Below are 72,089 nucleotides of genomic sequence, written 5' to 3'. Positions count from 1 at the left end.
TAATTATGTTTGCATGATAAATCGTACATAGCATATTCATAAACATAATTGGTTCTGTGTTTAATTGTGTGTGACCATACATAGCTTTACATGAATTAATTAACTATTGGTAAATTTAGACCTAAATTACTAATATAATAATAACCAACTTAATAATCCATAATTATTAGCTAGCCATAAGGACGAAGTGGATTCGAACTAGATAAGAGTGTCTTTTAATTATTGATTGAATTTGAGTTAAGTTAGTCTGATCTTGCAAAATCAGATAACAACCTCCTTTTTAGCTTGTTAATAATTAGATTAATTTAGTAGTAAATAGATTAATTAATAACACTGTTCCCTGTGATCGACACCCGACTTACCTAAGCTATACTGTAATCTGACTAGGTACACTGCCTATAAGTGCATAGTTAGTCTAAGTTTGTTAGGTTATAAATATTAAAATTAGTGGGTACTTCCGTGCACATCAAGTTTTTGGCGCCGTTGCCGGGGAACGGCTTAGTTTATTATTTATTTATTTGCTGTAGATTAACCGATCCTTTTTGTTGGATAAAACCTGCAAAAAGTTAATTTCCAGCAAGGTTTGAATTTTTTTCATATGTTATAGGACTCACGACGTGAGCATATAGTCTCATGACGTGAGAACTGTGATTTTTAGTTTTCTTTAGTTTTTAGTTTATTTTTCTATTTTAGTTCAGTTTTACGTTTTTATTTTGATTAGTTTGCAGGAGTTCATGATCAGAGGCTCTAACACACCTTTGGTGCCACCACTTGAAGATCCGGAGTCAGCCCTTCACAAAAATAAGAACAAGAACGCGAAGGAAGATCAAACGCCAAAGAAGACACCCTTGCAATAACTAAAATCAGCCTTTTCAAGGAAGTCGGGGAAGAAGACTAAGACAGTGGAATCGAGTTCAGCCTCAAAGGATAAGGGCAAAGTTGAAGAACTTGGTCCACTTCCTATTCCACACGAATCAAAATACGAATCCGACATAGAATTTGGACTTTATACGAGTGAACCCGAGGACGAGCCGGAGAACGAGATGGCAAATATAGATGAGATGGCCATGGGGGACTACAAGAAGCGCATTCGAGATGATGTGGGGCCGGGTTTAGTATATCCTACGATTCCTGCCAATGCCACATTCGAGTTGAAGGGACATATCCTTACTGCACTTAAGGATATCCCATTTTACGGGAAGGATCACGAGGATGCTTTCAAACACTTAGACGAGGTGAACGATATTGCAGATTATTTTAATACTCCCAATATCCCAAGGGAGACAGCTTTGCTAAAGATGCTATCGGTCACTTTCAAGGGAGCAACAAAAGACTGGTTAAAGGCATTCCCACCTGGTACAATCACCACATGGGCCCAGTTGCGTGAGAGATTTCTAGATCAGTTTTGCCCACCCTCCAAAATCTCTAAACTCAAGAAGGCAATTGCCAACTTTGAGCAAAATCCGTGGGAGTCATTATACGAGGCCTGGGAACGCTACAAGGGGTTGTTAAGGAATTGTCCTCAACATGACCTCAATATTCAGCAAGAAATGTCGATATTTTATGATGGGGTGAATGTCATGACTAGACAACTCCTTGATTCACAAGGACAACTAACAAAGAAGAACCCAATTCAGGCCAAGGAGCTGGTTGAAGAATTTTCAAAGCACTCTCGTGAGTATCACAACCCAGGATGCGATGGAATGAAAGGCAGTGGAGGTACACAAACTGAAGAGATGGCTGCTGTGATGGCAATGCTTAGCACTATGGATAGGAGATTGACTCAAATGTACCAATCAATTCATGCAATTCGAGTTGGTTGCGAGAGATGTAGTGGCCCACACTTGACAAAGGATTGCAATATGGATGAATATGGAAACAAGAAAGCTCAAGTATATTACTCGAGTGGGGACAAGTATGAAGAAGATTGGAAAAAACCAAAGAAGGAGTGGCTGCCTTACGAAGAATACAAGAAGCAAAAAGAAGAGAAATTTAGGCAAACTGGCCGGGGCTTCTATCAAAGAGAGAAACCACTAGCTGAGAAGAAATCAGAATTAGAGACCATGTTGATGAAATTCATGGAAGCTTCAGAAAAAAGACATCATGCTACTGACCCTGCAATGGAAGAACAAAGAAATATAATGAAGAATCATCATGCCATGATGATAGATCAGCAAGCATTGATAAAGAATCAGCGAGCCCCCATCAGTAACCTTGAAGTACAACTTGGTCACCTTACCGCTTTGGTTAATGAGAAGATGTTCCCGAAAAATCCTGAAAACAACACATAATCTCACGTAATGGCCATAGATATTGAAGAAGAGGCGATTTCTGAGTTCCTAGAAGCCTTAGAAGTGGAGCCACAACAGCCCGATCCAAAGCCAAAGAAGCCAAAGCTCGAAATTGAAGAATCTGCTGGAACACCCAGTTCACGTCGTGAACCCGCTATGCTCACGTCGTGGGCTCAGTCTGAACAGAAGAAATCCGTATCTGTTCCAGCTTATAAACCACCTTTGCCATTCCCGTCTAGAGCTAATCTCAGTCCACTGGAGAGAGAACATCTGGAGTTTATCAAGCAATTGAAGGGTATTCCTATCAATACTCCTTTTATTGGTTCACTTGCAAAAGTTCCAGAATATGCTAAGTTCCTACAAGACTTGTTAGACACTCGTCAGCAATTAAAGGAGAATTCTAAGGTGATTCTAAGTGAGCAAAGCTCAAAAGCTGTGTTGGGAGAAGTACCTAAGAAGATGGGGGATCCTGGACGACTCACTCTCCCATGTGAGTTTGGGAATAATATGAAGATTTATGCTTTAGCCGATTCTGGGGCTAGCATAAATTTGATGCCTTATTCGTTTTATCAAAAATTAAATATTCAGAAGTTGAAGGCTACAAAGATGACTATTCACATGGCGAACCGTTCAGTGACGCAACCCCGGGGCATTGTGGAAGATATTTTAGTAAAAATTGGGTAATTCGTTTTTCCAATAGACTTTGTGGTATTGAATATAAAAGAAGATCCAAATGTACCGATTATTCTTGGTCGGCCGCTACTAAACACTGCTGGAGCTCTTGTTGATATTCGGGAGTCTAAGCTCACATTGAGGGTTGGTGATGAAAAGGAAATTTTTGGGATAGAAGATGGCTTTCAAGGGAATCATGCTCAAGAAGAGGTTTTCAACATTGATGAAGAAAATGAACTTGAAGAATTAGAGAAGCTCATGGAAGAAGAAATTAAAACAATTCAACAAGTTAAAAGAACAAAACCGAGAGCATCTGTTCCATTTTTAGTTGAAGTCATTGCCTACACGAATCCAACTTCTTGGGTGAGCAAGGAAGATGATGAGATGACGAGTGATGAAGAGGAGGTTACATCAAAAATAACAAGTCCAGTGGTAAAGGAAGAAAAGGATACTATGGAGTGTAAGTATGAAGACAAGATAGAGACTAAAGGGACCAAACGCAAGCTCGATGGAGACGAGGACAAAGCTAAAAAGGAAAATTCGAAAAAGGCGTACAAAAGATGTGTTCAAGCTTACAAGAGGCGTTTCAAGGAACAAAAGATCCTAGTGGTGGACTCTTCAGATGACTCAACGTAGGAGGCAAGGAGTCCAGCTCAAGACTCCTAAAAAAGAAGCGCTTCTCGGGAGGCAACCCGAGTTTGGTTTGCATTTTCTTTCTTTTTCTTTTTAGTTTTTAGCGTAGTTTTAGTTCTTAGGAAGTCGATCGTGTCATCCGAATTATTATCTGCATAAGGAGCCATTAAAATCAAGTAGTAACACTTACTGAATATCTTACAAAAATTAAAATTAGAGAAATAAATAAATTTCATGATCAGACAGGACTCACGACGTGAACCATTTCGGGTTCACGACGTGAATTCAGATGAGATACGGGCATGGTTATTCTATATGATAACTATATTTTTTTAAGCCTGTCCACTTTCAGTAATGACCCAATATATGCCTTAGCCCACTTCCTATTTAATTGGCCCAATTTTAGAGTCCAGACAGAACTCACGACGTGAAGCATTATGGATTCACGACGTGAGTGGTAAACCACTCGGGACCACAGATGAAAAGATAAAGAATCAGTTTGACCAAACCACTTTCCCAACCTCACGAAGTGAAGATCGTTCTCTGGTCCCCCACCCGATTTTGGCATAGTTTTACTTAATTTAATCTTTTTGCTTACGTAATCTTCATCACAAAGGTAAATATCTCTTATTTCTTTTGTTAATTTTCACTAATTTGTTGATTTAGGGGCTAGGGTTTTTCATATGTGTCAATGTCGAAATTTGGCCCGAATTGTGTTATTCATCCATCGTATTTTACTTGATTATGCTTAGAAATGGTTTATGAGTAAACCCTATCAACAAGATTTAGTCCCGACCTTTGATTTTTGAGACCATTTCTCGCTGTGTATAGCGACCTCACGACGTGAGTTTCATATGACTCACGACGTGAGTCCTGTGCATCAACAAAACTGTTATGTGGTTATCTAAATTATTGGATATTTGGTTTTGTGTTTGTTGATTGTTTTTGCAGAAATGGGTCCTAGAAGGGAGGCACCTCTTGGAGTTGCGGGTTTACACCCGTTTTACAATTTTCCCACAACGATGTCCCGCGACATCTTGACCCGATGGAACAACAAATTAGGGTGGCTCTACAATCGAGAGATTGCAGTTGCTCCTACAATTAATTGGACGCGGTTAAGGGAAGTCGGGCTCGTGGAAAGGCTGTCCCCATTTTTGACAAAAATATTTATTGGAGATGGGTATTCCTTCACTTGCTCGGGTTGGCTCAACCTATTTCGAATCCAAGAGCGGGTGTATAAGGAATTCTGTGTTGAGTTTTTCTCAACAGTGACATTCCAGGAGACTGTCCAAGACCCACATTGGACGCAAGCTTTAGTATTCCGGTTAGGGGGTGAGTATCGGGAGTGCAGCCTCGTTGAATTCGCTTGGAGGGTTGGTCTATATGATCGACGAGAGGCAATGACTCCCGAATTTGGTATGTTCTTGAGCGAGGCAGCTAGAGGATACACGGAGGGTGTCACTGGATATGTTTTCTGGCATAATATTGCATCCGAGATTTTTAATTCCGGAGTGTCTCCCGAGAGTAGTATTCGGTCCCCTATCCATCGCTTACTCCACCGTTTCATCACATTCTCCATCAATCATAGGAGGCATGGAGATAAAGTAACAAAGCAAAATATATTCTTCTTATGGTGTATCTTGCAACCCGGAGTGTGTTGCAACATTCCTTATTTTCTAGCACGTTTTCTGGCTGGGTTTGCAGCCAGTTCTCGCCCGAGGAGCCCCATTTGTGGAGGGCAATTTATTACGCGTTCGGCCCGCTCGTATCATTTGGTTGTCCCTGATATTATTCGTTCCATGACTTGTGTGGATGAGCATGAGTTTGGCATGGGATATTTGGAGACCATGCGGGTTGTCAGAAACTTTGGGTCGCATTGGGGAATAGTACCTTCAGATGATGAGGGTAATGAGGGTGATGAGCAGCCTGATACACAACCAGAACAACAACCACAGCCACGACCGAGGAGAAGGAACGTGAGAGGAAGAGGAGAGAGAGGACAGCCAATGCATCCACCCGCACCCATGGTAGGAGCACCTTTTGGGCATGATATGGCTGGGTATTTTGACCAGTTATCTTTGAGTGTCAACTGGATTGGGGGTACCATGGAGAACGTGGTTCAACACCTTGGGGTGGAGTAGCCGCCTCATTTGGGGTATCATTACCCAATTTGCCCGAGGTGGACGGAGTATCGAGGACATGGAGGCGACGGGGCGGACACTAGTGGAACAAACGAGGAGGATGAAGATGATTGATCAATTAGTTTTATTTTGTTTATTTTAGACTTGTTTGGTTTGTTTTTTTTTTGTTTTTCAATTTGTTTGGATTGTAAGACTTTAAGATATTATGTTACTTTGCTCTTCTTTGGTTGTTAACTTTCAGTTTGCTAAGGAGTCTTGGGGAAGGAGTACGGTCAAGTCAAGAGTCGTGTTCGTTTAAGCGAGTGTCGTTCAAGTTTAGAAGTTGGAAGTCGAAACCCACAATTGGAAATAAGTGTGGGGTGAGTCGAGAGAGAGGTTATAGTTAGAAGAGTCGTCAAAATACACTGAATTTAGAAGGGTCTTAATTCGTTAAGATGTTGAGTGGAGCATATATATTTACAAGGAAGAAGGCAGTTTTAATTCTGGTTTACCTAGGATTCACGTCGTGACCCTATATTTCTCACGTCGTGAACAAGGTTTCAAGGAAAATCAGAATGCGCGTCTCAGCGACTTCACGTCGTGAGCCTGAACAGATTCACGTCGTGAGTTGTGAATTTCCACCATATTCATTTCGTTCCGTTCTTCTTCATTAAACGAAATTACTACCATTCCTTATGACACTTTTGTGACGATTCGATGGGCTGTTTTCTCTAATATACAATGTGGCGTATGCTTTCCCACATTGTCTACATGATTTTGGAGGCTTGCACCATTCTTTTTGAAGATTGAAGTTTTGATTGATGGCTGGTTTCGCAAGTTCAAGTCCGAGTTCTTATTTTAAAGAGGTCCATATTCGAGATGCACGTTTTTCCACACTTTTGGAGTTTTGATCACGCCACTATCCCAGGGGAGTTTGTTCCTTTTTCTCCCTTCTCTTAATTTTTATATTATTTGAAGCATACAATGAGGGCATTGTATGACATAAGTGTGGGGTAGGGGGTAGAAAAAGTAAATTGCTAGATAATTTGGTAAATTTTAAAATTTTTATTGGATCTAGTAGTAATAATTTGAATTGTACTTGCTAGTGGAATGATCCGATAAGAGCTCAAATGTTTAGTTGAGCCGATATACGTTATAATGCATTTGTGGCCTCCCTTATTTTAGTGAAATCATGGAACAAAAACATAACCCTGCTTAGTTTGAGGAATGCAACATGTTTAGCAGCCTAAACCTGAAATGTATCCAGGAAAGATATGTCTTAACCAATAAAGGTTGAAGTTAAGCGCCCTTGCTTAAGCATGTAGGTTTTTGAGTGATATAAAAAAACTGAGTTATACATGTAAAAAAGAAAAAAAAAAGAGAGAGAGAAATTACCAAAAAGTAAAAATTCTTGAAGAATTTTGATGCTATCAAAGTATGAAGATCAAAGATCAAAGTTCTAAAGAATCAAAAGTCAAAGATGCCAAAAAATCATGAAAGAAGTGAATTCAATGAAGTGAAAGATCAAACATTAAAGAAAAGAAGAATTCAAGAGCTCCAAGTTGTGGTATCTTCTAAAAATTTGTAATTCTCTAGTTTATGTATGCGTGGGTAGCTTTACAAAAGTACTTTGAGGTTAAGTAGGATTTCTGGGGATGGATTCGGAGGGTTGCATAAGATGAGCATTGTTCGAAAGAAGTGGGCGAGTGTTTATGAAGATTGTGAGTATTTAAAGTATGGGGGGGTCATTTAGGAAAAATTTAGACACAAATGCATGCGTTGAGGTCTTAGCATAATGGCTGAGCTGGAATTGGATTGCTCTATGTAATGCTAGTGATGAAGGTTTAAGTTTAAATAAGTAGATTTGCTTGAGGGCAAGCAAAGCCTAAGTGTGGGGTATTTTGATATTGCCAAATTTATACATAGTTTTAGGCAATATTGATCTACACTTTATTTAATAATTTGGTTATTTGCATAGAATTATGGTACTTATGAGGATAAAATGTTATTTGCAGCCAAAATAAAGCATTTTAGAAGAAAGGGACCAGAAGTGACAATGCTTGGAACTTTGGGGGACTTGAAGAAAAGAAGAACGAAAAAACACCCAAAAGACGTGCTCACGACGTGAACAGTTGATGGTTCACGACGTGAGTAGAAAGAGTTAGAAGATAAGCATCCGGGTGAAGGAATCCTTGCCGAACACGATTATCTCGAAGTTCACGACGTGAATCTTCAATTCTCACGACGTGAACGGTAAATTTAAAAGATATTATAAATACCTTTTCCCATTACGATTTGGGAGACTTTTTTGGCTGAAGGAAGAAGGTTCCAGGAGGCGATTTACAGCAGAAGCAAGGTCCTGGAAAAGGGTTTTCAACACCAAAAAGAGTAAAAGTTCATAATTCGTTTACTTGTTTGATACTTATAGACATGTTTTCTTATTTGAGTTGTGTTTATATGTTAGTTGCTACTATGAGCAGCTGAATCTAGCTACTCTTATCTAGCTAGATGAAGCTTCAAACTTATGAATATCATAACTTTATATGGATTTATTTAGTTGGTAAATTGCTTGTGTTTGATTTATTGTTACCTAGCATGCTTAAGTTGTTGCCTTAGTTGCTTAAACTCATGTTATGTGTAGCTTAGTGACCATTAACTGCATGAACTTGATAACCTAGTAATTTAGTGAACATTGAATTACTAGAGCTAGGATCAACCAAAACCTTAGTTAGTGATTGAAGTAATTAACTTTGTTGTGCTAGAGAACATACATTATGACCATAATTATGTTTGCATGATAAATCGTACATAGCATATTCATAAACATAATTGGTTCTGTGTTTAATTGTGTGTGACCATACATAGCTTTACATGAATTAATTAACTATTGGTAAATTTAGACCTAAATTACTAATATAATAATAACCAACTTAATAATCCATAATTATTAGCTAGCCATAAGGACGAAGTGGATTCGAACTAGATAAGAGTGTCTTTTAATTATTGATTGAATTTGAGTTAAGTTAGTCTGATCTTGCAAAATCATATAAAAACCCCCTTTTTAGCTTGTTAATAATTAGATTAATTTAGTAGTAAATAGATTAATTAATAACACCGTTCCCTGTGATCGACACCCGACTTACCTAAGCTATACTGTAATCTGACTAGGTACACTGCCTATAAGTGCATAGTTAGTCTAAGTTTGTTAGGTTATAAATATTAAAATTAGTGGGTACTTCCGTGCACATCAGAGAGTATGTGTCCTTTGCAGGAAGGGAAGAAAGGAAGGGATCACATGGGGTTAGTGCTTAATGATATGAAGAATTTTCGGATCTGTTCTGAGATTATGTGTGCTGTTCTCAGACATTCTGGATGCAAATTCAATCGGTGAATTACGGTTTGCGTTTTTCTTCTCTATACTCCTGAGTTTATCTTAATCTGATTTGATTTAAAGACAATCTTTTATAGTTTTTCTTTAGTAGGTGTCTGTTGGGAAGTGATATCAAGAATGTGATAACGGGCAGTCTAAAACATGTGTAAAGGACTGAATCTGAATTGTCTAGACTCTGTGTTCAATGTGCTGGTAGGCACGAAGGATTTGACAGTGTGGATTTAGTTAGGATTGTTTGGACTGACCATACGACGCTCGGGTAGATTGAGCAGTGAGATAAACACGGGAACCCACGGGATACACTAAATTAATACGCATCTAGAACAGTGGTTCAACTTTTCCTTGATGTACGGACTTATGTCCTTAATTCTGGTTCTGATAGGGCGACTGGGGGGTTCTGATAAAGTAGGTATGTAGTAAATTATTTTCTTGCTTCCTATCTATGAGTCATATGTTGTCCCCTCTGCGTGATCGGAAGATCCGACCTGGGAAACAGCATATGCAACACCCTACTATCTCTATAACCCTCTATCTTTGTTAGTCATATGTTGTCCCTTCTGTGTGATTGAAAGAGATCCGACCTGGGACACAACATATGCATCTATCTCTAAATCTGACTTCCTCCTTAATAATTGTTTACTCACCTAAAGTAAGGAGTCCTAAGGAAGTTCTTGATAACCAGGGTATATCGGGAAGTGGGGAACACGTTCTAGTATAACTAAAATTGAACCATTTAGAGGTTGTTTGTAGATCTCGTTGCTTAATTTAAGTGGACAACAATACCCGTGGTCGTTGTCAGCTAAATGGTTTACTTAGAAAAGTTTGTCGATATCCTTCGTGTTTAAGTGGACCACAATACCGGCAATTGACCAGATCTATTCATGAAGGTGAAGGTACTGATAAACAAGTTCAGGCTGTCTCACAACTTTGATCCTAAATATTTTTCTTTTTGTTAAATTTGTTCATAGTTTTCCTCTATGCACAAATTTAGGGGGATAATTAAAAAAAATTTAAAAAAATTCAAAAAAATTCAAAAAAATTCAAAAATCAAACAAAAATCATAAAAATTCAAAAATCAAACAAAAATCAGAAAATTAAAAATAAAAAAAAAATAGTGTTATTTCTGTTTTATTTCTTGTTCAAGAAAATCAAAAAATCCAAAAATATTTTTGTTTCTGTTTTATTTTTTTTTTCAGAAAATATGAAAAACCCAAAAATATTGTGTGCTAAATTTCCTTTTAGTTTTGTTTTGTCTTGAAAAGTGAATTCAGGTGAAGATGAAACTCATGGAGTTTGTGTCGAAGATTTCTGAGCCAAGGCTTCATCCGTGATCATCGAAGAATTCTCATTCGAAGGAGCAAGAAATGAAGATTATTCTTTCGACATTCAATCTTTCAACCCCAGAAGCAAGGTGAAGCTGAAATTGAAGATTATGTGACAGATTGCATTAAAGCCTCCTCAATTAGTCTGCTGCTATCTTGAACCTGCTGAAGTGATCCAGAAGATTTGTTCTCTCTAGTGTTCTCTCTGAAGATTCTCAAGCTGAAAGTGCTATCTTTCAAGAATCAGTACATCAAGCCTCCTCACCCAATGTGCGTTCAGAGTCAAATCTTGAAGAAATGCCCAACTGATCAAGATGAAGTCAATTATTGAAGATTCATCATGTTCATCTTGAAGCTGTGAAGAAATTGAAGATAAATGCTGAAGCCAAGCTCCCAGTGAAGATTATCAAGAAAAGCCAGCTACCTTTTTAGGGGGAGCTTGTTGGGTCAATTAAGAAAAGAAATCTATAAACCAAGGGGGAGATTGTTGGGTCAAAATTATGGTTTATACTTTGCTTTTCTAGGCAACTGTATTTTTCTGTAATGTTTTATGAGTTTACGGTCAGGGAGGTGTTTACGGCCGTAAACAGGTTTACGGCCATAAACCCATTTACGGCCCATGTTTCTCATGTATATATATAGGGGTGAGGGGTGTGAGGAACAGACTGAATAATAGAAGAATAGATAACGAGAGAAGAGAGAGAAAGTGAATCTTGTGTAAGGAACTTCAATCATATCATCAATACATCCAAGATTCAAGTTATTCTTCTCCTCCTTCTCTTCTATTTTGATCTGACATCATTCGTTTGATTGGGATTCCGCACCATCAAACGGATCTGATTGATACACAAGCATTTTGGCGACTTACAGGTTCGGATAGGCAACTGGGGAAGAGGAAGCGGACTAATGGTCTGACTCAGGAATCTGAGCAGTTGGTAGTCTCCATGGCTAATGTTAGAGACCCGAGGGACCGTGATGTTTGCACAAAGGATAAAGGAGCACATGAGCATGTGCGCGGTATCATAGGAAGTGATTGGGGTTATCGGACTTGCTAAGAGTTTGGGGAGTATTCACCTGGATTTCAAGAGTTGGACGATCATCGAGATTGACTAGTAATGGAACACTAGTATTGGTAAGTGCAGATCATCGTCGGTTCATGTTATAGGAAGGTAAAATGGGTTGGGAATCCATCAATTTTTGTGAGATGGGAAAGCTTCGACGAATCCAAGTGAGGGAGAATCATTCAAAAATTTGAGAGTTGGATCGGGTGTGGAGCTAGGGTAAGTTTCACATCCCATTCAGGAGGAGAGACGACTCAAGTGGTCGTCTGGATTGAAGTTGTTTATGTAACACCCCAAATTTCAGAGGTATGATTTAAGGGTTTAAAGTGTAATTTTGAAGAAGGGACTCGACGAGTAGGTACGCTTACTCGCCGAGTCGGAGCGGGTCTTGGGTCGCGAATTAAGTGAGCAACTCGCCGAGTCGGAAGCTGGACTCGACGAGTTGGTGCTGGAATGAGAAAAACCCTAATCTCGGGGGTTACACCCTATTTAAAGAACTTTATGTCTTTCTCTTAGCCTCCTTATTGCCCTTGAGAACCAGAAAATCCTAAGCTTGTGTGTGTGAGGCCTTTGGAGGGAGATTGAAGCTTTGGAAGTTGTTTCTAGTGGAAGAAACTTGAAGATCAAAACGGCTTGCATCAGAGAGTGGTGTAGATCCAGAATCTACTGCAGTTTGGGCACATTTTGGAGGTAACATGCTTCACATTTTGAGGCCCTTTTTGCATGTTAAGGATCTATTTCAGGTTAGGGGTCTAGATCTGAGGTTGCTACTTCAGATCTAGACTTGTCTTGGTCCAGAAACTCACAAAGTATCAGCCTATGGCTTGTTGTTGAAGCATCCTTGTCTTAAACCTTATCCCTAGAGTGATTTGGGCTTATAGCTCCTTGGTTTCACGTAAAGCTTGCAACTTTACGTGGGAGTTATGCCCTAGAAGAGTGGATCAACAGTTTGGAGCCCCTGCATGGCTCGAAAAGCCTCTGTATGAATAAGGGACTGAAGGGACTTGGAGAGTCTGTTCTTGGACTCGGCGAGTCTGTTGAAGATAGGCATGAACTCGACGAGTTGGAGGAACAACTCGGCGAGTCTGTTGAAGATTGCCGTGGACTCCGCGAGTCTGTTCTTGGACTCGACGAGTCAGAACGCAAAACCCCAACCTCTTCTGGTTAAGACTCAGATCATCGAGTTGAGTGGTGACTCAGTGAGTTGGACATGATAGGACTCAGAGATTGTTGAACTCAACGAGTCATGGGGTGACTCGGTGAGTCGAGTCGTGATATGAGAGTTTTCTGAGTTTAGGAACTCGGCGAGTCAGCGGGTTGACTCGGCGAGTAGGGTCAATCAGGATGGTTGACTTTGGCCAGGACTTTGACTTTGACAAGTTTGACCTTCAAGGGTATTATGGTAATTCGGATATTTATGTCAATGGATCATTGATGGCTATAGGTATTGGAGTTTGGGGCAGTGCTTCGGGATTGTGCTTTCGTGGTTCGGCTCAGCAGTTGCAAGGTGAGTTATCCTCACTATACCCAAGGGTCTAAGGCACCAAGGCCGGCCCTTTGATTTGTTATTTGAGATAGTTATTGCGGTGTTATGTTAGTTGACATCCTGGTAGATAGGATGACTATATGATGGTATGCTCTGTTAGATCGGTATTCTGGTAGATTGGTTGTGGCTATGCTTAGTGACCTGTAGATGGTCTGACGGTCTGTATGCTGGTAGGAGATTACCTGTTATATGTGCACGTGTTGAGCAGTAGTAGAGGGTATTCCATCCCTGTAGGATGATAGGGCCCTAGTATGTTGTCTTGTAGACTGTTATATGATTATTTAATAGGTGCACATGTTTGCTAGTATGTGGGCATTCCAACCCGATGGTTGAGGGCCAGGAGTATTCCATCCCGGTAGGATGATTGGACTCATACTAGGTGGGCATTCCAACCTAATGGTTGAGGGCCTGGGGTATTCCATCCCGAGGGATGATTGGACCCATAGTAGTTATTGTATGTATAGTAGGTGGGCATTCCAACCCGATGGTTGAGGGCCAGGAGTATTCCATCCCGGTAGGATGATTCGGCTCATAGTAGGTGGGCATTCCAACCTGATGGTTGAGGGTCTGGGGTATTCCATCCCGAGGGATGATTGGACCCGTAGTAGTTATTGTATGTATAGGTGTGTGGGCATTCCAACCCGATGGTTGTGGGCATCCCGAGGATGATTGGACTCGTAGTATGTTGGCATTCCAACCCGACGGTTGAGGGCCTGGGGTATTCCAACCTGGCGGTTGATTGGACCCATAGTATGATGTTCATTGTTGTATGTGTATGGTTGTGTGTACGGGTATTTTGGGGGAACTCACTAAGCTTTCGAGCTTACGGTTTACAGTTTATTATTTCAGGTACATCAGGTGATCGTGGCAAGGCAAAGACGTGATCGTACCGCTCCTCATATTTCATGATTTTGTGATTCGGTTCTGGGGATACTCTGATGTTTAAACTATTTTGAAAACGAGTTGTAAGAACTTAATGGTTTTTGGATTGGGTTAAAATGTTTTAAATTGGTCTGAATTTTATGGGTGTTACAGTTTAAGTTGGGAGTTCAGGAAATTTCCAATAACTGGTCGACATATTCTTTGTGATGTATAGCAGGCTTGTGGATGGATCGGGGTTGAGGGTTGTGTTAGAGCCTCGATTCATGTTCTTGTTGATGAAGGCTTTGGGGTTCGAAGCATTACCCGAACACTTGATTGGAATTCAGTCGGATGTGGGTTCGACTCAGGATAATTAGAGTTGAGATGGTATAGGTTTGGTAAGACCATGGGTGGTAACCATGGATGGTTAAACGTGTTGTAATACTGCGGAATGGCCGTAGCATTCACTGGTTTGGCAGATAGGATAGAAGTGTTGTAAGTATACGATGGGCTATCGTTGAGGTGGTCATGAGTATAAAGGAGGATCAATTCGCGCCTTGGGCAGGACAGACATGATTGTCGGAGAGCATTTCTCTATGGGAAGAGGACCATTGGGGTCCGAGGCGGGGTTGGGCCTGTGTAGATCTAGTAGGGGTGGAACCTGTAAGCATGACCCGTTCGTTGGTATAGACTGGGTGGGACCCGTGGGCGAGGCCCGTGTGATTATGGCAATACAGGTGGAACCTGGTAGAGACCGTTTGGGTCGAAGTATTGGATCATGGTTTTTGTAAGAATGGTTATGTGGTCAGTGAGTGGCGTAGAGTGATGCATATACTAGGGCCTTGTCAGTTGGACTCTTAGGGACCTGGTGGCTGGACCAGGTGCGAGACTGGCAGTCTCAACGGTGGCTGTGGATCTTTATATCCAGGTTTAGTAAAGGGTTGCCGGGAATCAGAAAATTCCGGATGAAATGCAAGTGTAAATCCGTGGATCTTCGGTTATGAATTATGTACCGAGTTGGCTTTTGGTGGGAACTAGCGTTGGGAATCACGAGTGTTTTTGTGCAAGGTCTTTATTTCAGTAAGATATGAATTAAGAAATCTATATGCCAAGGGCATCAGCTAAAGGGCTCAGGAAAGGGGGTGTTTTCGGTTCTAGTGATAGGAAAAGCCTTTGTGATCGCGTTTTGGAATGATTCTACCTGTGTGTGGGTCGGGAAAGTTTTGGGACTTCGGAATTTTAGCAGAAGCGTGTCGGTTCAGCAATTAAGGAAGCAGTGACTTATTCAGCACTAGAAAGTTTAACTCCCAGATAGTCTCTCGTTGTTCATTATGTTCATGGAATCAGTAAAATCAGGATGAGCCTCTTCTCGAAGGAATATCTAATCCCTTTCGTCAAGTGAAAAGTTTCCAGCATCAACAAATGGTTTGTGATTCTGTTTTGTAGTGGGAACCTCAGGTAATCAGGAGTTGAGTAGTCAGGTTGGAAGGCAAGTGGAATGGAATTAGTAGTGGTTAAGTATGGGCGGTCTGTCGGGGAGTCCGACCATTCGAGATTTCAGATTTCAGGTAGAGTAGTAGTGGTTATTCTGCAAGGTTATAATTTAGGCTGAGAAAGGATTTGTTCATCATCAGGTTTGGAGAGCCCTGGTAAGGTTGGGGTTCGGTTACCTTTGGGAAGGCTGTTGTATGCTCGGGGTTGTGATTGGGTTGCTCAGGCTGTCTGGTGTGCCTGGGATAGTAAGGGAGGATTTTGAGGATAAAATCTAATTCAAGTGGGGGAAAATTGTAACGCTTGATTCATTGTATTTTTCAGTTTGGACCCTTGGGGTGTGTTGGTTTGCAGCGTTGGTCCCTAGGGGGCAGATTTGTCAAGTTCGGGAAAGTTGGAGTACGATGGGCGTACTCCTTATACGTTGGGCGTACTCCTTGTACGTTGGACGTACTAATACAGGTTGGCCGCGGAGCTCATCCACGTATGATGGGCGTACGTAGAGTACGCTTAGCGTAAGTGAGCAAGTGTAAAACCCTAATTTTAGGGCTTGTACCCTATATAAAGCATCAGATAGCCTATTTGGGCCTTATTTAACCAGTCTCCATACCCTTGAAAACCCTAATTCGTTCCTTAGCCTTTGTGTGGTGTTTTTGAGCTCTTATGAAGCTTTTGGTGGGTGTTGTGCGTCTGGAAGTGGTAGAAGAAGAAGCTTGAAGACTCATTCTTTGGAGGAGAGCCTTGAGATCCAACTTTAGCACTTTCACTTTTGTGGATTTTGAGGTATAAAGTTCAAAGCTTGTGATCTCATTTCATAGATCTATTTCTTGGCTTGTTTTTGGTCATTTTGGCCCCTTTGGTTGGTGATTGTGAGCTAAGGTCGTTTTGGAGCTTATCCTTGTAGATCTGGTCATATTAAGGGTTTCTTAAGCATAAAGGTGCAAACGTTTTGGTATTTTTGGATCTTATGCATGTGCTAAGTCATTTATGAAGCTCTTTTGAGCTCTAAAGCCTCATTAAGCCATGCATGCACATAAATTTGGCAACTTTACGTGATAAACCACCTTAAGGAAGTCATATCTAGGTTTTGGGTCGAGATCTTAACTGATTAAGTGCTGAATGAAGAATGATGGTCAAGTTGAGGGGTACGTTGGGCGTACAAGCTGGTATGTCGTGCGTACAAGCCTCAATGCGAGTACGCTTAACGTACGAGCTGAGTACGCCCCGTGTACTCAGCATTTGGGCCTCGGAAGGATTGGGCTCACGGTGTTAGGCCATGTTTGGTCTATGGATGATTAGGGCCTTGTTGGGGGATCAGAATATTATTTTGGGGCTAATGATATTTTATTGGGCTTTTGGTTGAAGGCCCATGAAGGGGTTTGGGACCAATTTGGAAAATTGGGCCCTATTTGGGCTTTAGGTGATTATTTTGGAAATTGGGCCTTTGGACAATTGGATTGGGCTTTGGCCTTGGGCCAAATTGGGGAAAGGGTAAAAAAGTCTTTTACCCTAATTTGGGCTCTTAGGGTGAGTCGGGATCCAAGTATTAATTGGATGTTATTTTGTGAATGATAGGGCGAAGATTTTAGCGGGCCAGCAGCCATAGATTTATTTATAGGATTCAACAGTCTGAGGTGAGTTTCCTCACCATGTTTAGCGGGTTTAAGGCACCGATGCCGGCCCATTATCAGTGATGCTAGGATACTAGATGTATGGGTGACTCTTGTATGTGTATGTGCTTATATGATTTGTATGTTGGGCGGGGCCCGTTATACGAGTTTGGGCGGGGCCCGTTATACTCAGTGAGCTGGCCCAATATGCGAGTTTGGGTGGGGCCCATAGTACTCAGTGGGCGGAGTGGTGGGATGTCAAGTCCACCAAGCAAATTACAACATTTGTTTGCAAATAAAACGTAATATAATGGTAAAAAGGGGTATCAATCCTCGGGGAAATGGTTGTATTCGATCACCAATGCAATCCAATAAAACTAGTGTAAATAAACTAACTACAATTAAACTAAAAGGGGGGGTGTTGTGATTGCTTGAAAACTAAAAGACTTGAATAACTAAAAAGCTTGTAATTAAGCAAGATGGTGAGATGCTCATATATTGGGGAGAATTGGTTAACCAAGGCAATTCAACACAATGAACATTTGTGTGTTTATCATTAGGATTCAATATGAAGCTTATCATTCATCCCAAATTGGTTATAGCAATCATGAAGCATGATATGTCAAGATTCCTCATAGGTAGTATGGAGGTTGGGGAAGCCCACAACACACCTTCTTAATCAAAATCAAGGATTCAGTTGAAGCAATTGAACCCAAGAAGTTGATTAACCTTAAGAATGAAGGAATACCTAATTCCTGGAGGATGTCAATGCTTACACATCCATAAAGGAGTCATGATTCATAAACTAGAGATGATTTCTACCATCATAAAGCCCTTGTTCTAAGTAAAGTCAATGATTCAATGCTAAACCAAAGAAATAAACCAACAATTGCTCATTCAAGTACCAAGCTCATGATCAAAGTATTAAACAAGCATAAGAAATATGAAATAGAATCATAAACATAAGATAAATGACAATTAAGCATGAATCCTTCAAAACCCACAAATATCCAAGGGTTTTAGCCAAAGTTAACCAAAATAGAGAAACTAGCCACTCATGGCAACAAAATAACAATCACAAAAGTGTATTTGCATCAAGAAACTACAAATTACTTAGAAAGATGAGAAGAATATGTATCAAGCTCTAAAAATCGCCTCTAATGGTCTCATATGGTGGAAAATCGAAGTGTGCGCTGAAAGACCCAACCCCCCCAAGGTAAATGGTGAGCAAAATGACCAACATGCCCAAAAGTGTGCAGTTGCGCGGGTACCCTCGCAAGTGTTGCACGACCGAGACTCCACCCTCGCAAATATTGTTGGAATGCTATTGGCTCATTTTTCTCCACTACACACCCCACTACCCAAGATTCCCTTGGTCCCCTCCACACCTCACATGATTCAGATTTAACCAATCGTCTTCAAGCTTCAAATATGGACAGTCCAAGCCCAAAATAAGAATCCAAGACCCATCTTCATAAGCCCACTTCATCCAAGTCTTCAACTTTTTAAGCCAAAATCTTCTTTGATGGATCCGTAAAGCCCAATAATGCCTCGAAAGCCCACAAAGCCCATCTCCAAGCTAATCCACAACCGCAACGAGCTCCAAAACCCTGCAAAATACCTCATGCAAAATAGAAAGTACTTGATACGATCCATAATAAAGAAAATAAAGAATATACAATGCAATACTAATAAAAAGAGCTAAAAAAATCTAAAATAAACTATTAAAAGAAGGAAATAAAATAAACTATCATGGAGCCCGATATACACTCGTTGGGCGGGGCCCGTTACGTGTTTATTTATGTATGGTATGTGGTAATTTGGGGAACTCAATAAGCTTTGTGCTTACGGTTTTCAGTTTATGTTTCAAGTACTTCTGGTTTCAAAGGAAAGAGTCTGGGATGATTGCAAAGCACACACCATTCGATTCCGCATTTTGTGATTTACTCTGATAATTTTGATGTATTGATAAAATTTGATTACCATGGTTTTATGACAATGATATGGTTTACTATTTTATTAATTTAAAAATGAAAGATTTCGAGTCTTATTTTTGGGACGTTACAATAAGTCCACTTTGTGGATAACTAATAGGAAGACTAAGGCGATACTTAACAAATCTTCAGATTGGTTTAAACATCTTCTTGTCGCTTTTAATTTAATGTAGTTGTTTTCATGGTTCTAGCTTCTTGCTAGAGCCGATAATTTTTAATGAGATGTTGTCATTTCAATAAAAGAAATCTATAAACCTAGAGTGAAAGAGACCAAATTTAACATCTAACACTATTTTGGTGTAAATAAAAAGTATAACACAAAATTTAGTATTAATTACATCAAATTGGTGAAAATGGAGTGGAATTTGTTGGAATTAAGAGCTCCGATAACAACACAAAACACCACCATATGACAATAAAAAGATGTGAAGAAAATAAAGAACACAATAATTTAATGTGGTTCACTCTATTAGAGAAACCAAGTTACGTCCACGGACGAATTAGAGAGAGGTTTTATTAATAGCCGTCAAAGCACATGCTTTTGCTTATAGTTAGATTCATACAAGGCGATTTATTTATGAAAGACAAGTTGACCTAAAATTTGTTTGTGGGTTGGACCTTTGCTCGAGAACCACAACCTTATATTGCAACCTTACACCGCAACTGCGCGCTTCTCAAAATACCGTAGCAGCACTATCGAGATACAGCAGCTGTTATGTCGAGATAGCGCAACTATTTTGCTGAGATACCGCAACTGTTGTGTTGAGATACCACAATTGCTTTGTGGATATACTTCATCTGTTGATTTTGATGCCTACATTGATATACTAAGCGAGACAAGACACCATGCTTAGTCTCCGTAGTGGCAATGAGGTCAAATAAAAAATCAGGTTCCATAGGTCAACAAAATTGAGAAGGAATGACGTTAAAAATAAAGTAAAAAATGGGATTTGTTTTCAAGATGCCCTAATAGTATTTGATGGTCGATAAAGACTTTCCTTATGGTACTCATACCTTTTTGTGCATTGCAAGACCCATCAAGATGTTCTACTAGAAGATTGGTTAATACCACAATTGCTTTGTTGTTGTGTTGAGATAGCACAACTGTTTTGCTGAGATACCGCAACTGTTGTGTTGAGATACCACAAATACTTTGTAGATATACCGCATCTGTTGATTTTGATGCCTACATTAATATACTAAGCGAGACAAGACATTATGCTAGTCTCCGTAGTGGCAATGAGGTAAAGAAAAAATCAGGTTCCATAGGTCAACATAATTGAGAAGGAATGACGTTAAAAATAGAGTAAAAAACGAGATTTGTTATCAAGATGCCCTAATAGTGCTTGATAGTCGATAAAGACTTTCCTTATGGTACTCATACCTTTTTGTACATTGCAAGACCCATCAAGATGTTCTACTAGAAGATTGGTTCTTTCCTTATTTCAAACTCTTCTGTTAATTAAAGAACCATTTAATGATGAGTTTAGTATTAGTTTAGTATTAATCTATTCAGATTATATAGAGTACACCACGTGCCGAGCTTAATAAAAGTCAATTTACTTAAATAGTGTATACCCTCATCAGGTTTTCTTTTGCTTGATTTCTTTGAGTGCTTTAATTGCTTCAAAGCCATGGCAAGTGCTGAAGAATTTTGTGAAAATTACTTGGTGCTTGATGCCAATGAAGCAAGTCTCTATGATATTGCTTGTATTTTGATATGTTCAACTACTTTCTTGAACACAAAAAAGTTTTACAAACAACGATCCCAAGATGTTGAAAAGTCAACCCATAGCTTCCGTCAACGATGGGTCATCTTCGCCTCCATGCTCTTGCAGAAGCTTCTTATATGGGCAAAGAAGCCGATGGCTCTGATAGGGTCTTTGATCGAGCTATGGTTGAATCTTTTGTCAAGCAATGGTGGTTTTTTCGGACTTTTGATCAATCTTATAACAGGTTATCGTTACATGTTTCGTGTTTTTATATATGACATGAAATATTGTAGATTTCGTGATCTACATGTAATGACAGCAGATTAATTAGCCGAGCTTGTGGTTCTGTTGATGGGCATGTTGGCATCGGATAGTAGGAAATATTATTGTGGTCGTTTTGACAGCTTGTCTTTTGGTTTGAATTACAGGCAAGGTGGTGAACCCGGTAGAATCACCGGAAAAGTACAACTCTATCATTGGAGTGCTCGACAAGCGGGTGAAACTGGATGAAAGTATTAAAAAAGGCGATGGAAGATACAAACCGTCGCTCGCCATGATGGCCTCAAAATTAGCTTACGAAAATGAGGCTTTCGTGCAAGCTGCAGTACAACAACACTTGAAGGTCACATCTCTCTCTCTCTCTCTCTCTCTCTCTCTCTCTCTCTCTCTCTCTCTCTCTCTCTCTCTCTCTCTCTCTCTCTCTCTCTCTCTCTCTCTCTCTCTCTCTCTCTCTCTCTCTCTCTCTCTCTCTCTCTCTCTCCACCCAAATTGTTCGTGATCAAGTTCTAAATAACGTGTCAAGTTGGTGAAGCAACTATGTCAAACCTTTAAGTTAATTTTAGGAATCAATTCGAGTTCAAGACTTTCTTAAAAATGACTTATATAAGACTGATATTTGTATATAACTTATAATTATTATAATTATGTATACAGTTTCTCTACTGTTACTCATTTTTATATAAAAAGAAACAATGTTTTTCTAAAACGTGATATCAGAAATTGTTCTTTGCCCATGACATGAGCGTATTTTAGAATACTGATCGTGATCATTGAATTCTATTATTTTTCTCCAAAATTCAAGGTCTCTTGTAGTCTCCATCGTATATAAATTTGTTTTGATTCGATTTTTTTAATCAGAATTTTAATCTTAATAATTCCTAATTTGTTTCATGAAATCAAACCAAACAACTTTAACGTGGTTTAATTAATATCTTTCATAATTTCTTTCTACGTGGCATTGGAGTAATAAAACATTATATATAGAACTTTTTAATATATCCGATACGTAAGTATTTTAATGGAGTTATGCGATCTTGGTTAATACTCTAATAATGAAGATTGACGTGAATTGTAGTTTTACTCAATACTATTTATGGTAAATATTGAATGAGTTTAGTTACGAATTGGATATATCACTCCACCCACCCGTCATGTTAGGGTGAGAATCGACCTATCAATGATGTTATTAAAATGAAAATATTTTTACTTGAAGAATGCTGTTTTTGTATCTAACAAAAATTACTTAACAAACTAAACTAAAGAAAAGTATTTATCACAACAACCCACCTAGTTACCTAAGTTTTATCATGACTATTTTTGTTAAGCACAAATATAGGAATTTTTAAAATGCTATCTTTATTTTTTTGGAAACGACGAATAAATATATATAAATAAAAAGCTACAAGCTTAGTAAGAAACTAAGCAGAGCAGACAAGGTTCAAGAAATTAAAAGCACTTGAGTGAGGACGAACAACTCCAAACCGTCCAATTACAAGTTATATTTTCCCCTATGCTTACGCCAAATATAAGAAAGAGACATAACATTATCCACCACTTTTGTAGGGGAGGAGAACATTTTGTTACATACCTTGTCATTTCTCGCCTTCTATAAGCACCAAAACATGCAATAAAGGGTAGTAGTTAATACTTTCGTTGACGGTTTCCCCATGAGGCAACATAATCTAGGAAATCCACCACCAGTGTTAGTGAAGCAAGAGGAATACCACATCATCGGAAGATCCATTCTCGTGTTTTAGTAGTTAAGTCATAATTCACCAGCACATGATCTATTGTTTCGTTCTCCTGATCACAATGAGAGCAAACAATATATTGAATATTAACGCCCATATCCTTCAAAACAGATGCAACTGGAATTCTACCTTTTCCAACCCTCCAAACAAAACATAAGACCTTAAGTGGAACCAATTTAATCCATGTAGTGAGATTCCTGCTAGGGGTAGTGAGCTTGGAGTCAAATTGGCAATGCATATCCTCCACAGTAAAAACTTCATCAGAGGTACCATTGAACCGAAGGTGACTAGTGGAAGAATTAAAGATATTGAATCAATGACATGAGAAAGAACAAATAACTCTAGTGCAGTTGTATGATTAATAGGGGTTGTTTCTAATGCCAAGAGCATCTGCCACCAGACATTCGATCTAAGACCAAGTTATGATTCTTAGATTCTAGTGCATACAAGGCAGGAAACTACAACTGAAGGCTAGAGCTGTCAAGCCAAACATCCTTCCTGAAAAGGCTATTGTTACCACAAACCAGAACATGGGAGAAAATATATAAAAAAAATGTTCCATGAGTCAAGGTCCTTTGAGCCTTTTGCAATGTTGCACCACACCCATGTTAAGGAATTTTCGCAATGTGATTCGTCGACTTATTGTGAATGTTATGAATAGTACCAATTATGTCTTTCCAAAGAGAAGGTTCCCCATTTATAAGCTTCCACCGCCACTTAAGGAGTAAAGCGTCGTTTTAAACTTTTAGGGACCCCGCCCCCAATCCACCATCACATTTTGAAGCTAATACCTTGCTCCAAGAGACCCAAATTATTTTTGAAGTGTTTTCAGATCCACCCCACAAGAATCTTCTTCTTATCCTTTCAAGAGTTTCAATAATGCAAACATGAACTTTGAATAACAAGAAATAATAGGTGTGTAAACTACTTAGAACGACTTTAATTAAGGTGAAAAGATCTCCAAAAGATAAGGTTTTAGATTTCAAATTGACAACTTGATTGGAAACGCTCAACAATCGGTTGCCAATGCTTTTTTAAGGTCATGTTTGCACCCCAGGAACCCCCAGATAGTTGAAGGGAAGAGAGCCGGTGACACATCCAAGAAGACAGGCGTAATTATTGTTTTTCGATGGTGAAGTGCCTAAATCAAAGACTCTTGATTTTTGAAAGTTTACTTTAAGGCCGGAGAAAGCGTGAAAACATGATTCTTGCATAGTTTCTAATGTTAATGTAATCCCATTCACGTATAAAGATTGCATCATCCGCATATAATAGATGGGATATGAGAGGGCCATTTTTAGTGATCTTGATTCCATGAAATATAGATTTGTTGCAAGCATTTTTCATCGCCACATTAAGTCCTTCTATTGCAATTATGAATAAAAATGATGAAAGTGGGACACCTTGTCGAACATCACGGGAGATTATGAATAAAAATGGTGAAAGTGGATCACCTTGTCGAACACCACGGGAGATTGAAAACTCTTTGGTAGGGGAGCCATTTACAAACACCGATGCACGAAAGGAAGAAAGACACCCCCTTATCTATTTTCGCCATTTTCCCCCAAAACCCATTTGATCTAAGATGGAGTCAAGATATCCCTAGTTCAAGGAATCACATGCTATCTTAAAATCGACTTTAAACAAGAACATTTTTCTTCTTTGTTTTTTTTTGACCAACATCACAGTTCGTTGATGATGATGGGGCCTTCTAAGATGTTTCTACCCTCCACATATGTTGATTGAACCTCGTCTATTACTATTCCAATTACCTTTTTTAGTCTAGAGGCGAGTGTCTTTGCCATAATCTTGTACTTGTAATAAAAAGTGTTTACATCTTTTAGACTAATGATGTATTTAACATTTATCTTAGCATGTCTTAAAAGGTTAACTAATTTTGTAGTTAATTAATATAAACGCCATATATAACTAGTTGGTATTTTAACTTATCGAACATCTTCCATTGTACCAATATATGCAATTAATACGAAGCCTTAAATTTGTGGTATTTTTATCCACTATCTTGTACTTTATTAAAACCATTTATATGATGCGATCAATCATATAATAATAGAATATTTTTACATTAGTCTAATTGTTATTACTTGAAGAATTTTGTTTAATGACTTGAATTTTCTTTTTTCTAACAGATGGATTTTATTGGCTTCTACAAATTTTGGAACGGTAAGTAAATATCTACTAATTAATAAATCTAAAACAAAAACTTATGAACCATATTACAAAATCAATTATATATGGTTTTGTTTTCCAGATTACCAACAAAAATTCACAACATATGCAATGATGTTCCAAGATAGATTGGACCCAAACTTGATAGTAATAGCATTCAGAGGAACCGAACCATACGATGTCACCCAATGGGTGGTGGATGTTGACATCTCATGGTACGAGTTCAAAGATATGAACAACTCCACAACCATTGGTAGAATCCATGGTGGGTTCATGAAAGCACTTGGCTTACAACAAATAAAAGGTTGGCCAAAAGAGCTTGATCTGCCTCCTAATGCAAAGGACAAACACCCTTTTGCATACTACTATCTTAGAGAAAAGATTAAAGAGATTTTAGAAAAGAACCCAAATGCAAAGTTTATGGTGGCGGGCCACAGTTTAGGAGGTGCGTTAGCGATCTTGTTTTTAGCTGTGTTGGGGTTGCATGAAGAGACATGGTTGTTAAAGAGGTTCGAAGGAGTGTACACTTTTGGGCAACCAAGAGTTGGGGATGGGAGGTTTGGGAGATACATGATGAAGATCATTAAAGATCACGATGTGAGGTATTTTAGGTTTGTTTACAGCAATGATATCGTGCCTAGGGTGCCTTTTGACGACAATGCCTTGTTCTATAAGCATTTTGGATCAACTCTATACTATGATAGTGTCTACAATGGCAAGGTATACCGTATATCAGTCTTTTTTCATTTTAAGTTATAATTAATTAACTATAAGTTGTTTTATTTACTTAATTAACTTAGATATCGGTGGTTTTTTTTATCATGTATCAATGCAGAAAAAATAATTTAACACAGAAAGTAAGATAGTCAAGACATTCATCATTAAGTCCTAACATTTTACAAAATTTCCATAATTTTTTTTCTTTTATTTTCACAAGTATTCAGTCATTTTGCACAAATATTTTTTAAACATAACATATCGATGCATGCACCATTTTAAGTGCATGATGGTATTGATTGTCATAATTGTTTATATATGTTAGGTGTAAGTAATAATTAATATGTTGTGATTGTAAGTAATATTGTATGTGTTTTTATATTTGTAAAGCTAATGTTTGAATGTAAACTCAGGTTTTGAAAGAAGAACCGAACAAGAACTATTTCTCTTTGGTGTGGGTTATACCCAAGTATTTGACTGCAATTTGGGAGATAGTTAGGAGCATCATTTTGCCATACTGGAAGGGTAAAGAATACAAGGAAGAGTATTTAGAAATAATGCTTAGGATCCTCGGATTGATGATTCCGGGAATATCAGCTCATAGTCCCAAAGATTATATTGATATCTCCCGACTCGGGACAGATCTAATACCAGCTAATGACGAGCATGCCTACTATCAACATGTTGAAGGAAAATTTGACTAATCAATAGATATAGTACTACATGTGCATCCGAATGGAATAATGTCTAATATAGAATAAACATATATACATATAAATTTCTAGTGGAGGTCATACGAAACCAAACTATAGATGTCGCCTCATTGGAGTCATCCACATCGTCAAGACACGGTGTCATTTGTCTCGATGTATGTTGAAGTCTTTCTTCTCTCTGTGTCTTTTATTCAACAAGCTCGTACAAACACATAATATATTTTAAGTGATTCTTAACCTATTAACATAGTTTGTATTTATTTTAACTTACACATCAGATCCATACAAAAGCATGATTGACATTTAATATAAATTGGTTGAAATAGCTCGTTAATGCCTCTCGAAAATAGAAGTGCACAAAATTCGGATCTAATATTAGATTTTGGATATACCTAGACCATATTTTTCTGAATTTTGATTGAAAATTATCGGATTTTGGACCGGGTCAGATTTAACCGGTTATTTCAGAATTTTTCCGGATTTTCATATGGCATTGATAGGCTTTTTTGGATAAATCATATATATTTGGATTTTCAAAACGGATAAAATTTGGAGTAAATATTTGATGGCCAAATTTTCGCATAGCCAGTACATATATGAGGAATCGGATATATCAATTTCAAACATTCAGAATCAGATTAAAAAAAACTGATTGTATATTTTTTTAAATACAAATTAAGAGTCTAGATCTAGTTTTTGCACCTTTACTCGGAAACAAAAATAGTTCCACAGCTTGAGAAATTAACATATTTTTTGTTTGACCCTTTGCACATCTTTCTCACTTTTGCTTCATTGGTATAAAAAGCATCTTGAAAATTCCTAAAACTTAAATTTATTATTTACAATTGTTTTATTAGGTATACGATTGACGCACACACACATGTTTAAGATGCAAGAATAGTAATGAACAAAAGAATTATATAGTTCAAACGATTAGTGTAATTGTCGTGCTACGTCAACGACCAAACTAGAGAAATTTTATGTACTTCATAACGAGGTTTAAAATGTACATTGAAATCTATTTGTAAAGTTAGTATTGATAGTTTTGGGCCCAAAATACCATTTGTAAATCATCTTATGTTATAGCTCAACAATGTCCCACTTAGAGACTAACTTATCATTAAACCAAGTACCTTCTAAGACGTGTAACTCTCGTAAACCTAAAACCATATCTATCTATCTATCACACTCTCTCTCTCTCTCTCTATATATATATATATATATATATATATATATATATATATATATATATATATATATATATATATATATATATTTGATGTCTTCCCATCAATCATTTATTGAGTTGAAGCTATACAAGGATTTAACTTGTTTATTGTCACAATCTTATTAAACATGTATGTTGGATTCCTGGTAGAATTTCCTACATTAGAAAGTACCATAAGTGATTAGTTATTTGATAAAATATTATTTCGTCTAAATTTGTTTCATCCTCTTTACCGAATTCATTGCAAGATGCACTACACATTATTGCACAACAAAGAACAAAATATCCATGTTTTATGTCCAACTCTAAAAGGAAGTTATTCGTAAATAAACTTCATGATTGCTTCTAAAATTTACATGTATTTTTCTTTTCTGATTGAAATAGAATAATTCTTGTAAAATTTAGACATCCAACTGATCGTTAATCCCTCAACTGTAAACACATAACTTGTAGTGCTCATATCCTAATTTGAACAACCCCCCAAATATACATCGATAAATCCTTTCAAAATAACCTATTTTTGTTTAAAATATATGACAACCATATATGTTACTTTCATGTAGCGTACAATCACTTGATTACTTCATAGTTCTTTTTCCTTGGATTTGACATGAACTTTCTTACAGCTCTTAGTGTATGGGAAAAATATGCCCCCATGCAAACCATAACATACATCAAAACTCCTTAACGTTAATGCATAAGGAATTTTGACCATATTTTCTGTGTCACTATAACACCCGGTTCCCATGTAAAAATCATTTAAATTTTAATTATTAAAGCATTGCATTTTGGCCGTTACGCGGGGCGTAACTAGGGAAGTACGTGGGGTGTACTTCATTAATTTACACGCGTGATCTTATTGAGTATGCAGGTCGTACTCATGCAGGATGCAAGCCTTAATTTTTAGGGTTTGGACCCAATAAAACCTCATTATCTCCCTTGAGGTTGGACTTATCTTCACCCTCCATCCTTTAAAGTAGTCCCTTCGAAACCCTAGACCCATTTGTGAGATTCTTGAGCACTTTGAGTGATTTGGTGTGTTTTTGGTGCATATTGAAGAAGAAGGAGATCATTGGAGAAGTGTTGGTTAGCTTGGAGCTTGTAGATCCAGATTTTACTCTTATTCATCATATTCCAGAAGGTATAAAGTCTCAACCTTTATGATGTACTGCTTAGATCTAGTTTAGCTTAGGGTTTTGACATATTTTTGTCCCATGGGTTGATTCTTGTGAGTAAAAGCTACTCCAGAAGCTTAGTTTTTGCATTTCTTGATGTTTTTAAAGTCCCTAGTGTATAAAAATCATATCTTGATGGATTTGGTGATGGGTTTTAAGCATAAGAACAATCCTATGTGCTCATACAAACCCTAATGCTTGGATCTAGGTTTCTCTATTGTACATGCAATGAATCCAAGACTTACAAACCCTAGATCTATCAAATAAGAACTGAAATAAGGGTTTAGTAATTACCTTTGATGGTTATATAGCAATAACAATCAATCCTTGCTTTGATTGGCTTCAGAAAGCTTAGTGCCTCAAGTGTTTCACCTCTAATGGAGTCACAAACACCACTAAGCAACTTGGATGAAGAGGGAGGAGAGAGGAGGCACCAAAAACGGCTGGAAACCCTAAAGGATTACTTGTCCACGTTTTTAGGGCTTAAGGGTCCTTTATATACATGTAGGCTATTAGGGTTTACAACTAGGAAACCCTAATCTGGCTGCTTAGGCCCTAAGCAGCCCATGGACTCCTTTAACATATCCCTTGGGCGATTTCTAATGGGCTTCCCATAGAATTCGTCCAACCTATATATTATTAGGTGATCCATAGCCCAATCGTAATTATCTTATAATTACAAATCCAGTCCCCTAAGTTTAATTAATCTCTTTTAGCCACAAAATTAATTCTTAATTGATTCTTGACTAATATTAATTAAACTATATGATTTCTCCTTTAATATATTATTCTTATAATATATTAATAAATCATAATTAAGCCTTTCTCTCCTTAATTCATCCTACATATTGCTATGGTGAAGGAAACCCAAAAGGACCATGCTAATAATTGGGTCAAGTACATACCAAAATAGTTATGGACTTAGACACTAATCCAACAGTCTCCCACTTGGATAAGTCTAATAACTATTATGCCTATGACTTCAGAACCTGATCAGCAATCATAGCTTCCAAAAGCCGTTGTCAACTCTGATCTTATCAGATGTGTGTGTCCTTTAGATAAGGGATTATATATTCCTCCATTCTACAAGATATCGTATAGACATGAGACATGGATTGAAATCATTCTCTCAGTCTATGTATCGTTTCCCGATTTCCGATTTATGACGACTGACTAATTGAACAAATCAAATCAGTCCTGGCCCGGCCGAGCACTTTCCTTTATCATCACTAAATCATTGAGGGGCCCACAGATATCGCTTTTATCCCACCTTGGGTAAAAGGAATGGATAAACTTTGACTCAAATGCTTGCTTGCACCTACTAATCGAATCACACACAACAATAAGTTTTATAACACCAAGTTACTGGTGTGTTTACTTATCATCAATGTGCAACCGACCAGCAAATAACAACTCACACGTCTCGGTTTCAAGAATATACAATGTTATCGTCTCACCAATCACTTGTGATAAAACCATGAAGTGATTCTAGTGAGCGTGGGTTTGATCCAATACTTTAATCTTATCAAAGCACTCATGAACTCTGCAGCAAACTTGTGCTATGTCTAAACACTTTAGACAATCTACAGACAGATTCTTGACAGTCTTCCTTCATACCTACTTCCAACGTATGACCGACTGTGGAGGTTCGAATAACCTAGTTATTCTGGAAGTCAAAACATGCAAAATGAAACGCAATAATAATATTAATCCTATATGGTCCCAAAACTTTTGAGCGTAAATAAAAACACTTTTATTTAAACACCATATTGATTAGTCATTATTCATTGCTTACTGTTTCAGAAAATCAACTTATTACTCGAATTATAACCACAATTGTCCCATGCTCCAAGCATACACACTTTGGTTTCCTATGGTCCATACTTTGTGAAATAGATCAATTGAAAACTTTTCCAATGAAACTCATTTCACAATCCCCAATCCTTATTATTAGTATAAGAATACCAAATTCTTGCCACTTTTAGAATATGTCAGATTCTAACATTTTATGCAATGATTCTTTCGTAATGTCATAGCACAAAAGTCACCAAGACCCGGCTAATGAAATTACAAGGTATTCTATCGGAAATTGTTACAAGAAAATTCCATAGACGTGAAGTCTCACATTCAAAGTACATTCCTTTGAACATCCTTCTCGCATAAAAGTTTCTAATCTAGACATATTTCTTAATATCCAACTCCCATTAATGGAAACATTTCCATATTTGTCATATGACAACTCATTCTTAATAGAATCTTATCTATTCATAATAATGTCAATATAGTCCATCCAGTACTATACTTCCAACTACTCACAAGTGACAAATCCTCAGTGAACCTCAGATCGTCCTTTGATAGTTGTTTAATTATTTTAGTCAAAACCAGTTCTAGTCCCTTTTCCCTCTTAATGCCCTAGGCATTTGGAAAATTTTAGAATGGTCAAATATTATAGCATATGCAATCGATCCTATACCCGAAACATATTGGACACGATGCATAATGTCTCACATAAAGACATGATACTTCATCATCCTTCTGCCATAATATTTTATGTGCCCTGTTCCCACAATTCGAACTATGAAGAGGGATGTCGTAATCATAATCGAATTTTGAGAATGCACTATGTATCCTTGACTAAATTTATTAACATTTCTCGATCTAAGCTTTAGAATTTTGAAACGAAGTATAATATTCTCTCCCTTAATTATATCAAAACAACTTTTCAACCTTTGCAACTTTGCAAAATGAATCTTTGTTTTCTATAATTAATATTGCTAACTTGCAATACTTACCATAATAATCATGCTCCCACTAACATGATGATTATTTTCTTACCAGCATAACACTTATGCTCCCACTAGCTTTGACATGTATTCAGAAAACAATTAAACTTCTAGAAAACAATGCTTATTGAATTCCTTAAGTTCATATTTCTAATACCTAATGCTTTGATAAGCCTTTATCTAAGCTTTTTTAAGCTCATACACCTTTGCCTTATATAGCTCACATGTGTGTCTAAACAATTCAGAATTTATGTTCCAAATGTTCAGATCAATTGCCAAATCTCACAATTCGAACTATGAAAGGGATGCCGTAATCATAATCGAATTTGAGAATACAATTTTCACAATTGCTATCTTCTTAAAATCTCTCTTAGTGAAAGCATTTCCTCACAATTATTTTCATGAAGGAGGAAAACCTTATGATACTTAGATTTTATGATGTATGTGTTCCTATCCATGTGAATTTGTCAAAACGAAAGTTTGCGACAAATCCAAAACCATATGGACTGAACTTGTTCAATCTTGATTTCTTGCCTCATGGTAACATGAATGCCCACCATGTCTTCCAAGCAACTCACCCTTTCATATCAATGTACTTTCCATTGATCAAGGTGCTTTGTCTTTATGCATTCAAATGAGAACTCATAGAACTCACACGCACAATTAACTCAATTGGAATGGCACAGAAAAAGAGTATGTCATCCACGATAAGCTTTAAACCTCAAGTCGTGTGCTAGTGATGATCAACTAGGTTTACTCTTGATTTGTTCTTGAAACTTTTCAAGACCATTAAGACTCCCACTGACTCCTTGACATATAAGATTCTCTTGTCAAGAAACATTTCTTGACAAACAAATATTCAAGAGTTAGTGTAGCTTTTTGTCAAGTTTAACACTTCACACAATTGGTCCTGGTTGGTCTTTGTCTTATCCAAGTCATCACAACTTACCAATTTCAAATGTGCAAGAATAAGAAAACTTTTCCAAATTCCACATTTGTCGAGTGTTATAAACCTACCTAAGACTTGTCACTCATGTCAGAATCTTGACTCTAAGACTTGATATTGGAACGAAGTATGATTGACTTCTTGATTTAACCATTTCTACAATTCTCGATTCCTCTTCTTAGACATGCAATTGCACTAAGACTCACTTAGAGGATCAATTGAGATATGGTTCTTAATCATTAAGACTTATCATAAAACACAATAAAAGGTACTCTCCCTTCTTCTTGGAATGGAGAAACTTTTATCTTTCTGCCTACTTGATTCTTCTTATTCATTCTGCTATTGATTGAAACTCTTTTGATCAACTCATAATTATACTTAATCTTATAAGTATAACCATATTTACTAAACTTTAGTAAATCATGACGAATATCTTTATCACTCTTGTGGTGGACTTGATCAACGCACAACCTAATGTGCTCGATCTCCTAGTCCTTCTCTTGACACTTTGTCAAAGAATTAGTTTAATTTCCAAATATGAAGTTTCTCATTCATCATGCAACCAAGTTCCATGACTCCAAGTTTCTGTCCAACTGAAACTTGGGCGATGAGAATCTTCCCTTATTTGGCAAATTCTCGACATTTCCACAAATAACATAATTAAGAATCAAATCCATTATAGAAACAATTAAACATCAATTTTTTTCATACACACCATTGCAAGGATAAATAAATAAGACAAAATCAAAATTTATTTTATTGCGGAAAAACTTGTCCTTACAATGTAATTCAACTGAAAAACTATGTTATTACATATTTCTTATCAATCTATCCTAACTCTAGAGAAGCAGCTCAAAAATCTGATCCTCGATTCCATGCGATCGAAATCTATTTTTTCATGATCAGATTCAGCACGCTTCTGCCTTAAGCTTCCTCTCTTTTCTTCGATCCTGCAAAAATGTCAAAATGTAATCTTATCACATCATGTATCAAAGAATAGGAACTTATATAGTTAGTTAATAGATTTTACCTGAAGTAGAGCCATACGTCTTGACTCTCCCATCTTTTAGATCTCTCAGGTAAACAGGGCAGCTTCGTCTCCAATGCCCCTTCTCTTGGCAGTAGAAGCAGATGGACTCTTTTGGAATGGCACAAGGAACTATCTCGGAATTTACCTTTTCTGGATTTCCAATGTCACCATTTTCAATGTCCATTGAAGTTTGGGAGTTTGATTTGCCAAACAAATTCGCTTGATCAGCACGCCAAATCATTTCTGATTCAGCAGCTATAAGTAAATAGGTCAAATCAATGAGAGTCACGTCATGGTCCATCATATAGTACTCTCTAACGAACTCACTATATGATTCAGGAAGTGACTGAAGTACCCAGTCTACAGCCAACATTTCTGAGATATCGACTGTTAGGTTTTGAGCATTCTAACACTCCTATGGTGTACATGCAACCCTAAATACCTTGGATTTATGTTTTCTCTATTATACATGCAAATATCAATTTCCAAGGTATTGTTCTAACTAGCATAATATAAAGTACATATAATATAAAATCTAGTAGAATTACATACCTCTTGTTAGGTGCTTGATTCCATGTAGCTCAAGAGCCTAGTACCCCAAATGTGACACCACAAATGGTTCACACAACACCATGAACATTTGGAATAACTTGAGAGAAGATATTAGTCTTATATCTCTATGAAATCGGCTTGCCCTCTATGTAAATACACTAGTGCCGATTTCACCAACAATGGGGTCTTTATATAGTGTCCACATTAGGGTTACACCATGTAACCCATGACTTAACCCATTCCTTATGCTCCATGGGTTTTAACCTCCATGGATTATCCATGGGCCACCACATGGGTTAAACCCAACATAAGAAATCATGGATCATGAGCCCACATATATAAGAATATATGATTTACACAATCAATCCCCATATATTTATTTAGTCTCTTTTGATCACTAAATTAATTCCAAATTAATTCTAGATCAATACTAATTAAATAATATGATTTCATATTAATATATTAGAACTTATAATATATTAATATGTCACAAATATCTTCTTCTCATTAAAAGGTCTATCCAGTTGTTCTGATGCCATGCAACCCAAATGGACCATGCCGGGTCGGGTCAAGTATATACCAATTATAGTTATGGACTTAGACACTAATCCAACAGTCTCCCACTTGGATAAGTCTAATAACTATTATTGCAAGTACGCCTTCACAACCTGACCAGCAATCGTAGCTCTTAAAAGTTGCTGCCGAACTCTGAACAAATCAATGACGCGTCCATTAGATAAGTGATCATATATTCCTCCATTCTAGATATCATATGGACTGAGACATGGATTATAATCATTCTCTCTGTCCATTTTTTGTTTCCCGATTTTCGATTTATGACGACTGACTAATTGAACAAATCAAATCAGTCCAGGTCCGGCCGAGCACTTACATTTTGTCATCACTAAATCATCGAGGGGCCCACAAATATCGCTTTTATCCCTTTGATGGTAAAAGGAATGGATAAACTTCGACTCATATGCTTGTACTGACTACTTGTTGAATCATACACAAAGGCACGTTTTATAACATCGAGTTACCAATGCGTTTTCGTGCAATCAATGTATAACCAACTCATAGTCAACAACTCATATCTCTAGGTTTGAAGAATATAAGATATTATCGTCTCATGATTCACTCGTGATAAAATCCATGAAGTGATTTAAATGAGCGTGGGTTGAATCCAATACTCAGAACTTATGAGCACTCATGAATGTTGCAGCAACCATTGCTATGTCTAATGCATATTAGACAAATCATACAAGCCAAATTCATGACAGTCTTGATTCATATCTACTTCCAACATATGACCGACTGTGGATGGTTTGAATAACTTAGACATTCGGGAAGAATGACCTAGTTATTTTGGAAGTCAAAACATGCAAAGTGAAACACAAAAATAATACTAATCCTGTATGGCCCCAACACTTTGAATGTAAATAAAAACACCTTTTATCTAAGCACCATATTGATTACTCATTATTCATGTTTCGATTAATCAACTTAATACTTGAATTGAAACAATAGTCATGCCATGCTCCAAGCATGCACACTATGTTCGTCCAAACAATAGTTATGCCATACTCCAAGTATGCACACTATGTTTACATATGGTCCTCTCTTTGTGAAACAGATCGATTGAAAACATTTCAATGATGCTCATTTCACAATCCTAAATCCTTTACAATAAATGCAAGAATACCAAAATTCTTGTCATTTACCGTAATCTTGTTAGATTCTAAACTTATATGCAATGATCCTCTTGTAATGAATATGCACACAAGTCACAAAGACTTGGCAACAGACATTACAAAGTATTCCAATGGAAAGCAATTCCATGGAAATGAAGTCTCAAATTCAAAGTACATTCCTTTGAACATCCTTCTTTGCATTAAGTTCTTTAATCTTACACAGATTCAAAAAATAACTTCCACCTATGGAAACAATTCCATATTCCCATTTTGACCATCTTTTGAACAAGAGTTGCCTCTTTTCAAAATATGTCAATATGATCCTTACTCTATACTTCCAATTGTCCATGAGTAACCAATCTTTGGTAAACCTCAAATTGTCCTCGACAATTGCTTAATCATTTTAGTCATGTCCAGTTCTAATCCCTTTTCCCTTCTTAATGCCCTAAGCATTAGGAAAATTTAGAATGGATGAATATTATAGCACATGCAATCGATCCTATATCCTAAGCATATGGGACATGATTCATGCTATAAAATTTTTATTTGCCATATTCTCACAATTCGAACTATGAAGAGGTATGCCGTAATCATAATCGAAATTTTGAGAACACAACATATATAGAATTTCCTTATGTTGAACCATTCCAACATAACATTCATATATATCCTTGATTAAAGTTGATTAAAATCTCAATCTAAGCTGGTAGAATTGGAATGAAGTATAAAATCCTCTCCCTTAATTATAGGGAAACAACTTTTCAAAGCGAATTGAAACTTTTGTTTTCTATAATTAACATTGCTAACTTGCAACATAATCATCATGCTCCCACTAGCATAATGATTATTATCTTACTAGCATAACACTTATGCTCCCACTAGCTTTGACATGTTCTCAAAAATCAGCTGGACTTCTAGAAAAACAATATTTTATTGACTTTCTTACCAAAGTTCATATTTCTGATACAAGATGCTTTGATAAGACTTTATCAAAATCATACACCTTTCCTTAGATAGCTCACTTGTGTGTCTAAACAATTATGAAGAGGGATGTCGTAATCATAATGTTTAGACCTTTTGTCATTCTCACAATTGCTATCTACTTAAAATCTACTTAGTGAAAGAGTTTCCTCACTATCATTTTCATGAATCGGAGAGAAACCTTATGACACTTAGATTTTATGGTGTAAGTGTTCCTATCCATGCGAATTTGTCATAACCATAATCACAAGACAAGGTTAGTGGCAAATCCAAACACATATGGACTGAACTTGTTCAATCTTAATTTCTTGCCACCCGACAGCACAAGGGCCTACCATTGCTTCCAGGCTTTATGCAACTATTTGAGAACTCTCAGAACTCATATGCAAAGCCAACTTTAACTGGAATGGGCACAGAAATATGATATGTCAACACGATAGGTTACAAACCTCAAGTCGTGGGCTAGTGATTAACAAATATCTTGATTAGTTCTTGAACCTATCTTAAGATCTTTTAGACTCCCACTGTCCTCTTGACATATAAGACTCTCTTGCCAAATATTCAAGAGATAGTGCAGATTCTTTTACAAACACTTCACACAATTGGCCTTAGTTGGTCTTTGTTTTATCCAAAACATCACAACTTACCAATTTCAAATGTACAAGAGTAAGAAAACATTTTACTCTACATTTGACAAGTGTTTTAAACCTTTCTTAATATTATGTCACTCAAGGCTCAATCTTGGAGTATGACTCTAAGATTTTATTTTGGAACGAAGTATGATTTATCCTTTGATTTAACCATTTCCACAATTCACGATTCCTCTCCTTAGCCACCAAATGCACTAAGGTGTCCTTAGAGGATCAATTGTGATATGGTTCCATAATCACTAAGATAATCATAAAACAAGATACACAAGTACTCTCTCATCTCTTCAGATTGGAGAAACTTTTATCTTTCTGCCTTATTTGATTCTTCTTATTCAACCTTTGTGGTGGACCTGACTAGTGCACAACCTAATGTACCCGATCCTTTAGTCCTTCGCTTGACTCACATGCGAATGTGAACAAGGAATTAGTCTTAATTTACCAAAGATGAAAAATCTCATTCATCACACAATACAACTTGCATGATTCCAAGTTTCTATCCAACTGAAACTTGGGTGATGAGAATCTTTCCTTATTTGATAAATTATGACACTACCACAAACGAAAGAATCAAATTCATTTTCCAATATTGCTTATCAATGGAAACATATAAACAACAATTTTTCACAAATTCCTTTGTAAGGATAATTAAAATAAATAAAATCAAAACTTTTCTTTTATTTTAAAACTTGCGGAAAAACTTGTCCTTACAATGCAAATTCATATGAAAACTTTTTGTTATCTATTCCTAAGCAATATCTCATAACTCTTATGCAGTGGCTCAATATTCTGGTCATCTAACCATGCGATCAGAATCAGCACACTTTTACTTTAAGCTTCCTTTGATTCTTCAAAAACATCAAAATGTAATTACATTACATCATGTATTAAGAATATCCAAAAGAGACCTAAGAGAGTTAGATAACGGACTTTACCTGAAGTAGAGTCAAACTTTTGACTTTACCATCCTTATGAGGTTTCAGGTAAATTCGGCAGCTTCGCAACCAATGCCTCTTTCCTTTGGCAATGGGCACATATGGACTCTTTGGGAAGTCGATCTTCTAATCAAATTTGCTTTACCAGTGTTCCATATCATTGCTGATTCAGCATCACCAAGCAAATAGATAAGATCATTAAAGGGTCATGTCGTGATCTGTCATCAGGTAGTGACTGAAGAACCAAGTCAACAGCCAGCTACCTCGAGACTTTGACACCCGACTCTCCCGGCTTGTCAATATGTGACTTAATCTCCAAGACCTAAGCACATATAGACTTTGTCTGCCAATAGGGATTGAGTGACTTAGAACTTATCAAGTCTTGAAACTTGTGGGATAGGGAGATTTATTGGAGGAGGTGGAGGAAATGAAGTATGATTTCCAGTCCCACTAATACACAACAAAGGGATTGATCTTTCACCTTGATTGCCATTTGGGATATCATCTTCATTAGGATAGCTTGTTCCTAAAGATTTGGGAAGACCATAGTTGTCTGAAGGAGACATCTATATGGGAGAAATTCAAGTTAGTTGATTTAAAGTCCTTAATATAACACCCAATATGAAATATTAAGGCTAGGATCCAACAATCTATTTATAACTGGAAGAGGGATGCCGTAATCCGAGTTATAAAATAGTTGAAGGTAGGTAAATGACGATTTACCAATTTCCACCATGAAAAACGAAATATAATTAAGTTTTAATTGGATTTGAAACTCCTAGATCTTCTGAGATACATTGAACCTTCAATGGCATGTTTGAATCTCGATTGTGCCCTCTCAAGTTTGTGACTGGGATGCCGAGGATCACAAACAAGGTGTGAATAACCATGCAAATTGACTTGGTACCCTTAACTTTATCACCTAATCGATGTGCCGGTTAACCACACACGCTCCACCGATCTATAATAAAGTCAAGTTACCCTTTGCCACTCTTACTAGTCCTTATTAGTGTGCCGGTTAACCACACACGCTCCACTAACGACTTGGTAAGGTACAAAGTGTAATTTCATGGGTTAGCACCTATTTTACATTTTCCTAAGTAACTAAGATTGGGAATTTATAAGTGTTTAGTTACTTAGTATTTATCATTATACTTTTAATGAAGGGAGAATTATAGTCCTTTCCTACCCGTTCGGGTAACGACCCTCCACCAGTCAAGGAAGCGGTGGGTGAGAGTGGACACCCATTAAACTGCCATTTTATAGGCAGTAACCTTATACTCTCCTTATAGACCGGCTTCGTGAATGAGGCCTACTAACGGTAAGATTGACTTTATCTTATACATATCTATATAATTAAAATTATAATAATAGTATAAGGGTGTATTTTAAACATTTAAAATACTTGGTGGTTTAATCTATTAATTAAACTATACTCTTAATTTAATTAAACTTAAACCATGTCTTTATGGAATTATTAACTCTTTTAATTAAACACTTTAATTAATTTAATGAAGTCCATAAAGTTTGAATTTTAGCTTTTAAAATTCTAAGGGTTCAATTTGGAATTAAAGTATACATGAAGAGTAACTTTACAAATTCCAAAACTTGAGGGCAAGTTTTGAAACTATTCAAGACTTTTCATTTCATAACTTATGAGTTTGATGTACATTAAAATGAAGACTCTTCATTTTTATGTAACTCCTTATCTTTTAATGACATCTTTTAAAGAAGTGACTCTTTAACATCCATAACTTGAGGACAAGTTATGGAGTCATAATACTACTTAATGAAAAAGACTCTTCACTTTTATATAACCTATGACACTTTTATGAGTTTTAAGATTCATAAATATGATTTTTCATATAACTTGAAGACAAGTTACAAAAACATATTTTATGAACTAACTCTAGATTAATTTGGATCAAAAACAACTAAAACACAATTTTTTTCATTAATCTAAACTAACTCATAAATCAAGGAAACATAAAAAAACTTTTGGTAATCCATAATTTGAGGACAAGTTATGGACTCCTTACAATTTCATTGAGATCAAGAATTATAATAACAAACAATTTGCACATAATTCCTATGATCTACCAAAACTCATATGCATGAACATTCATAATCAACAATTTTCAAGAATTACATAAACATATATAAACTTGAAACTTCGATTATAGCATTGAAATTGGTTTAACACAATCATTACCACATTAAAAACAGGTTTTATAAGACCAAAACAATCAAAGGTAATGATTCTAGACCAATTCCAGCACCAAAACTCGAAGATATGCTGTTTGGGGGTCCAACTCGTCGAGTGCACGAACCAACTCGGCGAGTTGGATGCATTTTGTCTTAGACTCGTCGAGTCCTTTAATGGACTCGTCGAGTCCCCTGTTCAGACAGCACAAAACTTCGATTTTTAAGCAGTTTGCATCAAGTATAAGTGAAAACAAGCCTAGGCTCTGACACCACTATTGGGTTTTGAGCATTCTAACACTCCTATGGTGTACATGCAACCCTAAATACCTTGGATCTATGTTTTCTCTATTATACATGCAAATATCAATTTCCAAGGTATTCTTCTAACCAGCATAATATAAAGTACATATAATATAAAATCTAGTAGAATTACATACCTCTTGTTAGGTGCTTGATTCCATGTAGCTCAAGAGCCTAGTGCCCCAAATGTGACACCTCAAATGGTTCACACAACACCATGAACATTTGGAATAACTTGAGAGAAGATATTAGTCTTATATCTCTATGAAATCGGCTTGCCCTCTATGTAAATACACTAGTGCCGATTTCACCAACAATGGGGTCTTTATATAGTGTCCACATTAGGGTTACACCATGTAACCCATGACTTAACCCATTCCTTATGCTCCATGGGTTTTAACTGTTGGATAAGATGTCTAAGTCCATAACTTATTTGGTATATACTTGACCCGACCCGGCATGGTCCATTTGGGTTGCACTTCACCCAAACTAGTTATGGATAATTTTATGAGAGTTGTATACTTATGATTTATTAATATATTATAAGTTATAATATATTAATATAAAGTCATGTTACTTAATTAGTTTTAATCTTGAATTAATTATGAATTAATTTAGTGATTAAAAGGAAGACTAATTAAATCATGGGCTATTATATTTATATGGTGTGGGCTAACACTCATTTGGGAATGGGCTAAGCTTATATGGAAGTCCATGGATGATCCATGGAGCTTTTACCCATGGATCCTTGGAAGAGGAAAAGACATGGGTTATTAGGGTTTCACCCTAACCATGTACACTATATAAACAAGCTTATGTTGCATGAAAAAGACCTTATGTGTGTGTAAGTGTGGTGGCCAAAATCAAGAGTTAGTATACTCTCTCATACATTTTCCAAGTTTGTGGTGATTTGTGATTTCCATTTGAGGCATTCACATTATTGGTGCTTGGCTCTCAAACTCCAAGGAATCAACAATCAACAAAAGGTATGTAATTCATCTAGTTCTTTTATGGTTAAAAGTACCTCATGCCATGCTAGATAGGTTATAAACCTTGGAAAATAATATTTTGCATGTATCTTAGACAAACATAGATCCAAGGTTTAATAGGGTTGCATGTACACTTAGGAAGTGTTAGAATGCTCAAAACCCAACAGTGGTATCAGAGCCTAGGCTTGTTTGTTTGATACTTGATGCAAAATAGTGAAAAAAAAGTCGAATTTTTTGCTGTCTGCCTGATGAACTCGCCGAGTCCATGGGGGGACTCGCCGAGTTCATGAGTAAACTCATCCTACTCGGCGAGTAGGTTCGTGCACTCGGCGAGTAGGAGCCTCAGAATGCAGATTTTCGACTTTTGCTGCTGGAAATGGACTAGAAACATTACCCTAAACTGTTTTGGTGTTTTAAAACTTGTTTTTGGTTGGTGTAATGGTTGTTCTAATCCATTTACAATAGCATATATCAAAATTTCATGCTTTGTACGTGTTCATATAATTTTTGAAACTTTGATAATCATGTTCATGTTCTTATGAATTTAGAAGATGATAGGAATTATTTGCTGAATTGTTTAGGATTAATTCTTGATCATTTATGTGTTTTAATGGAGTCCATAATTTGTCCTCAAGTTATGGATATCCAAAGGACACTTCTTTTAAACACACACTTAAAACACATAAGTTACATGGAAATGAAGAGTCTTCATTTTTATGAACCTTTAATTCATAAGTTATGAAATGAAAAGTTTTGAATAGTTTCAAAACTTGTCCTCAAGTTTTGGAATTTGTAAAGTTACACACACTTTAATATACTTTAATTCCAAACCCTTAGAGTTTTAAAAGTTAAAATTCAACCCTTATACTATTTATAAATAGTTAAATTATTATATATATATGTATAAGATCAAAGTCGTCTTACCGCTAGTACGCCTCATTCACGAAGCCAGTCTATAAGCTGGGTATAAGGTTGTTGCCTATAAAATGGCAACTTAATGGGTGTCCACTCTCACCCACCGCTTGCTTGACTGGTGGAGGGTCGTTAGCCGAACGGGTAGGACAAGGACTTATAAATTCTCATTAAAAGTATAATGAATATTATAAAGTAACTAAACCTTTTATAAATTCCCAATCTTAGTTACTTTAGGAAAATGTGAATATGGTGCTAACCCATGGAATTCACACTTTGTACCTTACCAAGCCGTTGGTGGAGCGTGTGTGGTTAACCGGCACACTAACTTGGACTAGTAAGGATCACGAAGGGTGACTTAATGTTTATCATAGATCGGTGGAGCGTGTGTGGTTAACCGGCACATTGATTAGGTGATAATATTAAGGGTACCAAGTGAATTTGCATGGTTATTCACACCTTGTTTTGTGATCCTCGGCATCCCAGTCACAAAACTTGAAGGGCACAATCGAGATTGAAACATGCCATTGAAAAGTTCAATGAATCTCAAAAGAATCTAGGAATTTCAAAAACCAATTAAACCTAATAATTCATTTCGTTTTCATGGTGGAAATTGGTGAATCGTCATTCACCTACCTTCAAATATGTTATAGCTTAGATTACGGCATCCCTCTTCTAAGTTATAATATATTGTGTTGGATCCTAGCCTTAATATTACATTTGGGTGTATTATTAAGGATTCGACATATATCTAATCTAAACTTGTTTTCTTCTTTTAAGATGTCTTCCAACAACAATGCTTCGGGCTCTAACCCTACTGGCTCCTTTTCCCTCATGAACCTTTGTGGGAGGGTCATCTTTGATGGTTCCAACTTCATGGATTGGATCCGGAACATCAGGATGGTTACTCGTTACGAGGACAAGGAATATGTCCTCGATAAGGAGCTAAAGGAGCTTGATGAGTCCACTGCTACTCCTGAGGAGGTCGCTGAGTATCAGGCACATGAAAGAGATGTCACCAAGGTGGCATGCATCATGATGGCCACCATGACAGCTGAACTCCAAAAGTCCTATGAGGACTATTACCCTTTTGAGATGCATCAGGATCTGATGGAAAGGTACCATCAGAGTGCTCGTCAAGAGCAGTATGAAATAATCTCCTCCATGATCACTACCCGTATGAAGGATAGCGAACCAATCACGAGCCACATGTAGAAAATGCAAAGGTATGTGGACCGTCTAATGAAACTGAATGTGAACTTCCCTGAGGAGTTGGCAATTGATATCATTTTGCACTCCTTGACCTCGTGTTATGATCAATTTCGTATGACATACCACATGAACAAGGAGGATGTCACACTCAGTAAGCTTCAAGGACTTCTGAAGACTACCGAAAGTGGTCTTAAAAGTAAGTTGGTTGCTACTCCTACTCCTACTACTACCCCTGTTTTGGCTATCGGGCAAGGCAAAGGGAAGAAGAGGAAGCACCCTTCGAAGGGTACCAAGGGAAAGTCCCTTGAAGGCTCCTCATCTGGAACCAAAGGTGGTTCTATCACTCCTTCTGCCATCCCTAAGGATGCTGAATGCTTCTACTGTCAAAATAAGGGGCACTGGAAGCGAAACTGCCCAAAGTACTTGCAGGATGTCAAGGATGGGAAAGTGAAACCATCCCATGCAGGTATTTACACTATATTGTCTAATAACTCACCATATTCTAATTCTTGGGTCCTTGATACAGGTTGTGGTATTCATATCTGTTGTGACTTGCAGGGCCTAAGAAGAAGTGAGGATGTGGAGCACGGAAAGATAAACTTAATCATGGGGAACAAGAAGGTTACACCTGTTACCAAGATTGGAGTTTATACTTTGTTGCTAGATAGTGGGTTAAAGTTAGATTTGAATAAATGTGTTTACTCGTCTGAAATGGCGAGGAATATTATTTCCTTTCATGCTTTGTATAAACAAGGTTTTACCTTTTCTTTTGATAATGAAGTTGGTAGTATTAATGCTTTCTTTAATAATATTCTTTATTTTAAAGCATTACCTTGTGATGGTGTGTATGAAGCTGTATCGGTTGTAGATAATTTAGGGAATAATGTATTGTGTATTGATTCTTCTACTAGCTTGGATAAAGCATCTTTGTGGCATTGTCGTCTTGGACATGTAAGCAAGAAACGCATAGGCCAGCTCCAAAAGGATGGAGTCTTGGAGTCGTTCGACCTCAAGTCGGATGATAGTTGTGAGTCTTGTCTACTTGGAAAAATGACAAAATCACCCTTCACTGGTACTTGTGCAAGGGGTGAGGGTTTGTTGGACCTTATACATACTGATGTATGTGGACCATTTAAAACCGCCACAAGGGATGCTAATCGCTATTATGTGACTTTTATTGATGATTTTAGTAGATATGGTTATGTCTACTTAATCAAACATAAGTCAGAAACTTTTGAAAGGTTTAAAGAGTTTAAACAGGAAGTAGAAAATCAATTGGGCAGGAACATTAAGATGCTTCGATCCGATCGAGGTGGTGAGTATCTTAGTATTGAGTTCCTCGACTATCTTAAGGAGTGTGGGATTGTCTTACAATTGACACCTCCCAGGACACCACAGCTGAATGGTGTAGCTGAGAGGCGTAATCGAACTTTGTTGGACATGGTTCGCTCTATGATGAGTCGAGCTTCGCTACCAATCTCTTTTTGGGGGTATGCCTTAGAGACTGCCGCCCACATCCTTAATCTAGTCCCTACAAAGAAGGTTGCCAAAACACCTCATGAAATGTGGACTGGGAAAGTTCCCAATCTAGACCATATCAAGATTTGGGGTTGCGAGGCTTTCGTGAGGCGCGAAACTCATGACAAGCTCGAACCTCGAAGTGAAAGGTGCATTTTCATCGGCTACCTACAAAAATCCTTTGGTTACCTCTTCTACAGACCCAGTGAGAATGTGGTCTTTGTGGCTAGGAGAGGGGTCTTTCGAGAGAGAGAATTTATAAACCAAGGAGACAGTGGGAGGCAAATTGACCTTGAAGAAATTCAAGACTCAATTGGTGAAGGAACCTCAGACACTAGCAATCAACTTGAGGAGGAAATTCCTGTTGATCCAGCTGACGAGTCTATACTTCCGAGGCGTTCCACAAGGGTTAGGAACACACCTGAGTTTTAGTATGGATTTCATATTACTACGGAAGGTGATACATTTATCAGTGACAGTACACTGGTAAATCTGGATGAACCTAACAGTGTTAAGGAAGCCATGGCAGGCCCAGAGTCTGCTAAATGGAAGGAGGCTATGGACAGCGAGATACAGTCCATGTATGACAATCAAGTTTGGAACTTGGTTGACAATGTACCAGGCCGTAAGACAGTCGGGTGCAAATAGATCTTCAAGAAGAAGACCGACATGGATGGGAAGGTGCACACTTATAAGGCTCGACTGGTTGCGAAGGGTTTTACTCAGACTCAGGGTATTGATTATGATGAAACCTTCTCACCGGTAGCAAAGATTAAGTCTATTAGGGTCATGCTGGCCATTGCTGCATTTCATGATTATGAAATATAGCAAATGGATGTCAAAACCGCTTTTCTTAATGGAAAGTTGGCTGAGGATGTGTACATGAATCAGCCAGAGGGTTTTGTAAGTGAAGAATACCCTAATAAAGTGTGCAAGCTTGAGAAATCCATTTATGGATTAAAACAAGCATCTCGTAGCTGGAATCTTTGTTTCGATGAGAAGGTCAAAGAGTTTGGCTTCTTGAGAAGTGAAGATGAGTCTTGCATGTATGTAAGAGCTAGTGGGAGTATAGGTAGCTTCTTTGTACTGTATGTAGATGACATACTACTTATAGGAAATGACATCCCAACCTTGCAGGAGGTTAAGTCCTGGCTTGGGAAGTGCTTTGCTATGAAGGACCTAGGGGAAGCTGCCTATATCCTAGGGATAAGGATATTAAGAGAAAGGAGTAAAAGACTAATTGGACTTAGTCAGAGTATCTACTTGGATAAGGTGTTGAAAAGGTTCAACATGCAGAATTCCAAGAAAGGAGAATTACCGATCCAAAGCAATGCCAAACTGAGCAAGGCTCAGAGCCCGAGTACAGAAGATGAGATAGCTGAGATGAGTCGATTACCTTATGCTTCCGCTGTTGGCTCGATCATGTATGCTATGACTTGTACCCGTCCTGATGTGGCATTCGCTTTGAGCATGGTCAGCAGATATCAGGGGAACCCTGGCAAGGCTCATTGGACTGCGGTAAAGAATATTCTCAAGTACCTGCGGAGGACTAAGGATTGGATCCTTACCCTTGGTGGGAGTGATGACTTGAGAGTGCTAGGGTATAGTGATGCTAGTTTTCAGACTGATAGGGATAACCTCCGCTCTCAGTCGGGCTGGGTCTTTACCCTAAATGGAGGGGCAATCTCTTGGAAGAGTTCCAAGCAGGAGACGGTGGCTGATTCGACTTGTGAATCAGAGTATATAGCAGCGAGTGAAGCAGCAAAGGAGGCGATATGGCTGAAGAACTTCATCAGAGACCTTGGAGTTGTACCAGCCATTAAGGAACCTATGGAGATTTTCTGTGACAGCAATAGTGCGGTTGCCTTAGCCAAGGAACCGAGAGATCAAGGCAGGTCCCGACACATTGACAGAAAATATCACTTCATAAGACACAAGATAGAAGAAGGACTCCTCGTGGCAAAGAGGGTATCATTAGATGAGAACCCTGCAGATCCCCTTACGAAGGGACTGACGAGGGTTAAGCATTTGCAGCATGCGAGGCGCATCGGGCTGAGGGACGATATTAGTTTTACAGATTAGATAATTTTTCTGAAACTTGTAAAATGTAATCGACGTTTGATGATGAATAAAATGTGTGATTTATTTATGAGTAAAGTGTTACTATCATTGTCAATTATTTACTATTGTTTCAGTTTTGCATGTTTTGACTTCCAGAATAATTAATTTATTCAAACCTCCACAATCAGTCATACGTCGGAAGTAGGTATGAATCAAGATTGTCATGAATTGGGTTTGTAGATGGCTAAAGGTGTTTAGACATAGCAATGGTTGCTACAACGTTCATGAGTGCTCATAAGTTATGAGTATTGGAATAAACCCACGCTCACTTGTATCACTTCATGGAATTTATCTCGAGTGATCGTGAGACGATAATATCATATAAGTCTTCAAACCTAGAGATATGAGTTGTTACCTATGAATTGGTTGTGCATTGATTGCACGTAAACGCATCAGTAACTTGATGTTATAAAACGTGCCTTTGTGTACAATTCAACAAGTAGTAGAACAAGCATATGAGTCGAAGTTTATCTGTTCCTTCTAGAAATAGAAGCGATATCTGGGCCCCTCGATGATTTTGTTTTGACCTATGTACCGGGCCCGGTCAGAACTAAATTGATGTGTTCAGTTAAGTTCTTTGTCAAACAAATCGGAAATCGAGAAATAACTGCTAGACAATAAGTAAGACATTGTTCCATGTATTTGTCCGGCTGATATCATGAGAACAGAGGGTTATATGATCACTTATCTAAAATGGCGCTTCATAGTTCACAAGAGTTTTCGAGAGCTACGATTGCCGGTTGGTTCCTGAAGTAATATAGGCAAATACAGTTATTAGACTTATCCAAGTGGGAGTCTGTTGGATAAGATGTCTAAGTCCATAACGTATTTGGTATATACTTAACCCGACCCGGCATGGTCCATTTGGGTTGCACTTCACCCAAACTAGTTATGGATAATTTTATGAGAGTTGTATACTTACGATTTATTAATATATTATAAGTTATAATATATTAATATAAAGTCATGTTACTTAATTAGTTTTAATCTTGAATTAATTATGAATTAATTTAGTGATTAAAAGGAAGACTAATTAAATCATGGGCTATTATATTTATCTGGTGTGGGCTAACACTCATTTGGGAATGGGCTAAGCTTATATGGAAGTCCATGGATGATCCATGGAGCTTTTACCCATGGATCCTTGGAAGAGGAAAAGACATGGGTTATTAAGGGTTTCACCCTAACCATGTACACTATATAAACAAGCTTATGTTGCATGAAAAAGACCTTATGTGTGTGTAAGTGTGGTGGCCAAAATCAAGAGTTAGTATACTCTCTCATACATTTTCCAAGTTTGTGGTGATTTGTGATTTCCATTTGAGGCATTCACATTATTGGTGCTTGGCTCTCAAACTCCAAGGAATCAACAATCAACAAAAGGTATGTAATTCATCTAGTTCTTTTATGGTTAAAAGTACCCCATGCCATGCTAGATAGGTTATAAACCTTGGAAAATAATATTTTGCATGTATCTTAGACAAACATAGATCCAAGGTTTAATAGGGTTGCATGTACACTTAGGAAGTGTTAGAATTCTCAAAACCCAACATTAACCTCCATGGAGTATCCATGGGCCACCACATGGGTTAAACCCAACATAAGGAATCATGGATCATGAGCCCACATATATAAGAATCTATGATTTACACAATCAATCCCCATATATTTATTTAGTCTCTTTTGATCACTAAATTAATTCCAAATTAATTCTAGATCAATACTAATTAAATAATATGATTTCATATTAATATATTAGAACATATAATATATTAATATGTCACAAATATCTTCTTCTCATTAAAAGGTCTATCCAATTGTTCTGATGTCATGCAACCCAAATGGACCATGCCGGGTCGGGTCAAGTATATACCAATTATAGTTATGGACTTAGACACTAATCCAACATCGACACCCATCATCCTTAACCTATCAATGTGTGACTTCATCTCTAAGATGTGTGCACACACAGGTTTCCCATCTTCGTGTTTACTTGCCAAAAGGGCTTGAGTGAGCTTGAACTTTTTAAGCCTTTGAACTTGTGGGTTAGGGAGAATAATTGGAGGAGGTGGAGGAAGTGAAGCATGACTCTCATTTCCTTGATCGTATCGTGGAACGTCATCTTTATTTGGAAAGCTTGTTCCAAGGGACTTAGGAAGACCATTGTAAGATTTAGACATCTACAAAACGGGAGAAAATTCAAGTTAGTTGATAAGAATCCTTGATGTAACACCCAAATGAAACATCAAGGCTAGGATCCAACACAAAATTCTACAACCTAGAAGAGGGATGCCGTAATCTAGTTGCAGAATATTTGAAGGTAGGTAAATGACGATTTACCAATTCCCACCATGAAAAACGAAAAAGAAATTTAAGTTTTAAATGAATTGAAACTCCTAGATCTTTTGAGATTCATTGAACTTTTCAATGGCATGTTTAATCTCGATTATGCCCTTCTATTTGTGACTGGGATGCCGAGGATCACAAACAAGGTGTGAATAACCATACGAATCACGTGGTGCACCCAATTGCTACTATCACCTAATCAATGTGTCGGTTAGCCACACACGCTCCATTGATCTATAATAAACATCGAGCCACCCTTCGCCACCAATGTCAATCCCAAATTAGTGTGCCGGTTAGCCACACACGCTCCACTAACGTTTGACAAGCGTACGAAGTGTAATTCCATGGATTAGCATACAAATTCACATTTTGCCCTAAAGTAACTAAGATTGGGAATTTGTAAAAAGCATTTAGTTACTTTGTACTTCATTATACTTATAATGGAAGATTTCGTCCTATCCTACCCGTTCGGCTAACGACCCTCCACTAGTCAAGAGTGCGGTGGGTAAGAGTGGATACCCATTCAATCGCCATTTTATAGGCAATTTCCTTAAACACCCCTTATAGACCAGCTTCGTGAATGAGGCCTACTAACGGTAAGACTGACTTTTTACTCATATATAATATTAGACTTTTAATGTTACATATATATAGTATAGGGTGTATTTTACACTTTTAAAATACTAGGTGGTTTTATTAACTTTCTCTTTTAATTAAACTTTTAATTAACTTAACAAAACCATGAGGGTGTAATTTGAACTTTTCAAAATACTAGAGTTTTAGAATTTAAATATTACATAATTAAACTATTAATCAAAATTTTAAATTCCAAAACTTGAGGGCAAGTTTTGAAACATTTCAAAACATTAGGTTTTAGAATTTAAATATTTCAACATTAAACTTTTAATCAAAATTTTAAATTCCAAAACTTGAGGGCAAGTTCTGAAACTTTTCAAAACATTAGGGTTTAACTATTTAAATTTCAAAAACAAAACTTTTAAGTTCAAATTTAAACTATAAAACCTAAAGGGAGTAATTTGAAACTATTCAAACTTACTAGGGATCAAATAACAAATAATATAAATCAAACAATTAATTTAGTGATTATCTATATTTGACCTAATCCAATTTTAGTCACAAGATAATTACCAAATAATTTGAATAATCTATATTTATCATATAAAGAAACTATTATTCAAAAGATTTGAAATTATCTTTTGTTTTGGTAAGGATAATCATTTACATACAATAAAATTCGGATTTTATTATCAAAAAATGATTTTGGCATCAATCCTACAGCAAAACAGCAAGTAAATCCCGAAATATACTCTGTCAGACTCCCGGACTCGCCGAGTCAGTCCTGAACTCGCCGAGTAGGGCCAACTCGCCGAGTCCAGATACTGACTCGCCGAGTTGAGTCAGGCAGAGGCAAAAAATTGATTTTCAGCAGAAAAACGACAATTACATCACATACAACAGAAACCAATCAAGTCTCTGATACCACTGATGAGTTTTAAGCATAAGAACAATCCTATGTGCTCATACAAACCCTAATGCTTGGATCTAGGTTTCTCTATTGTACATGCAATGAATCCAAGACTTACAAACCCTAGATCTATCAAATAAGAACTGAAATAAGGGTTTAGTAATTACCTTTGATGGTTATATAGCAATAACAATCAATCCTTGCTTTGATTGGCTTCAGAAAGCTTAGTGCCTCAAGTGTTGCACCTCTAATGGAGTCACAAACACCACTAAGCAACTTGGATGAAGAGGGAGGAGAGAGGAGGCACCAAAAACGGTTGGAAACCCTAAAGGATTACTTGTCCACATTTTTGGGGCTTAAGGGTCCTTTATATACATGTAGGCTATTAGGGTTTACAACTAGGAAACCCTAATCTGGCTGCTTAGGCCCTAAGCAGCCCATGGACTCCTTTAACATATCCCTTGGACGATTTCTAATGGGCTTCCCATAGAATTCGTCCAACCTATATATTATTAGGTGATCCATAGCCCAATCGTAGTTATCTTATAATTTCAAATCCAGTCCCCTAAGTTTAATTAATCTCTTTTAGCCACAAAATTAATTCTTAATTAATTCTTGACTAATATTAATTAAACTATGTGATTTCTCCTTTAATATATTATTCTTATAATATATTAATAAATCATAATTAAACCTTTCTCTCCTTAATTCATCCTACATATTGCTATGGTGAAGGCAACCCAAAAGGACCATGCTCATAATCGGGTCAAGTACATCCCAAAATAGTTATGGACTTAGACACTAATCCAACATTTGGTTCAGCCATGCATGATTTTTTGTTCATAACATGAAGTTAGGAAGTTAGAGTTTTGTTTTGGGCTTCTTTGAGCCATGCAAAGGCATCAAGTTGTTAACTTTATCAGTTAAGACGTTCCTTAGGTTGAGTTCTATGATTTAGACGTTTGTTCTTAATGGACTAAGTCTTAAAAATTAAGTTTAGTAAATTAAAGAGTACGCAGTACGCCCTGCGTAAGCCTGGAGTATGCAGTGCGTACTGATTAGTCACCCCGTTTTCTAGTTAGCTCCTCTACGCATGGCGTAGAGGAGGGGTACGCATGGCATAGCCTCAAAAGTCAACTTTGGTTAACTTTGAGATTTTAGGGTATGTTTGGATGGGTTAAGCCATGGAAGGGTAAAATGGTCTTTTTACCCTAGAGAGTGAAAGAATGTATAGACTGTCGACATTGGATTATTATCGCCTTAATTGTTAATTAGGGTTGTTTTGGATATGTATAGTGTGAGAAATTTTTGTTAGCAACAGTTCGGGTGTGGGATTTATTACCTTCAGTTTGAAACGAGTCTCTTCACTGTACTAGTGGGTCGAAGGCACTAATGTCGACCCACTGGATTATGTTTGTAGGATGCTAGTTTTTTGTGTGATACTTGCATGTTTTGTATGTTGGGTGGGGCTCGTTATGCGAGTTAAGGTGAGACCCATTATACTCATTGGGCGGGGCCCGTTAGGCGAGTTAGGGAAAGGCCTGTTATACTCATTGGGTGGGGCCCGTTAGGCGAGCTAGGGAGAGGCACGTTATACTCATTAGGCGATGCCCGTTATGCGAGTTAGGGTGAGGCCCGTTATACTCATTGGACAGGGCACATTATACTCATTAGGCAGGGCCCGTTATACGAGTTAGGGCGAGGCCCATTATACTTATTTGGGCGGGGCCCATTACTTGGATGGTATGTGGTATTTTGAGGAACTCACTAATCTTTGTGCTTACGGTTTAAGTTTATGTTTCAGGTACTTCCGGTTCGAAAGGGAAGGGTCCGGCCTAATCGCAGCGCATCCACCCGTGTCCAACATTTTATGATTTTGGGATTGTCCTGTGATAACTATTTTCTATCTTGACATACTTTGAGGATTTGAGATGAATGATTGATGATTTTTGTTGATTTAAAACAAAAAAAAAATTTACTTAGTATTTTTAGGATGTTACAAGTTGGTATCAGAGTCTTGGTTTGAGGGATTCGAACACACTCTTGGGTGTGTGTGAACTCAAACTAAGGATTTGATAAATTTTTCATAAAAGAAATGATTTTCTAAAAAGATTTCTACTAGCAAGAAGGGGTGTGATGCGTGCAATCGGCCGATCTTAAGTAAGTGTTCCCAAAATACATATACATGTCTGTTTGATTCAGTATGTGAATATCTGAATAGCATGCTAGATTAAGGCTAAGGATTTGCTCTGAATTGTATGTTAGGAGAGATGCCTTTGTATGCTTATTGTATTAGCCTCTAGAACTACATGCTAGTATGGATTACAGACGATATGTTAGGATGGCCTGTTAGGCAGTGCTCTAGTTAGAAATTGATGCTCAAATGTTGTTTGCTTTATGCTTTTAGGAACCACTTCTAATACTAGTTAGCTATCAAGTGAATATGCTAGGTTGCATGTTATAGAAATTAGATAATTTTAGAAGGTTAGATTTAACTCTATTGTGCAGCTCTTGTTTGAGTCCAGTCGTTGTAGTGTCAGACCTTGCAGTCAAAGAATTATATAGTGTCTGTTGCATGTAATTGTATGCGTAAGGTAGTTAACGGGTGTTAGTAGGGGTTTCTTCTGCAGCTGATGGCGGATAGTGGCGGGAAGGGAATCCTAGGAGAACCTAGGAAAAGCATGTTAGCATTAGTAGATACGTTGTTTTAGCGGGAATATGGAATGTTGGAATTAAAGGAGTCACTTAGGGGAATCGGTACGACTCTTGAGGAAAGTACGGATAGGTGTGGAAGGTAGTTTTGGGAACATACTACTGGAAGCACAGGATTCGTAATCGAGTCAAGGTAGTTACAAGGATACTAAGGGACCCGCATGGTGTGAGGTTCTTCAAGTGTTTTCTGATGGTTTTCATTGTTTGTTTTCAGTGTGGTGGTCACTCGAGGTAGTTCCAGTCCTGGAGAGGGATCGGGTTCAGGCTCTGGAGTCGGATCCTTGGATGATAAGATGCGGTAGTTCATTTCATCTTATATTACCCGCAACATTCTAGAGTAGACTCATGTGATCTTTGGTACCATCAAGGAGGGCATCATGAACATTTTGGATGAGCGTCTTGGCATATTTCGCACTGAGATGGTGGCTATGGTGGGTGCACGCTCTCTGACTTTTTGAGAGTTTCATGCATGTGAGGCTCTTAAGTTCTTTGGAATGAAGGATCCCATTTCTAGCAAACGGTGGTTGGCGGACATCGGGAACGCCTTCCAGACTAGCTTCTGCCCTGAGGGGTCGAAGGTCAGATTTGTATCCTATCTTTTAAAAGACAGAGCCCGTGATTGGTGGGTGGAGGTGGACTATGCTTTGGGAGGCGAGTCTGTTGAGACGAGGTCTTGGGATGACTTTGTTACGAGATTCAGGGATGAGTTTGAGACAGTGATTTAGGTTCAGCAACTAGCGAGGGAGTTTTAGGAACTTCGTCGGACTACCGAGACTGTGGCGGAGATCATCGCCATGTTCCGTGAGAGGGCCTTGTTGGTTCCGCAATGTGCCGGACGAGGAGGTGAAGAAGGTCAGGTACCATGATATGTTGAAGGATGAGATACGAGAGTTTGTGATCATGTCTAGCTGCAAGACATTGGAGGACATGATAGCTCGGGCTCACGAGCGGGAGATAGATCTGGAGTCAGTGAGGAAGAGGAAGTCGGTTCAGTCTCAGGTATCTGAGGGCACGGGGAAGAAGCTCAAGGTTGTAGATTTGATATCGAAGGTCCAGCGGGTTCGGGGTCGATATGGCCGGTGCGGTCGGACGTACGAGGGATCTTGCAGGGCGGGTGGTTCTGGCTGCTACAAGTGCAGCAAGACTGGTCCCTTCATGAGGGATTGCACTGTCACTACCACCACCCATGTATCGGGTCTGATTTGATTTCATTGCAATCAGAGAGTCCATAAGAAGGCCGATTATCCGAGTTTGGAAGCAGGGGAGCGATTGTAGCACCCGCTCCGGCAACATTGAGGATTACCGACGGCCGCCAGGGTAAGGCGGAGGTGTCGGTTGTGAGGAGTCGAGCTTTCTAGTTTTCAGCCGAGGAGGCTCGTGCAGCGCCAGATGTGGTAAGGGTGTGAATTTTCTGCCTATTTCATTTATTGCTTTGATGTTTATGCTTATTATATTTGATGTTATATAGGGATGTTCCTAGTGAACAGTGTTCCAGCTTTAGTTCTATTTAATTCAGGCACCACCTAATCGTTTGTATCTCTAGTGCTTCGCAAGAGATTCAGTGATGCTCCAGGGGAGCTTGATTATCCATTAGAGGTAGAGATTGTCGATGATTGTCCAGTTCGGGTATCGAGGGTTCATCGGGGTTGTGTTCTGGAGCTAATTAGCGAGCGATATTCTATTGATTTGGTTCCTATTCATTCCTTTGCGCAAGAGCAAGGTGATCATGGGGATGGATTGGTTGAGACCTAATGGGGCAATGATTAATTGTGGGAACCAGTTAGTTTGGGTTCGAGCCCCAAGTGGGGGAGAACTAGTTATTTATGGCGAGGTTGCTCAGTGTGGACCAGCTCTCTGTTCAGCTGTGAGAACTAGGAAATACCTACAACAGGGTTGTTCTAGTTTTGTGGCTTATGTATTGGATACTAGGGAGGAGAAAAAGAGGATGATTGATGATGTGCCAGTTGTTCAAGAATATTCAGATGTGTTCCGGAAGGACTTTCCTGGAGTTCCTCCTTAGAGGCAGGTGGAGTGCATTGAGTTGGTTCCAGCTGCAGCTCTGATAGCCAAGGCACCCTATCGGTTATCACCGTCGGAGATGCACGAGTTGTCTACACAGCTGCAAGAGCTGTTAGAAAAGGGGTTTATCATACCGAGTATTTCACCCTAGGGAGCGCCGATTCTATTCGTGAAGAAGAAAGATGGCTCCCACAGGATGCACATTGATTATCAGGAGCTGAACAAGTTGATGGTGAAGAACCGTTATCTGCTTCTGAGGATTGATGATTTGTTCGACCAAATGCAGGGTGCATCTTGGTTCTCCAAGATTGATTTGTGTTCTGGCTATCATCAGATGAGGGTTTGAGATGAGGATGTTCAGAAAACGGCCTTCAGAACTCATTATGGTCATTACGAGTTTGTGGTGATGCCTTTTGGGCTCACCAATGCACCAACAGTATTCATGGATCTCATGAACCGGGTTTGCAGACCGATGTTGGATCAGTCACTCATTGTGTTTATTGATGATATCTTGGTCTATACAATGACCAAGGAGCAGAATGAGGATCAACTGTGAGAGGTTCTGGAGACTCTGAGGAGGGATAGGCTATATGCCAAATTCTCTAAGTGTGAGTTATGGTTGCGCGAGGTGCAGTTTCTGGGGCATCTTGTCAATCAAAAGGGTATATTGGTTGATCCGGCCAAGATCGAGCTTGTGATGCAGTAGGAGGTTCCGAGGTCTCCATCCAAGATTCGGAGTTTCCTTGGTTTAGCTGGGTATTATCGGAGGTTTATCAAAAATTTATTTAGGATCGCAGTTTCTTTGACCAGGTTAACGAAGAAGTTTGCCGCTTTCCATTGGAGGCCTGAGCAACAAGCGGTGTTTGAGACTTTGAGGCAGAAGTTAAGTGAGGGTCTAATATTGACCATGCCAGAGGGTGTGGATGATTTTGTGGTGTACTGTGTTGTGTTGATTTCGGGATTGGTGCAGTTTTGATGCAGGAGGCGCATAAGTCGAGGTTTTCGGGATTGTGCTGGATTTTGGTGGTAGTTAGGATACGTATCTCCCATTGGTTGAGTTTTCTTACAGCAACAGCTACCACACCAATATTAATCGACCTCCTTTTGAGATGCTCTATGGGAGAAAGTTTTGGGCCCCAATTTGCTAGGGTGAGGTCGGTCAAAGATTTATGGGTAGCATGGAGGTGGTGCTTCGGATAACCGAGTTGATCCAGCAGGTATGCAAGAGGTTGCAGACTGCACAAATCCGATAGAAGAGTTGTGTTGATAGGCGCCGATCGGATTTGGAGTTTCAGGTCGGAGACATGGCACTCCTAAAGGTGTCACCCAGTAAAGGTGTCATCCGGTTCAGGAAGATGCGCAAGATGGGTCCTAAATATATTGGTCCTTTCAAGGTTATCGCCCGGGTGGGCAAAGTAGCATATCGTTTGGAGCTACCCGAGGAGCTCAGTCAGATTCACGGCACTTTTCATGTCTCTCGGCTGCAGAAGTGTTTGGTTGATGAATCCACAGTGGTTCCATTAGACGATATCCATGTGGATGAGAGCCTGAATTACATAGAAAGACCGATTGTGATTCTAGAAAAAAGAACGATGGCATTGCGGAACAAGGTTGTGGGTCTAGTGAAGGTGTAATGGCAGCACCGGAAGGGTTCAGAGTGGATGTGGGAGCCTGGGGAGGAGATGAGGGAGAACTACCCAGAGTTATTTACAGTGGCGGACTTCGAGGATGAAGTCTGATTCAAGTGGGGGAGAATTGTAACACCCGGTTCCCGGGTAAAAAACTTTTAAAGTTTAATTATTAAAGCATTTCATTTTGGCCGTTATGCGGGGCGTAACTAGGGAAGTACACAAGGCGTACTTCATTAATTTGGACGCGGGATCTTATTGAGTACACAGGGCGTACTCATGCATGATGTAAACCCTAATTTTTAGGTTTTAGACCTATAAAACCTCATTATCTCCCTTAAGGTTGGCCTTATCTTCAGCCTCCATCCTCTAAAGCAATCCCCTCAAAACCTTAGCCCTATTTGTGAGATTCTTGATCCCTTTGATTGATTTGGTGTGTTTTTGGTGCATATTGAAGAATAAGGAGCTCATTGGAGAAGTGTTGGTTACCTTGGAGCTTGTAGATCCATATTCTACTCTTCTTTATCATCTTCCAGAAGGTATAAAGTCTCCACCTTATGATTCATTACTTAGATCTAGTTTAGCTTAGGGTTTTAATTGGCATATTTTGGTCCCATGGGTTGATTCTTGTGAGTAAAAGCTACTCCATAATATTAGGCTAACATTTCTTAATGTTTCTAAGGTCCCTAGTGCATAAAAGTTGTATCTTCATGGCTTTGGTTCATCCATGCATAAGTTGTTGTTCATAATATGAAGTTAGGAAGTTAGAGTTTGGTTTTGGACTTCTTTGAGCCATGAAAAGGCATCAAGTTGTCGACTTTATCAGTTAATACGTTCCTTAGGTTAAGTTATTTGAGTTAGACGTTTAGTCTTAATGGATTAAGTCTTAAAAATAAAGTTTGGTAAATTGAGGAGTACGCCCTGCGTAAGGCTGGAGTACACAGGGCGTACTGATTAGTCACCTCGTTTTCTGGTTAGCTCTTCTACGTATGACGTAGAGGAGGGGTACGCATGGCGTAGCCCAAAAGTCAACTTTAGTCAACTTTGATATTTTAGGGTATGTTTGGATGGGTTAAGCCATGGAAGGGTAAAATGGTCTTTTTACCCTAGAGAGTGAAAGTATGTATTGGACCGTCGAGCTTGGATTATTATTGCCTTAATTGTTAATTATGTTTGTTTTGGATATGTATAGTGTGAGGAGCTTTTGCTACCAGCAGCTCGGGTGTGGGAGTTATTACCTTCAATTTGAGGTGAGTTTCTTCACTGTACTGGTGGGTCGAAGGCACTAATGTCGGCCCACTAGATTATGTTTGTGGGATGCTAGTTGTGTGTGTGATAGTTGTATGTTTTGTATGTTGGGCGGGGCCTGTTATGCGAGTTAGGGTGAGCATCGTTATACTCATTGGGCGGGGCTCGTTAGGCGAGTTAGGGTGAGGCCCGTTATACTCATTAGGTAGGGCTCATTATGCAAGTTAGGGTGAGGCCTGTTATACTCATTGGGTGGGGCCCGTTATGCAAGTTAGGGCGAGGCCCATTATACTCATTTGGGCAGAGCCCGTTACTTGTATGGTATGTGGTATTTTGGAGAACTCACTAAGTTTTGTGCTTACGGTATAAGTTTATGTTTCAGGTATTTCTTGTTCGAAAGGGAAGGGCTCGGCCTGTTCGCAACACATCCACTCGTGTCCAGCATTTTACGATTTTAGGATTGTACTCTGATAACTATTATCCATCTTTACATACTTTGAGGATTTTAGATGAATGGTTGATTTAAAACAAAAACAAAATACTTAGTATTTTTGGGATGTTAAAGTCTCTGTCTTTATGTGGTGATTGTTTTTTAGTTTTAGGTGCCTTCCCAAAGAATTACTTATATATTTTGCATGTGTTTCACTGATGGAGAATTTTTTTTTTTTTGTTGTTGCAGTTAACTCTTATTTTTCTATAGAAAGCCCTTAAATATAACTATTGCCTTGTATATATTGTTGTTATCGTGTTCTTTAATTCTAAAATTAACCAAGGACCACGTCTTGTTCTTCTCATGTAAACTTATATCATCCTTCATAGCTTGCTTCTAACTGTGACAACCTGAAAACTTCTACCCGGTACATCTAGTCAGTTAATCTAAGTTAAACTCATTTCTGTTAACTCCTAGCACTGATTAAGGGCTCATTTAAGCATTTAAAGCCTTGAGTACAACCAAAGTTTGAATTAGGGATGGGTTGGTTTAAGATTTAGGGTTGCAAATAGGCCAAACACTCCATCAAAAGGAGTGTGTAGCCACACACATGAGTGTGTGGCCGCACACCCGAGTGTATGGCCGCACACACGAGTGTGTGGCCGCACACCCATCCTCCAGCCGCACACTCATCCCTATTAATATAGGGTGACCCCTTCACTCATTCCTTTCATTTGGCTACACTCTACTTTCTCTCTCTAAGAACTTCATCCAAAAACGCTCTCAAGGCCTAAAAAACGTGAGTTTTCCATCACCTAGCTTATCATACATGAAGGACCCATTGATCTAAGCCCTTAACCATCAAAGTTCATCATGTTCTTCATCACATGAAGGTGTACGGCCGCACACCTTCATAAGGCGGCCGTACACACCTTAAAGCTCTCCAAAGTGAGGAGTTTGGCCTTCATTCACTAATAGGACTTGGTATTAGCACAAGAACACCTCGAAATCGACATTTCGGGCACAAATGAGGAGTGTATGGCCGCACACTCCTGTGTACGGCTGCACACACCCTCTGTACGGCCGCACACTCCTGTGTGCAACCGCACACACATGCTGACCGCACACCCTGGCCGCACACACACCCTTTTGGCCGTACACCTCCCTTGTTTGATCATATAGGGTCCCGACAAGCATTTCCAAGTCTTTAGGGTGGTTTCCCGTCATGTTTAGCCATGAAACATCCTAATTCTAACACACATATGTGTTATCACATGTTAATAGGATCCACTTGCGTACGAAACATCGGTTGACACTCAACATTCGTAACCGATCATACACCCAAATCCTACGTCAAACGGTGAGTTCATACCCCTACATTTTCCGTGTTTTTAATGTTTTCAGGGGGGAATACAAGCCGAACTCAAAGTATTTTATTAAGTTTTAAACTTATTAATGCAGTCTAACGATTTCCACGTTTAATAACATATTCAGATATTTTATCTCTTTTTGTAAATTGTTGAGCATAAGGGGAACTTCTATTTTGGAAATCTAACTTCATAGCTTTCAGAAAGGTTTTTACAAAGCATTTTCCATATCAACTCTAATAAACTATAATGGGTATAGTTTGGGATAACCCTCTAGGCAGTCTCTACCTAATCAGATTTCATAAATGAATATATATAAACTATGGCAGATTTAGTTTATGTTATATGTTTTCTCAGAAGTATAAAGTACATTTATTCAAGGATAATTACTGTTTTATACTGATTTCTCGCTAGTAAACTAGATTATACAGAATTGTGAGGCGCTACTTCAATACTGTACCCTTAGGTGTATAGTGATAAATCCTTTTAGTATAACCAGAGTCTCCTGGAGGGAGAGCGTGAGATTTGTGAATAGATCTATTTGGGACTGACAATCCCACACCAGAACTGCTAGCTACAATTAGGCGGGCACGCCTGTGGTGAACAAATGTCATTTAGCTTAACGCCTGAAGAACGTTATAAAGGTCTCTCGGTCATATCAAGTATGGTTAAACGGCTCGCAAATAAGTATAAACTAACCTTGTTTACGGACTCTACTCTTCACTTGTTTTATTTTGATTAATAAAACTACTTTCATGTATATACCGATAGTAATCATGGGTTTTCAAAACTTACATCTCTACCTCTAGTACGGTTAACCTGTTTTTAGGGAAAATATAGGATTTTCCCAAGATAACACCGGCATTTCTAAAACTGATGGTTTATTTTCTACTAATGGACACTCTTTCAAAACCGCTTTTTATAAGAAAATATAGGACTTTCTTGAGGAACACTTTTCAAAAGGATTCAAAGAACATTTTCCACCAAAACCAAAATGCTTATGAACTCACCAGCTTTATGCTGATACTCTTTCAAAACTGCTTGTATTCTCAGGGAATTAGTAAACAGGTACTTCCAGGAGCTCGGAGAAGTCGAAGTGTTAGAGTCGCGTCTTTCTATTTTGCTTTTGATATGAACAAAACTATGTATTAAAACAATGTAAACCTCTTTCATATATGTATTAAATGTCTGGTTGTGTTTACTATGCTTGCTATGATACAATTGTTGTGATACTACGCATGACGTCCTCCACCCCGGAACGATTCCGCCATCACGGTTTCGGGGTGTGACAGATTGGTATCAGAGCCCTTGTTTATAGCGAACTAAGTATACCGAACCTTACATGGTATACAACTATAAATATTAAGGGGCCTAAGTGCTCTAAACTAAAAGTATACTTTCAAAAAATACAAGTATTTTTATATAAGTATACCCGAGTATCAGAATCCGTGTCGTAAGTAGAACAAAACAAAAGTATTTGGATGTTGGACATCGCGGTTAAACCTGGGCAGTTATGTAATCATGTCTAGGGTGAATATAGCCTGATCAACTATATTCAGTCGAGACATGACCAACATGTGCTTGGGAGTGACTGTGGTGTTGCAACAAGCCTAAAAACTTACCTAGATACCAGAAGAGTTCTAGAACCAAACATAAGGGTTAAAATACTATAGGAGTATTTTAGGATGCTATAACGACCAAACCAGAAACTTACCCAAGAATCCATCATTGGAAGCATTATTAGATTCGATGCCTATCCCTTTACCATCACCTCGCGTAGATAGCATGGCTGGATTCCACCTCCCTAGCAACCCGTACTTTCCCAACCAAGGAGATGATGGATGGATCGAGCCAGAGCCAGAAGGAAACCATGAAATCCCTTTGGAAAATGACCTTGCCGAACCATTTCCCAAAGAGACTGACTCGGAACCCGAATTCGAAAACCTACCTTAAGTGACTCCAATACCAAATCTTAACCCTCGAGTTGAACTCCAAGGTCCAACGCCTATGTGGGTCGGGAGTTTGAATAGGTGGAGCTATGAGCAAGACCAACCCCTCCCATATGACGGAAACCGTAACTTCTAAAATCTAAACAAAGGAGGCCCCGCGGACAGGGCCCTTCCAATCCTGATACGCTGAGTGGCTCGTAATGTGGAGCTATGTATGGCAACCCTTCAGCGAACTATGGAGCTCAGAACTGATTCGAACACCAGCACGGACCGCATCCGTTGCTTCGAGATTGCTCATGCGCGAGCTGCAAGGAACAATGAAGCCCTACAGCGGGAGTTAGCTACCACTCGAGTTGAGGTCATAGAGCTCCGAGCACACCAGATAGTATACGAGAGCCACCTGCTTGACATGGAGCGCCAACTGGATAACTTAAGGATCCGTCCAAGGAGTACCCGTCGCCGATAGAAGAACACTCTACTCATCCTCTCTTTTTGGTCTAAGGAATAACCTTCATATCTACGTTCTAAGTAGCTCTTTTCTGTAAACATCTCTTTTGTCTTTAAAAGCATGCGTCATAGGAAGTACTCTTACCTTAAGACGATCATTCCTTTTTCCCATCGATTTCATATCGGCCTCCATAAAAAGCTCGATATCCTAATCGGCACGAAATGATTAACCCTCGAATCATGTTGATGTCCTTTGCTTCGAGGAAGTGATTCATCTCAATCTTCCCTTCAACGAAATACTCACTGGTCTCAGTGATAAGATTTGTCGAACCTTCGTATCGTTTCCTGCGACAAGCCTAGGCGCATCTGCGGAAGGAATGCTATGCATTCCTGGCTCATGCTGGCAATGAAACGCAAGAAGTTAAAGACCTCGAGAGCATCTTCGAAGTCTGCAACTTTCCCGATGTCTTTCCCAAAGACATTCCAGGGATTTCTTCCGAATGCCAAGTGGAATCCCGTATCGACTTGATCCTCGGAACTACCCTTATAGCCAAATCACCATATCGTCAAGAGCCGACAGAAAAATGCGAGAGTTACTCAGCCAGCCCGATGAGCTGAGCAACCAGGAGTTCGTAAACTTATTGCATGTGAACTTTGTGTGCTCAAATCTTTTCTATCATTGCTAAGACCACATCATGGGGATGTGGGTCGAATCACTGAGAGTCAGATAGCAAAACGGGAAATCTCGATGCATAGATAAACATTTAGGATACATCCAAGGGGCAACCATTGTTGCTCACAAATTTCTTTTCTTGATATGTAGCAGATCATGCCTCCGAAGGAACGTACCCAACCCCCCAATAAGACACCAGTCCTTCAGGTGGACTCAGCTACGTTCCAAGCTACTGTCACAGCAGCCGTAGCAGCCGCCCTAGCTGTTCTTAACACTAACAACCCAAGTGGGAATGGGAGCAGTTTCCACATCTCGAACTGTAGCAACACATCAGGAAACCAACAATGTCTTTTCCAGGAGGACACTCCAACTCCCAAACCTAAGAGCGCCAAACGAAAATTCTGGAACAAGAGGGAGCACAAGTCGTGTCAAAAACTTGCCAAGAGATAACAACCCGTGATAGCTCCTACAACCACAACATCCGCCAAACCAGTGCCAACGCCAGTGCGGCGATATGCTGTAAAACTTCCAAATTGCGAGGAATGAAACTTCCACCACGTAGGAGAATGCCACAAACTTCGATGTAAGAACTGCAACAAGCAAGGACACACCGCTCGTTACTGCAGAGCACTAGCACCGTCAAACGCCTCGATTTCTGGTGAAAAGATGGGTCAGATTTGCTACAAGTGTAGCGAACCCGGACATTTCAAAAGAAATTGTCCAGGGGCTGAGGATGGCCAGGAAGCTCGCTTCGCAAAGACCCCGACTGAGCACATCACTTCCACTACCGACGCGAGCATAGTTCAAGTGTGCGGTACATGTGGAGAAATGGGACACTTCACAACAGACTGCCAAACAGAGAAGAACGATGAGGAGACAGGGGGAGTCTGACCTCAGAAAATGGGAAGCATCAAAGAACCCTACCATGTTTTGGTACGTTTTCAAAAAAAAACCTCAAAGAATTATTCATAATCATGATTTCTTTCTCATCCAAATTTAATCACGACTTACTCTTAAAAGTTGATGCCCTAAGGGGTGAATTATGGTAGCCTAGTGTATACATTAGAGTCAGTTGTGATTATACATGACTTGTATACGCCAAGCTATCATAGGAAAATCTAGTAAGAACCATTCCATCGAGAGCCCATAGTTTCAAAACATCTAGACCCTCGCATTAGTAGTACCCACCAAGTCCAAATCAAAACGCAGAAATACCAGAGACGTTCATTTTGGGATGCCAATGTGCTAGCAAAACGATCCTCCCGGACTAACTTGACGCGCGACTCTACGACACCATCCTGTCCAGCTCGCCTAAGTCTATGTTATACCAAACCCTTTTGTCTTAAATCGTTCGATCGCGAAACTCCCATCGCTCATGACGACAACTAGATGCGAACTTCGAAAAATTCATGTCTCTTCGAAACCCGAAAGTATTCATGTGAAGAGTATCATCCACAGAGAGATGGACAGAGTAAGAAGGCGATTCATACGATTGAAGATGCGTCATGGGACACTCATCTACCTTTAACTGAACTTCTTGCAAACGACGGTGACCTTCCCAGTATCGAGGTTGCACCGTTCGAAGCCCTCTATGGTCGTAAGTACGGATCCCCTTTTGTGCTGGGCTAAGGTGGGCGACACGCAAGTAGTCAAGAGTCAAGTCCCCGACAACACTCCCACGAGTCCTAAAACCATCCGTAGGACGACTGAAAGGATCGTATGAAAGGGCTACGCCGATGAGAGACAAAAACCATTGGAGTTACAGATTGGTGGACGTGTCTTTTGCAGGTCTCGCTCTGGAAAAGGCTTGATACGCTTCAGAAGGCGTTGAAAGCTAAAATCAGGATACGTGGGACGGTCCAAGATCCTTGTTGGGATCGGTCCCATAAGCATACAAACTCTAGTTACCCCGAGAACTCAACAAAGTCCATTCCTCCTTCCTCGTGTCGAACCAAAAATGAGTGTCCGTCCGATGAGACGCCTACGATTTCCCCTCGACAACCTCGAGTTAGACGAGAGTCTACACTTTATGAGAGAATCATCCGAGCTCACAGATTGAGGATTCAAGTGAACGAAATAACGTCACATCCCGATAGTGAAGGTCCGCTAGAATGTCAAACAGGAACTTGGATTCACTTGGGACAACGAGAGTCCCATGAACCTTAAGTACCTCCATCTTTTCCAAGTCTATGAGTTATACCTCTATTCTTGAATTTCGGGACGAAATTCCCTCTAACGGGGGGATGATCTGACAACCCGAAAACTTCTACCCGGTACATCTAGTCAGTTAATCTAAGTTAAACTCATTTATGTTAACTCCTAGCACTGATTAAGGGCTCATTTAAGCATTTAAAGCCTTGAGTACAACCAAAGTTTGAATTAGGGATGGGTTGGTTTAAGATTTAGGGTTGCAAATAGGCCAAACACTCCATCAAAAGGAGTGTGTGGCCACACACATGAGTGTGTGGCCGCACACTCGAGTGTATGCTGTATGGCCGCACACATGAGTGTGTGGCCGCACACCCGAGTGTATGGCCACACACATGAGTGTGTGGCCGCACACCAGAGTGTATGGCCCCACACACGAGTGTGTGGCCGCACACCCATCCTCCAGCCGCACACTCATTCCTATTAATATAGGGTGACCCCTTCACTCATTCCTTTCATTTGGCTATACTCTACTTTCTCTCTCTACTTTCTCTCTCTAAGAACTTCATCCAAAAACGCTCTCAAGGCCTAAAAAACGTGAGTTTTCCATCACCTAGCTTATCATACATGAAGGACCCATTGATCTAAGCCCTTAACCATCAAAGTTCATCATGTTCTTCATCACATGAAGGTGTACGGCCGCACACCTTCATAAGGCGGCCGTACACACCTTAAAGCTCTCCAAAGTGAGGAGTTTGGCCTTCATTCACTAATAGGACTTGGTATTAGCTTGCCGCACACATCCTCTGTACGGCCGCACACTCCTGTGTGCAACCGCACACACATGCTGACCGCACACCCTGGCCGCACACACACCCTTTTGGCCGTACACCTCCCTTGTTTGATCATATAGGGTTCCGACAAGCATTTCCAAGTCTTTAGGGTGGTTTCCCGTCATGTTTAGCCATGAAACACCCTAATTCTAACACACATATGTGTTATCACATGTTAATAGGATCCACTTGCGTACGAAACATCGGTTGACACTCAGCATTCGTAACCGATCATACACCCAAATCCTATGTCAAACGGTGAGTTCATACCCCTACATTTTCCGTGTTTTTAATGTTTTCAGGGGGGGAATACAAGCCAAACTCAAAGTATTTTATTAAGTTTTAAACTTATTAATGCAGTCCAACGATTTCCACGTTTAATAACATATTCAGATATTTTATCTCTTTTTGTAAATTGTTGAGCATAAGGGGAACTTCTATTTTGGAAATCTAACTTCATAGCTTTCAGAAAGGTTTTTACAAAGCATTTTCCATATCAACTCTAATAAACTATAATGGGTATAGTTTGGGATAACCCTCTAGGCAGTCTCTACCTAATCAGATTTCATAAATGAATATATATAAACTATGGCAGATTTAGTTTATGTTATATGTTTTCTCGGAAGTATAAAGTACATTTATTCAAGGATAATTACTGTTTTATACTGATTTCTCGCTAGTAAACTAGATTATACAGAATTGTGAGGCGCTACTTCAATATTGTACCCTTAGGTGTATAGTGATAAATCCTTTTAGTATAACCAGAGTCTACTGGAGGGAGAGCGTGAGATTTGTGAATAGATCTATTCGGGACTGACAATCCCACACCAGAACTGCTAGCTACAGTTAGGCGGGTACGCCTGTGGTGAACAAATGTCATTTAGCTTAACGTCTGAAGAACGTTATAAAGGTCTCTCGGTCATATCAAGTATGGTTATACGACTCGCAAATAAGTATAAACTAACCTTGTTTACGGACTCTACTCTTCACTTGTTTTATTTTGATTAATAAAACTACTTTCATGTATATACCGACAGTAATCATGGGTTTTCAAAACTTACATCTCTACCTCTAGTACGGATAACCTATTTTTAGGGAAAATATAGGATTTTCCCAAGATAACACCAGCATTTCTAAAACTGATGGTTTATTTTCTACTAATGGACACTCTTTCAAAACCGCTTTTTATAAGAAAATATAGGATTTTCTTGAGGAACACTTTTCAAAAGGATTCAAAGAACATTTTCCACCAAAACCAAAATGCTTATGAACTCACCAGCTTTATACTGATACTCTTTCAAAACTACTTGTATTCTCAGGGAATTAGTAAACAGGTACTTCCAGGAGCTCGGAGAAGTCGAAGTGTTAGAGTCGCGTCTTTCTATTTTGCTTTTGATATGAACAAAACTATGTATTATAACAATGTAAACCTCTTTCATATATGTATTAAATGTCTGGTTGTGTTTACTATGCTTGCTATGATACAATTGTTGTGATACTACGCATGACGTCCTCCACCCCGGAACGATTCCGCCATCACGGTTTCGGGGTGTGACACTAACTTACATATACTTTCATCTCAAAGATTATGGATAAGACTTTGGCTCACAAATCTTAGTCAGTAGAAAATAATATGATGATATACATCATCTCACTATAGGTCATGCTTCCCTGGTGGATCACCTTAAGTTAGGAGTTTATGAGCTTACTTCATATATATCATTGTTCTTTATGATTCACTTACGACACATTATGAAACACCCGGGTAATTTGAAATAATCATTTCAATAAATATTAGAATCATTTAGGAAAAAAAAATTGCAGAATAAGTCCCAAACATTTAAGTCCTTAATAGTTTAGAGTTTTAAAATGTCAAAGTATAAGAGGGTGTAACAATGTAATCAAAAGACAAGGTAAAGTAAACATTTATTCGTATACATACAAACAAAATGTCTTCTAAAATCTTTATGCTCTTCAATCTTCTACCTTCTTTCTTGAACTCCTAATTTGAAGACATGCCAAAATAAGGGGTTATGTTTGGGTTCCGAGTAAGCATTATCAAGTTTAGAAATTTGTAAAAGTACATAGCTATTCACCAAATTCATATATAATGTAATAATCCCATAAAACATATAAAACTCATGAATTGAAAACAAACTTATCTTTTAAGAAAATCATTACAAGAAGAATATCTAATAGCAACTCCTCAAAAGATTAATAACATAATAAATATGACAGTGTAAGTGATGCAATACATGAAAAGGAACTCAGACCAAAGCCTATGTCCTCTACTCTCATAATAATCGGGCACTTTTGTAAGTAAGTGACTTGCTAAGTTGAGCATGAGGGAAAATATGGTACCAACACATAACATGGAATTAGCATCACACCTAAGATCCTTTTAAAGGCCTCAAACAAAGGGATCAACATCCCAAGTCACAAAGGAATCGACATCCTAAGTCAAAAAGGGAACGACTTCCCAATTTAGAAAGTATCCAAACCATAGAAGTCTCTAATCATACGCACATGAATGGATATGCATGATCGTGAGTTAAATACTTTGGAAATAAATAAATTTTCCTTATTTCAAAAATCATTTGCAAAATCTTTTCATGAATGCAACATATATATATATATATATATATATATATATATATATACAGTATTTAAAAGAAAATAATGCAAAAAATAACATGATGCTTAAAATAACTTCAAATTACAATACTATAATGTGGTACATGTGTTCATAGATTATGAACTCAACTCAAACATGAGATATGGAACACCTAAATGATCATAATAAGTCATATATTAACCTCTAATCTATCCTAAATTTTCTCATTAAGTTTAGTAATATTATATAACCTCTTTCTAACTCATAAACACTAAATATGTGTTTATAAGGATGGAAGTTGTAACACCTAGTTCCCAGGTACAATCTTAAGTTAATAATAATAATAATTTTATTTAGCATGGTCCATCTACACGGGGCGTAGAAGGCCTCTCTACGCGGGGCGTAGATCAATAAGCGCATGCAGGGACTTATTGCTCTATACAGGGCGTAACCCTGGTTACGTATGGCGTAGGTGGGCTGAGTTCAAACCCTAATTGAGGGGTTATGAGCCCTATTTAAAGGCTCTAATCTTTTGAGAGCCTCCCCATGCTCAGCCTCCACCCTTTCTTTCTCTAACTTCAAAACCCTAACCCTTGGTGTGATCCTTGAAGCATTGAAGTGATATTTTTGTGTGTTTTTGGTGAAGAATGAGAACTTGGAAGATGTACTTGGAGTCCATAGCTTGTAGATCCAGACTCTACTCTTCTTCAACATCCTCCAAAAGGTATAAAGTCTAAACCTTGTTGATCATTTTGTTAGATCTAGCTAGTTGTGAGTTTTTATGAGTGTTTGTCCCTTAATCTTGGATCTAGGGAGTTTAAGCAACTCCAAACCTTATGAGGAGTGTCTCTTAACATTTTTGAGCTTAGTGATCCATAAAAATTGGATCTTGGTCACTCCCATTCAGCCATGCTTGATATTTTGAGCTTTTTGGTTATGTTTAAGACTTAGGGTTTGGTTTTGTACTGTTTGTAGCCATGTAAAGGCATAAAGGTTGTGGCTTTATCATTTAAGGCGTCCATTAGGAATTTAGGATAGATCTGAGTGTTAGATGTTTGGTTCTAACGTATTAAGAGCATAAAATGAAGTTTGGGTTTAGGCTCTGTAGCGGGGTGTAATCCGGTCTACACCCAGCATAGCCTGGTTCCCACCCGTTTTGCTGGATTAAGGCTCTACACCCAGCGTAGAGATAGAGTACGCAGCGCATCGGTCATCAAAAGGTTGACTGTTGACTTTTTGACAAGTTTGACTTTTGGTCAATTGTGAGGGGTTTAAAACTTGGAAGGGAAAAATGGTTTTTTGCCCAAATAAGGATCCGCCTTGGTATTATGGACTTGCTAAGCTGGGATAATTACCTTAATTGTTAATTGGGGTTGTTTTGGATATGTTTAGTGTGAGGAGATTTTGTAGCAGCAGCCCGATTATGAGTTTTTATTTGGCTATTGATTGAGGTGAGTGTCTTCAATGTACTTGTGGGTAAAAGGCACCAATGTCGGCCAACTAGATTGTGTTATGTAGAATGCTAGCTATCTTTGTGACCCTTGCATGTATGATTGGGTTGAAATACACCCCAGGGCTGCACTCCAAGGCTGGGCCCATAATTGTATGTTTGGGTTGAGATAAACCCCAGGGTTGGGCCCATTATGATGTGTTAGGTTGAAATATACCCCAGGGTTGGGCCCTAGGACTGGATTCGTGATTATATGTTGGATTGGAATATACCCCAGGGCTAGGCCCACTGATTAGTATGACATGTGGCATTTCGGGGAACTCACTAAGCATTGTGCTTACGGTTTTGTGGTTTAACATTTTCAGGTACTTCCAGTTCGAAAGGGAAGGGACCGACATCATTGAATCACATCCACTAGAGATTTCATATTTATTATTTGATGATACTTTGATTTCCTTTTGAAACATTTTTTACATTGATGATCTTTAATGGAATATACATTGAATGTTTTACCATTTAAAAATGAAAATTTTTCTATGAGTTTTGGGACGTTACAAGTTGGTATCAGAGCCCTGGTTTGAGGGATTCAGACACACTTTCGGGTGTGTCAGAACTCAAACTGAGGAGTTGATAATCATTTAAAAAAATGAGTTTTCTAAAATTATTTCTTACAAAGAAAAGGGGTGTGATGTGTGCAATCAGTCGACCTCAAGTAAGTGATTCCCAAAATACCCATACTATTGTACTATGATTAGTATGCCTATTATGTGAATTGCATGCTAGAGTAGGTCTAAGGATCCCTTCAGGAATCATATGCTAAAATTGACTGATTTGTGTGATGACTTATAGCATAGGAGGATTGGATGCTATGTATTACTTGGGATTGATATCAGTTAATTGCTAATTGTATGATTTAAAAATTGTCTACAATTAGGATCATATAGCCCTAGAATGATTGGTTTAGCCTTATTTCCTATTCCTTATCTGGTTATGGGCTTAGGGTAGAATCATTATTTGACAGTCTATGTGGTCCTATTTTGTGTACATATTGCATGCATAAGGCAACCAACGGTTTTGGTTGAGGTTCTTAGTATTGCAGAGGTTGGCGAGTTGAGAATTTCTAGTAGAGTCTAGGAAATGCCATAGTGGGAGATGTATGT

At 38.5% G+C, this 72,089-nt stretch overlaps 1 protein-coding gene and 1 non-coding gene across 2 annotated transcripts; one reads left to right on the top strand and one right to left on the bottom strand.

Annotated features, from left to right (window-relative positions):
* Window positions 1-1,427: 1,427 nt before the first annotated feature.
* On the bottom strand, window positions 1,428-1,534 carry LOC145151719 (small nucleolar RNA R71). Its single transcript, XR_013732278.1, has one exon. It is a non-coding gene; the product is annotated as a small nucleolar RNA R71 (small nucleolar RNA).
* Window positions 1,535-20,578: 19,044 nt separating this feature from the next.
* On the top strand, window positions 20,579-26,624 carry LOC145107391 (triacylglycerol lipase OBL1-like). Its single transcript, XM_079044298.1, has 5 exons — window positions 20,579-20,948; window positions 21,133-21,326; window positions 24,885-24,918; window positions 25,007-25,644; window positions 26,055-26,624. The coding sequence occupies exons 1-5, from the start codon at window positions 20,627-20,629 to the stop codon at window positions 26,343-26,345; spliced, it is 1,479 nt and encodes a 492-aa protein (XP_078900424.1). The 5' UTR covers window positions 20,579-20,626; the 3' UTR covers window positions 26,346-26,624.
* Window positions 26,625-72,089: the final 45,465 nt, after the last annotated feature.

Source organism: Lactuca virosa, chromosome 1, assembly GCF_052849685.1.
Source record: "Lactuca virosa cultivar CGN04683 chromosome 1, Lactuca_virosa_CGN04683_v6, whole genome shotgun sequence".
NCBI classification, from domain to species: domain Eukaryota; kingdom Viridiplantae; phylum Streptophyta; class Magnoliopsida; order Asterales; family Asteraceae; genus Lactuca; species Lactuca virosa.
Note: the sequence above shows the minus strand (reverse complement) of the source record. Positions and strands in the feature narration are given on the sequence as shown.

Excerpts from the sequence above, each read along its gene's own strand:
- LOC145107391 (XM_079044298.1), top strand. The coding sequence starts at position 20,627 with ATGGCAAGTGCTGAAGAATTTTGTGAAAATTACTTGGTGCTTGATGCC. Across the intron at positions 20,949-21,132 it reads TTTGATCAATCTTATAACAG|GCAAGGTGGTGAACCCGGTA; the intron begins GTTATCGTTACA and ends TTTGAATTACAG. Across the intron at positions 21,327-24,884 it reads CAGTACAACAACACTTGAAG|ATGGATTTTATTGGCTTCTA; the intron begins GTCACATCTCTC and ends TTTTTCTAACAG.